The sequence below is a fragment of the Aphelocoma coerulescens genome, unplaced genomic scaffold (genome assembly GCF_041296385.1).
Source record: "Aphelocoma coerulescens isolate FSJ_1873_10779 unplaced genomic scaffold, UR_Acoe_1.0 HiC_scaffold_46, whole genome shotgun sequence".
NCBI classification, from domain to species: Eukaryota; Metazoa; Chordata; class Aves; order Passeriformes; family Corvidae; genus Aphelocoma; species Aphelocoma coerulescens.
Genome location: NW_027183804.1, coordinates 4,092,758 through 4,162,090, shown reverse-complemented (window position 1 = coordinate 4,162,090; position 69,333 = coordinate 4,092,758). Strand labels below are relative to the sequence as shown.

The following is a 69,333-nucleotide window of genomic DNA, read 5'->3' as shown; positions in this document are numbered from 1 at the left end:
GTTCTGTGAGATTCCATTGTGCCACAGTGGTGTCCTGGGTGCCACGAGGCCCCTCTGTGTCACACTGGAGCCTTGGTTCTGTGAGATTCCATTGTGTCACAGTGGTGTCCTGGGTGCCACGAGGCCCCGCTGTAAAACAGTGCACACTTGGTTCCTGTAGTGGGTTGAACCTGAGTTGATGGACAGACTTTTAGACCAATGACGCTTCTCACAATTTACATGTTTAAACCGCACGGAAAGGTGGGATTTCCTTTAGTCGGAGCTCGCCGTCTGGCAGGTAGCGGGGGGTGGGCTCCGAGCCTCCAGGCCCCGCCGGGCCGGGGCCACTGCCCCTTCCCCCCTTTCCCAACGCCGCGGCACGGACCCTGGGTCGCTGTGGGGGACTGTCCCAGAGCCGCAGGCAGCTAAAACCAGCCATGGACTGCTCAGAGCTAAACCCATCCAGCGCGGCTTCTGGGGACAGGCGGGTCCCTCTCCTCTCCATGCGGAGCCGGCGGAGCCAGCGGGAGCCGGCGGAGCCTCCTTTCTGCAGCCAGCACACTTCGTGCTGAACTGAAGGGGACACCATGCAGCCAGCAGCACAAAGGGAGCGAGGCTTTCTCCACCGTAAAGCCCGAACAAGAACACTCTTCAACGTGGCAGCCTCAGAGTCAGAGAGGAAGAGAAAGTGAGTCCTGTGGGACGGAGCTGAGCATGGCGACGGGAGAAAAGAGGGCGGTGCTGGGATTCTCGCGCGCAGCTTAAAGAACTTCCTGCAGGCCGTGGTAAGAAACTGTAATATCACAAACTGTTTGTCTCTAATCCATTTGAAGAACATGGGGGGATGGAGAATCCTCGTGTGGCCTGTGAAGATTGTGAAGAGTGCCTATGCCAGGCTATAGAGAAGCAGTGAGAGGCTTTTAGAGACTTGTGGCGAAGAAAGCCTTTGTGTGCAGGCCAAAATAACTTATCCTTAACAAGGTTAATAACCCCATGTGATGGCCCGTGGTTTGCAGTGTGAAAGGAACTGTGAGATTTTTCATGGGAGAGATGTTTACACCACAGCAGATTGATTGTTTCCGGGCGGGTCTGCTGTTGGTGGCACTTTGGGAACCATGTGCAACTGAAGAAACCCCTTTTTTCCTTAAGCATAAGAGAGAGACTTTTAAAGAACTGGAACACTGACTAACATCCCATGTTCTGTTATCCTTTGTGTGAGTTGGGTAAAAGGAGAGAAGTGCTGGAAAAGAGGGGGGGGGGAATTTTGGAATTTTGCTTTAATTTTTTTTGTTATTTTCTCTTTACTTTTAATTCTATTAGTATATAAAACCCTTTCATTGTACTGCAGCTGTTTGAGGTTTGTGCCTGCTTTGCTTTTCTCCTAATTCTTATCTCACAGAAGGACAATAAGTAAGTAATGAATATTTTGAACCGAAACCACTGCACTTAATTGGTGTTTCCGCCCGGTTACGAACTCAACCCACTACAATGTGCCACCTGCTCTCCTCAGGGCTCTGCCTGCACACAGGCCCAGGAGAAGTTTTCCTGTTTGCAAGGAAAGAATGGAAAAGCCTGAGCAGGTTTCCTAAACAACAAAGCCCGCTCAGGAGCCACATGCTCAGTACAGGCTGCCTGGAACGATGGCCCCTTTCTACAAGGGTCAGTGTGAGCAGGAATGATCTCTGGGAGCAGAATTCTCGGAGTCTTTCCCATGGGGTCACTCCCTGCCCTGGCCAGCGGGGGTCCCTCCCATGGGGTCAGTCCCTGCCCTGGCCAGCGGGGGGTCCCTCCCATGGGGTCAGTCCCTGCCCTGGCCAGCGGGGGGTCCCTCCCATGGGGTCAGTCCCTGCCCTGGCCAGCGGGGGTCCCTCCCCACCCGTGCGGTCACTCCCCGGCCCGGCCCTGAGGCGCGGGGCAGCCGCGGGGCAGCCGCGCTCCGGCCCCGTCAGCGGCAGCGCCGCTTCGTGCCGGGCAGGAGCGGCAGAAGGAGCCGGGCGGCGGCGGGGGCTGAACCCCGGCAGCAGCGAGGAGGAAGAAGAGGAAGAAGAGGAAGAAGAGGAAGAAGAGGAAGGGGCCGGGGCCGCCTGCGGTGTCCGATCCCCGGCAGCAGCGGGAGGAGCCGCTCGGCGGGACGGGCGAGCTGGGAACGAGAGAAAACGCCGAGAAAAGAAGAAAATCCGATCAAAGAGCCGCACCGAGGGGCGTCTCCGCCGGCCCGTGGCACTGAAGGAGCTGCACCGAGAGACCGGCGAGGAGCCCGGCGCTGAAAGAGCCGCAGCGGAGGGCGTGGGATGGGAGGTGCGAATGGAGTAAAATATAGAGATTCGAAGGAAAAATTATAAAAGAGCCCCACCCGGAGAGGCCGCTGCGCAGTGACTAAGAAAGCAGCACCGGGGGGTTCCGGGGCTTGTTTCCGTCAGCTCCGCTCAGCCCTCGGGCACCGGGGGGTTCCGGGCCTTGTTCCCGTCAGCTCCGCTCAGCCCTCGGGCACCGGGAGGTTCCGGGGCTTGTTCCCGTCAGCTCCGCTCAGCCCTCGGGCACCGCGCTGGGGCCCCGCGCACTTTTCCAGCCCGGCCGCCCCCACGGGCCGGGCCCCGCGGCTCCCGCTGCCGCCGCCTTGGCCCCGCCGAGCCCAGAAACCCCGGAAAATCCCTGCCATGCACTAAGGAACCTTTCCGTGCGCAGCCAGGGGCGCAGAGGGGGATCCTTATGAAGTCCCCTCCCCTCAGTCCCTCCTGGCACGGCCGGGCATTAGCGCAGCTCCCGGGGCTGTGTCCCGGCACCGGCTGCTGCCACAGGGCACGGGGCTGCCGCGCTCGGGCATCAAACGCGACAGATTTGGGGAGCAGGGACAGCCACAGAAAGCCTCGGGGAGCCCTCGGGAGCCTGGAGCTGCACGAGGGCCACAAAGGATGCCCTGGACACAGCGATGGCCCCAGCAGCGGCTCTGCCCCCCAGCACGGGGCTGTGTCCCAGACCCCCCGCTCCAGCCCGAGGTTTGGGGGCGGCAGCGCAGCTGCTGGACGGAGGACGGCTGGAGGAGCAGGAGCGGGAGGAAGAGGAGGGATAAAGGGGAAGGGCGGGAGGAAGAGGCGGGCCAGAGGGGGCAGGAAGAGGAGCCTCCATGTGCATCCATCGCTCTCTCTGTCTGCAGCTCTCGGCCTCGGGAACACCGCTCCCCCCATCCCGCAGGTGACCGGGGAGGGGCAGCTCGCCCCAAATATCTTGGGCGGTGCCTGGGGTTGTTTCGGGAGAGGGGATTTTGGAGCTTGGAGGATTCCAGCACCGAGCCCCAAATATCTTTGTTAGTTCCTGGGGAAGGGGGGTTTGGTGGGGCGGGGGGGGAGGCGGATGTTTGGATCTTGCAGGGCTCCGAATGTGAGTCGCAAATGCCCCTTGGGGGATATTGGGGAGCCCCCGGCACGCGGGGTTTTGGGGGTCCCGGTGGCGGCTGCCGGGAGAAATGGGATGGGGCGGGATGGGGCCCGGGAAGGGTGGGATGTGGATTGGGGTGTGGGATGAAGTGTGGCGGAGGGGGATGGGCGGGATGGGGCCTGGGATGAGGCAGGCGAAGGTTGGGGATGATGAGGCCGGGGGGACCCCAGTCCTGAGGGGCCTGCGGGGTATCCGCCAGCTCCGAGGGAGTTTTGGGGCACCCCTAATCCTGAGGGGGCGGTGCTGGCAGCGGGGGACACGTGGCTCCGGCACCTCTGGCCCCAGCTGAGCCCCCCCCGCCCCCAGCGCCCCCCGGAGCGGAATTTGGGGAGGGGGAGGTGGGGGCGGCCAGGCCGGGCCCCCCCGCGCTGTCCCGGCGGGGGCCGAGTGCGGGCGGGAGCCCCGCGGGGCCCGGCCCTGCCCGGGCACGGCTGATGCCGCCCGCCCGCGCTCCGCACTGGTCCGGACTGGTGCTCCCAGTGCCGTGCGGGGCGGGGCCGCTCTGGGGACCCCCCAGGGCACAGCGCGGCTGCTTTGGGGCTGTCGGCAGCGCCCGGCGCTGGGCATGGGGCGTGTGGGGGCAGCTGGGGCCGCACTGGTGGCACTGGTGGTGCTGGGAGCCCCCCCGGGCGCGGGGTGAGCGGTGAGAAGGGGGGCGGGTCTGGGACCCCAAATGGAGCGAAATGGGGAATGGAACCCCCAAAGGGAGCAGGAGGGGCCTGGAACCCCCAAAACCAAGGCCGGGGGAGGGGAGGTGGGGATTGGGGATGGGGAAGGTGCAGAAGGAGGTGGGGGGGAAGAGGGGGCTGGGACCCCCAAGCAAAGCGGGGTGGGGATGGGACACCCAAATTGAGCTGGAATGGGGCTGTGGATTGGGGGAACGCTGAGAAAGGGGAGGAGAGGGGAGGGAAAGGTGGGGTTGGGACAGCAGAAGAGCGGTTCCATGGGGGTGCAGCTCTATCCCCCAGCACCTGAGCCCTGGAGCGATTCCCTGGGGCTCTGGGGAAGGGAGGGATCCGCACTGGGGGGGTCCCCAACCCCCCTGTCCATCCCTGGGCTGATCGGGGGCTCCCCCCACACAGCAGCCGGTGCTGCGGCAGCCGTGGGGCAGAGGGGGTGGGAAAGGGGGGGCAGGGTGGGAGTGGAGGAGGAGCGGGAGGAAGAGCAGGGAGAGAGGAGGAGGAGGAGCTGGAGAACCACGAGGTTCCACCGCCCGCCCACTGTGTCCGCAGCACCCCCAGCCCCGGTAGCATCTTCCCCCCCATCCTGCAGGTGAGCGGGGAGGGGGAGCTCACCCCAAATCTATCGGGGGGTCAGCAGGAGGGGTTTTTTTGGAGGGGTGTTTGGAGCTTGCAGATTCTGGAATCGAGCCCCAGATGTCCTTGCATGTCCCTGGGAGGGATTTTTTGGGCCAGAGGGGACATGTGGATCTTGCAGGACTCCAAAGCTGAGCCATAATTGCCCCTTGGGGGTCTTGGGAGGTCCATGTGAGGATCGCCCAGTACTGGCAGGGTGGGACATTGGGTTTGGGGATCCCCAGGAGAGCTGGGGGCTGGAACACAGGACCCCTGGAGTGGGGAGAGCAGAGAGGGACGATACCAGAGCTGGGGGACCCCCAAGAGCCTGGAGGGGTGGGGGGGCCTGGAGATGAGGTGGGGCTGGGACCTCTCAGCCCTAAAAGGGGCAGTGAGGAGAAGGGGGAGCCCCAAGTGCCTGGAGTGGAGGGAGGCTGAAGAGGGGACCCTGGGACCTCTGGGAGCCAAAGCAGAATTGGGAAAAAAGGGACCTGTGGGAGCCCCAAAACCCCCCAGCATCCCTAAGCAGGACCCCGGAGAGGGGGATCCCCAGGACGCACGGGACCCCCAGCAGCCCTGACAAGGGGGACCCCCAGAACCCCAAAGTGAGGAGACTGGAAAGGGGGAACTCCTGGAGGCTTTTTTTGGAGTCAGTCTTGGTTTTTTGTTGGTTTTATGGACACCAGGTACCCGGTGACTTCTAGAGGTGGACTTGGGCAGGAGGAACCCCCAACCCAACACACTCATCCCTTGTTTCTCCATAAACCAGGATTTCCCATTCCCAACCCTTGGCCAGATGGAGGAGGAGGCTGTGAGGAAGAGGAAGATGCCCCAGGACCCCCAGGCAGGTGAGGAGGAAGTCAGTGCCCCTTTCCCCCTCTCTCCTGCTCCATCTCCAGCCCAGCATCGCCCCCGGCTGCAGGACAACCCCGCTGCTGACGCCGTCCTGCCGGGGAGGGACTGGGGGGATCTCCTTCCCCTTCCCTGTGGCACGGAGGCAAATCCCATCCTCTCCTTGTCCTTCCTCCCCAGACAAGGAGCTGAGGACGGAGCCCAGGGAGGACAAATCCCCAGGGCAGAACCTGGTGGAAGAGGCCGTTTTGAGCGGCTCCATGGCGCAGGAATCCAACGGGGAGGAAAAGCCCTGGAGATCCCACAGGATGAGGGGCTGCAAATGCAGCCCAGGGTGCCCTGAGGAGGAAAGACCCACCCTGTGCCGGGAAGGCGGCCGGAGATGCAGCCAGAGGCCAGAGCTGGTGGTTCATGAGCAGCTTCACGATGGGGAGAAGCCCCACACATGTGGGGAATGTGGGAAGAGCTTCAGGCGGAGCTCCCACCTGATCTGCCACCAGATGATCCACACTGGGGAGAGGCCCTATGAATGTGGGGAATGTGGGAAGAGCTTCAGACAGAGCTCCCACCTGATCTGCCACCAGATGATCCACACTGGGGAGAGGCCCTACGAGTGTGGGGAATGTGGGAAGAGCTTCAGCCACAGCTCCCACCTGATCCGCCACCGGCGCATCCACACTGGGGAGAGGCCCTACGAGTGTCCTGAGTGTGGGAAGAGGTTTCAGACCAGCTCCACTCTCCTCCTGCACGAGCGGATTCACACGGATGAGAGGCCCTTCCGCTGCCCTGACTGCAGGAAGGGCTTCAAGCAAAACTCCACCCTCATCATCCATCGGCGCATCCACACTGGGGAGAGGCCCTATGAGTGTCCCCAGTGTGGGAAGAGCTTCTCCCGGAGCTCTCACTTGACCAGACACCAACGGAGGCACCGCTAAGGGAAGCCCTGCGAGTGCCCCGACTGCGGGAAGAGCTTTGTCCTCTGCTCCAACTCCATATCCCATCAGAGGAGCCACGTTTGGCAGAGCCCTGGTGACCCACATTCCCTGTGATCTGTGTTGGGAAGACCCCTGGCTGGTGCTCTCCACGTTCTCCTGGATCCCTGTAGGCACCTGGATGAACACAGGGGCCGGAACATCCATCGGGACTCAGATCAACACTGGAAATTCATTGGGAAGAGCTGATTTTTTACCTTTACCCTCTAAAATTTTCATCTGCTCTGTCCAATTGTTTTTTCTGGTGGTATCAAGCAACCCTGGATGATCTTGGAGATCTTCTGCAGCCTATGTAATTTCTGTGTTAATCCCACTGAAACAACCAAAATTGGGGTAGAAATAAAGAAATTAAACAAAGAGATCTAAAGCGGCACCATTTTACCGGAATTTGGGGTTGAATTTGGGGTTCAGAGGAATATTCGGGAGGATCTGAGTGTTGTGGGGCTGTGAAGCCAGGCAGACTGGGGCCACAATCTTGTACTTGTGTTGTCAGAACGTGTCCACCTGAGCCCACCTATTCTACAGGAATTCTGGTTGTCTGTCCCAGTCCCTGCCCTGCGTCTCTCCCTTTGGAGTGTGACGTCCAAAGTGCCCAAATCGCTGCTGAAGTGCCTGAGCTGCTCTGGGCTGTGGATGCTCCTGTCCCCCAGCCTGTCCTGGTCGATGCCATGGGGGGTGGGAGGGGGTCTGGGGGGCTCCTTGGGGGACTGGGAGGGGCTTTTGTGTCTCTTGAGGGCATTTGTGGTTCCTGGAGGGGCCTTTTAGGGTGGTCTCTGAGAGACTTTTGGTGATCTTGGCTGGGCTGTGTGGCTTGGAGAGAATTTTGTGGTTCTTGGGGTCATTTATGATGCAGGGAGTGGTTGGGGGAGTCCTGGCCAGGAGCTGTGGGGTGGTTTGAGGGGTCTGGGAGTGGCTGTAGGGCTGGGAGGGGGTTTTAGGGCCTCTTCCCCAGACTCCAAAACTGCCACCAGACCCCACACCCCAAGATGCTGCTGGGGATCGGGGATTCCATGTTGGGGTTCATCTTCCTGGCACTGCAGGAGAAGGTGAGGGGGGTCCCCAGGGGCCGTGTGTGTCCCCCCAGAGCGTGTGTGACCCCCCCATCCCGGTGTCACCCCCTTTTCCCTGCCCACAGGGCTCCTGAGCCAGCCCCTGCTGCCCCGGGAGGGAATTTGGGGAGGGGGCAGAGGGGGTGCGCAGCCCCCGCCGGGGGATGACCCCGGCCCAGCGCCCTTCGTTCAGCACCGAGCTGGGCTTGGGGCCGCAGGAGGAAGAGGCCGATGGGAAGCAGATCCTGCAGGGGGGACAGGGCTTGGGCTCAGGGCAAGGTCCTGCCCTGCACACCTGGCTCAGGTGTGAGCCTGCCCCGGGAAGGGAGCGGGACATTCCCATCCCCACGGATCAGGGCTGGCAGCAGCGCTGGGAGCACGGACATGGAAATCCTGGGAGCCACTGGGACCGCACTGGGGGGTGAATGATCCCCCCCAGCACCTTTCCAGGCCGCCCTGCGACCTGAGAAATGCTCGCTGGGCCTCGGCCTTGGCCAAGAGCCCCCGGGCTCAGCTGCTCTGAGCTCAGGTGCTGCCGGCTCCCGCAGCCCGCCCAGGGCCGCCCTGCCCGTGCCGGGGCTGTGCTGGAATTCTCTGCTGCTGCTGGGCCACTCGGGGGGTCTGGCCCAGCAGGAAAGGTGACCCTGAGCCAGGAGCTTTCCTTGGCCGCAGCAAAGCCTCGGCACGGAAAGACCTTCCCAGCGCTGTGCCCTGGGCCGGGAGGGATTGTGCCACCAGAGCTGTCCCTCCATTTCTTCTGCCAGGCAGCTTTAGCACAGGAAAAGTGGAGAAGCCAGAGCTGCCTCTCAGCTTTCCGCAGTCCTGCAGAGGAATCCTGTGTGGGAAGCAGCCTGGGAACAGGGTTTCTGTGCCAGGGCAGGGGAATTCAGAGCCCTTTCCTCCCCCGTGGGCCCAGGCTCTGGCCCTTGCCCTTTGCAATGGCCCTGCAGCTGCCAGAGGGGCCTTTTTGGCTCAGCTGAGAGCAGTCCTGCTGCAAGGCTGTCCTCGAGCTGCTTGGGCTGCACATGTGCCCAGGGAATGCTCATTGCTTGCAGTCTCAGGCGCTGTGGGTGTGCAGGTGTAACTACTGCAGGAGGGAACAGCTCTGCTGGGGGCAGTTCTCTTTTTCTTGGTGGTTTTTCTGTTGAATGAACGTTCCCTGCCAGCTCCGGGCAGAGCTCTGTAGCTGTATGTGGCACTTGTCTGTGGCACTGTGGCTCAGGAGGTGGCCAAGGGGAGCTTGGCCGAGGTGTGGGCAGAGGAATGGCCATCAGGCCAGGCTGGGGGGTCAGCGGCCGGTCAGTTGCGTTGCGTGGCCGCGGCTCTGGACGCTTGTGTGGGAGCGTGTGCAGGGCTGGAAGGCTGGGGCTGCCGCCGCTGTGTCGCAGAGCCGGGAAGGCCGGGGCTGGCCCGGCCCTGGCCCGGCCCCGCCAGCTCTGCCAGCTGCCGGCGGGGACACAAAGGGCAGCTCCGAGCTGCGGCCGCTGCGCTGCGGCCGCACAAACGCAGCGCCCGCAGAGCTCCAGGGCAAGGTGCTGGCCCTGGCTCGGGGCTGGGCCGGGGCCAGCGGCAGAAAATCAACTTGCAGCTCGGGCCCCGCAGCAGGGAGGAGCAGCAATTGCTGGGGGAGAGAGACTCTTGCCAAGGGCCTGCGGGGCCAGGCCCCAGGGAACGGCTTCCCGCTGCCCGAGGGCAGGCTGAGATGGGATGTGGGGCAGCAATGGTTCCCTGGCAGGGCGCTCAGGGCCTGGCACAGGCTGGCCCCAGAAGCTGCGGCTGCCCCCGCATCCCTGCAAGTGTCCCAGGCCGGCTCGGCCATTGGGGCTTCCTGCCCAGGAGGGCTGGGCTGGGCTGGGGCTGCTGAGGGCGGGATGGGCTCTGGCTGAGCCAGCTGAAGGCTGCGCATGATGAGGCCGGGGGGACCCCGTTGCTGAGTGGGTTCTGGGGTATCCCCCATTCCTGAAGGGATGTCAGGGTATGTCCCGTTCCTGAGGCAGTTTTGGGGTCCCCCCAATGCTTCGGGAGGGGTTCTGAGAGGGGGGCTCTGGTACTTGGAAGGGGGACCTATTGTCAGGGATGCGGGGAGCCCATTTTGGGAAGGATGCTGCTGTTTCTGGCAATGTTGAGAGGTTCTGAATGGGCTGTGGGGCCCTGGCTCTCATTTTGGGACTTGAGGTGAGCCCATGGGCACAGCAAGGGCTGAGGAGAGGTTCCAAGCTCCCATTTGGGATGGAGGGATTGAGCGGGTGCCTCCAATAAACTCAATGCCAGCCCCAATGTGTCGATGGCAGCCCCAAATGGCTCGATCCGTCAGCCCCAAGGCCCGGCTGTGGGGAGTCAGGAGCCACAGAAGGGGAATTGGTGTCCAGGAGGGGTGGGATGGGATGGGATGGGATGGGATGGGATGGGATGGGATGGGATGGGATGGGATGGGGTGGTTTGGGCACTTGGAGTGGGGCACTCCAGGGAAGAAAACCAGGATCTGCTTCTGGGGAGGATCCTTCTGTTTTTTGACATATTTGGGGCCTCTAAGTTGTTTCTGGGAGGTTGCAGTGAATTTGGGGAAGGTGCTGTAAACCCCCCGCAATTTGTGGGACTGAGGCGAAGTCCCCACATTTTGGGAGGGTGAGGGGACCCCAATTGGGAGGGGATCCTGCTGCTTTGCACCCCTTCAATGGGGTGAGAAGTGGCTTGTGAGGGAAGGAAGGAAGGAAGGAAGGAAGGAAGGAAGGAAGGAAGGAAGGAAGGAAGGAAGGAAGGAAGGAAGGAAGGAAGGAAGGAAGGAAGGAAGGAAGGAAGGAAGGAAGGAAGGAAGGAAAACAATGTGAGTACTGAATGAAACAAAAAAATAAAAGGTAAATAACTGAGTTCTCTTTTCAAAAATATCAATTCCCTCTGAATCCAAAGTTGCAGAAGACTTTTCACTCCACATTTGGGGTTTGTTTTTATCTCTCATACTTTTCTGGTTCTTTTCTTTTTTCTCTTGTTTTTAATAGATAACCTCTCCTAGGAAAGGAATGCAGAGCAAAATGAGACCCATTTCTGGCAGGCACTGAAAGTGTGGGCTCCTGGTCTGGTTCCTTTTGTGTGGATCCCTCATCTCTGTGGCACGGGGGGAATAGCAGTGCTGGGAGCCAGCAGCGGGCTCAGGAGCATCCCGCTCTGGCAGCTCTGAGGAGGTGGCACATGTCCTGCTCTCCTGCTGCCCTCCAAAGCCCAGAATCCATGGGCAAGTTTAGGCCCAGCTCTGGGCACAGCCAGCATGGCCTGGGCATGGGAACGGGGGGCAAAGCGGGCGGGATCCTTCTGCAGCTGCCTGGTGGTTTCTGCTTTCTGTGCCCAGAGTGCCAGGATGTTCTAAAGAGGTGCTTGTCCATGCAGCCCTTGGACAGGCCGTCCTTGGAAGAGCTCTTCAGTGCCCCTTGGCTGCAGGGTGTTCATGTGCCCTAGAGGATGGCAGAGAGCCACGGGCACAGTGTGATCCAGGGGCCTGGCAGGTAACAGCCCCACACATCTCTTGGCAATCAGTGGCAAAGCAAAGCAGACGATTTTGTCCTGCCTGTAGCCCTGGGCAGGGAGCATCAGAAGGGAACACGCAGCTCTTGGGCTGCAGCTGAGCTGGAGGCCTGCTCTGGCAAGCACTGGTGGCCACCATCCCCCCTGGTTTTGCTGGTCTGGTTCACTGATGGCTGGGGCCCTGGGCAGAACTCTGAGAGCCTGGTGTGGCTCCAGGGAAGGAGAAGGAGCCCCTGGAGAAGCTGTAGCAGGTGGGGCTGCTGCTGCTGGAGCCACCAAGGACGAGCTCAAGGCCGACAACCTCTTCCTGGAGCTGGCCAGCGGCAGCTGAAGATGATGGCCTTTGATTCTGGCACCTTCTCCAAAGACACGCTCCACGGCCAGTGTGCAGGTGAGTCCAGAGCCAGGGGGATGCTGCCAGAGCTGGGCATGGCACGGCCTGGCCGGGCACCAAAGGTTCCCCCTTTGCTGGGGCGGCTGCAGGGAATTCTTCAGTGGCTGCCAAGCTGCTTTTGGGCTCTGGGCAGCTGCTGAGGAGGTGGCTGTGCCATGGCTGGCTGCAGGCTGGGCACATGTCCTGCCCTCCTGCTCTGCTCCCAAAGGCAGCAATGCTGGGCAGCTTTGGGCCCAGCTCTGAGCACGGCCAGCACGGCCTGGGCACTGCGGGCGGCTGGGACAAGGCCATGAAATCCGACATCTGGCCTTGTTTGGGGCTGTATGGTCAAAGTCAGCTCCCTTGGCTCCTCCTTGAGCCCTGGCCAGGCTTAGGAGGAAGCCAAGAGGAGGATGAAAGCAGATGTTCCCGCACTGGAAGTGCTGTCAGTTTGTTTCTCCAGCACTGTCAAAGCTGGGCCCTCTCGCAGCGGGGTTGGAGCCTCAGCTGTGGCTGGAGGCAGCTGCAGGAATTCCCAGTGTCCGGGAGTGGCTCTGCAGTCCTTGGCTGGGACAGCTTCCCCCAGCTGATGGGTGGCTCTGTGCAAGCTCAGCAAGAACAAAACCATCTCTGTGTGAGCAACGCTGTGCTCAGCACAGAGCCAAACACAGCCCCAGAGAAAGGCCTGGCAAGGAAATTCCCTCTGCCCCAGCCCACAGCAGCACCCCATGGCCACCCACCATCACCACGGCTCCACGGGTTCCTTTCCATGGCCCCGGCCCTGGCCACGGGACCTTGGGCTGGTGGCTACAGCAGCCGACTGTGGCCCAGGGCTCCGTGCCCGTGCCCATGGCAGCAGTGCCCGGCCACGGGCCCTGAGTGCAGGTGAGCGTGCCAATCCCCATGGCAGCGGGGCCGAGCGTTGGTGTCCGTGGCACCAAAGTGAGGAACGGGTCCCTGTGGCCGCTGCCGTGGCACCTGAGGGCATCAGCGAGTGTCAGTGCAATTGTAGCTGGCACCAGCCCCGGCACCGCTCTGTCCTGAGGGCTGCCATGGCAGCCGAGGGCAGCCACAGGTCTGCGGGCAAGTGGCCACGGACCCTGAGTGCAGCAATGGCTCCTGGGGGGGTTTCTGAGGGAACTGGAACTGATGAGGGTTGCCATGGCATCCAACCCCTGGGATGTCACACAGCCACCCTGGGATGTCACAACCACTCAGTGATATCATAGTCTGCTATAGGATGTCAGACCTCTGTCCTGTGGTATCAAAACCATATCTGTGATGTCACAACCCACTCTGTGATGTCACAGCCTGTTCTGTGATGTCACAGCCCTCTCTGTGACGTCACACCAATACCCTGTGATCTCACAGCCCACTCTGTGATGTCACACAGCCCCTTTCTGACATCACAGCTGCTCTGTGGCTCTGTGACACAGGCACAGAGGTGTTACCAAAACTTCAGTGAAACAAAACCTCCTCAGCACCAGCGCAGCACGAAGCAGCAGCATTCTTTATTGGGCCGGATGCACGAGGGGAGAGCCCCTCCCAAAGTCGTGTGTGCCGAGTTCAGGAATGTTCCTGTTTGCAGACTGGGTTCACAGACACATTCCCAGATTGTCCCACCACAAACACACACACGATAATCATTGCCCCAAAATCATTGCATATTTCCCCCACCCCTTTGCACATCCCTTCTTCTGCCCTGGGGGTCTCTTTGGGGGTCCCTGGTGGTCGGTGACCCCAAAGCCAGCCCTGACTGCCCAGTGAACTGGTGAAAGTTGGCACACCTGGGCTGGTTGCTGCCCACAGAATCAGCCTTGTGCGGTTCCATGGCCAGTGGCTTTTGGAGAAGAAGCATTGTATGAACCCACCAGGTGCAAACGGTTTTTCATCTGGCAAATTTCCCCCCCTTGGAAGGTTGTGAAGCTTCTCTTCCCTTCAAGCCTTCAGAAGCCTCACTCTGCTCCTTTACTCACATCCCACGAGTTCCTCAGCTGCTTTCACAACCATGTTCTTTACACAGCTCAAAGCAAGTGTCAGAAGCACAAGTATTGCTGTGATCCCAGTTAGACTTTGCAAAAGTCAGGCCAACCATCAGTCAGGGAAAATCCAAATCCTTTAATTTTATCCAACCAGTTACTGTCTAAACCTCTCTGAACGGGCTGGAAACATTCCCATTGTCCTGTCTGAGGGTGATTCCATACTGCTGGAATTTGACAGCTCCAGGGGGTATCAGTTCAATCTGTCAGCTGATCAATATTTCCTGAGGTAATTTCCAGATCTGCTTTGGAAATGTTACAATTCTCAGCAGGATTGTTCTGATGTGCCCATGGTAAGGAATATTCTCCTTCCATCCCTGTCCAGGTGCCCTGGGTGCTATTTCCTTCCCACATGTGTTCCCAGATTTTTGTCAAATTGCTGACTGAAGCTCCCCCACAGAACTGGATTTTCTGCAGAGGTTGGTGTTGGCAAACAAGCTGTTACAGGGGTCACATTCTGTCATCTGCCAACACCTTGCACTGACTTTGAAAACCGCATTTCCCTTCCCAGAAGTCAGGAACATCATTTCTATTATTATTATAAATACACAATTATTGATCATCTTCATCCAGATCCAATAAATAGTATCCCCTTAGAAAATCCTATTCAATACCTAAAACAATAGGATTGATGTAAAACCCCAAACTCCCCGGTGTCAGTCAGTCTTGTTTCTGCTGTGTTTAATGTGTGCTCACTGGTTTTACCCGCATGTGATGAACCCCGAGTTTGATTCCTTCTACCTTGAGTGCAGGGTAGGTTACCAGGAGGACTTGAGATGGTCCCTTCCACTTTGGCTGGATTGTTCCAAAATTCCAGGTTCTGATGCACACCGCATCTCCTGGTTGGAAAGGATGTACAGGCGAGTCCAGCCCCAATGATCTGTTGAGAACCATGCACCTTTTAAGGCTTACAAGAGTTAGTCCCAGTGCTATTAAATATTCATTTCAGCAAAACTTCTGAGCCTTCCCTTGTCTTGTTGGTGCCACATGGGAAAGCTTCTGGCCATCCAGAAAAAGGATCCACCAATGCCAAAATGTGCCAGTCCCCCTTCTGCCTGGGCAGTTCTGCAAAATCAGTTGGCCAAAATCACCTGGTGATTCCCATGTAACGAGCCCTGGAGGCAGCCTTCTTCCTTCAACTCCAATCCCATCTTTCTCAACAACTGATCTATTATTTTTTGCCATCTTTGTGCTTACTGGATGCCTTTGTAAACTGGCCACCATATTCTCCATTTCCTCATGTGTTTCCTCATGTTTGAGTTCCGTTCTACATTAATTGTGGAGCTACAATTACCTGCCCACACGGGGTTACCAATCACCTGCTGGGATTTTCCATAGCTGCCGCTGCTGGGGCTGACTGCCTGTCCTGATCACTGGAATCTGGTTTCTGTTGCAGAACATTCCAGTTTTTGCCAGGTATTAGTGCAAGGAGAGCTTTTTCAGCACCCTCTTGAGCTGTTTGGTCAGCCAATGGATTCCCTGGATTAACTGGGGAGTCTCCAAACCCATGGGCTTTACAAGAGCATAAGGGCCACTTCTTTTGGCTTTGGCACACTCTGCAGTAGGTGACTGATTTCTTGTTGTACTCACTGGAGACCTCTGTGCCCTTTCCTTCCATGTGGCTCCCTGGGTGTGCATTATTCCAAACCCAGAGTTCAATCAGTCCATATGTTCACCCTTTGTCCTTCAGTGATTTCTAGGAAAGGTCATTCATTCTGCTTTTTGTGCTGCTGTGTTCAAAGCTAAAGCCTGGGCTTCTATGACCTGGGTCGAGGTTGCCACTGCACACCCAGCTGCCTGTTTCCCATCCGTACCACGCTGCTCCCACCAGGGTGCAGGTCCAGTGCTGGCTCCTGCATGGGATTGCTGTGGAGGTCCCAGAGTCTGCCAGAACACACTTGTTCCATGGATCCCAGGCAGTCATGGCACAAAGACTGCAAGCCTTCTCTTAGAAGGGACTCGAACACTTCCCTGTTCCAACCTTGGGTACCTTGATCCAAACCCTACAAAGCTTTTGCTGCACCTTACAGGCAGGTCAACAGTTTACACCAGGAAAGGAAAGGGAAAAGGAAAGGGAAAGGAGAAGGAGAAGGAGAAGGAGAAGGAGAAGGAGAAGGAGAAGGAGAAGGAGAAGGAGAAGGAGAAGGAGAAGGAGAAGGAGAAGGAGAAGGAGAAGGAGAAGGAGAAGGAAAAGGAAAAGGTGCCTTTATCTGACCAGGGGTCTTTCTCTGATTTCCTCTGGACCAGGGATCAAAGGCTCTCCCCAGAACCCTTCAGTGCTGCCTGCAGGTGCTGCCATCCCTCAGATCTGTTGAAATTCAAGAGGATGAGGCCACGGGGTGTCCCAATGGTCCCTCGGTTCCATGGGCCCCGCAGTGTAACCATGGTGTCCTTGGTTCTGCAGTGTCACAATGGACCCTTCATTCCATGAGGCCCCACAGTGTGGCAATGGTCCCTTGAGTCCATGAGGCCCCACAAGGTCACAGTGGTCCCTTGGTTCCATGGCCCCGCACTCTCACAATGCTCTCCTTGGCTGCACAAGGTCCTGGAGTGGCACAAGGGTCTCCTTGGTGCAGAGACCAGGGCAGAAGGGTTCCACAAGGCCCCAGAGTGTCACAAGGATCTCTTTGGATCTGCAGTGGCAGAACTGACCCTGGGTTACACGAGATCCTCCTGTGTCCCAAGGGCTCCTTGGTTCCACAGGGCCTGATTCTCTGACACTTCAGAGATGGTGTAGGACAGTTTCTATTTTCCTGCAGTTTGGTGGCGAAAGGAGCACGCTGGGCAGAGCACGGAGATGCTGCTGCTGTCTGCTCAGGGGAAAGGGCCCAACAAGGCTGAGGGGCTGGGAGGCTGCTGGAAGGGCCGTGCCCCACATGGTGCAGCTTTCCTGGGAGGGAGGGAACAGCAGGAGAGACACGCAGTGCCCCACAGAGCAGCTGGGCAGGGGGACACTGGGCATGAGGAGGAGGAAATGTCCCTCCCAGGGCAGCGCTGGGGCAGGAGAAGCACCCAGAGGGAGGATGAGCTCAGGGCATGTGTGTGTGCCCAAGGCACAGAGGGTGAGGCTGGGCACAGCTCAGGCCAGGGCTGGCAGTGGCAGGGCAGAGCTGGCGGGGCAGCGAGATGGGAGTGTGCAGCCTGCAGGGACACAGCAGCAGCGGTGGGACAGCGCAGGACAAGCTGTGCTGGACATGGCCAAGGGCCCTGGCAGGGCTGGCAGTGCCCAGGAGAAGCCAAGTCTTGGTGCCCTGGGGCACAGCAGCGTCTGTGCCACCAAGGGCTGGGAGGAGACACCTTGTCCTGAGGCCCTGGGGCCTCCTGGCACAGCCCCAGCAAGGCTGGCCACTGTCAGCCCCTTGTCCTGCCCTCAGCATCCCCCCACATCCCAGTGGCCTCAGGGATCTGCTGCAAGGAGTCCCTGGGGAGCCTTGGTCAGGAATGGCCCTGGGGGGCTCCTGAATGCTCCCAGGGACTGCAGGGTTTTCAAAGGACTTTGGCTTTGGCTTTTACCTGGGAGTCTCTGAGAGCTTTGTGCAATCCTGGCCCCCAATTCTCTGCTCTAATGAGTCCCTGGAGATTCTCTGTCAGTAAGAACACTCAGTGGGGCTCATTAATGCTTTGAGATACTCCAGGGTAATTAAAGTACCTCTTTTTGACACTGACTCTCTGAGAGGTTTGTGCAGTCATGGTCCCCAATTCTCTGCTTTACTCAGTCCCTTGAGAGCCTTGGTCATTAACAAGAGTTCATTAATGCTTCAAGGTACTTCTGGTTTTTCTAAGGTACTTTCCTTTTTCCACACTTGAGTCTCTGAGAGCTTTGTGCAGCCATGGTCTCCAGACCTCTGCTTTAATCAGTCCCTTGAGAGCTTTGCACTGACACACATGTATTGGCAGCCACTGAAGAATTGGCTGCAGCCACCCCAGCAAAGGGGGAACCTTTGGTGCCCGGCCAGGCCGTGCCATGCCCAGCTCTGGCAGCATCCCCCTGGCTCTGGACTCACCTGCACACTGGCCGTGGAGCGTGTCTTTGGAGAAGGTGCCAGAATCAAAGGCCATCATCTTCAGCTGCCACTGGCCAGCTCCAGGAAGAGGTTGTCGGCCTTGAGCTCGTCCTTGGTGTCTCCAGCAGCAGCAGCCCCACCTGCTACAGCTTCTCCAGGGGCTCCTTCTCTTTCCCTGGGGCCACACCAGGCTCTCAGAGTTCTGCCCAGGGCCCCAGCCATCAGTGAACCAGACAAGCAAAACCAGGGGGGATGGTGGCCACCAGTGCTTGCCAGAGCAGGCCTCCAGCTCAGCTGCAGCCCAAGAGCTGCGTGTTCCCTTCTGATGCTCCCTGCTCAGAGCTACAGGCAGGGCAAAATAGTCTGCTTTGCTTTGCCACTGATTGCCAAGAGATGTGTGGGGCTGTTACCTGCCAGGCCCCTGGATCACACTGTGCCCGTGGGTCCCTGCCATCCTCTAGGGCACATGAACACCCTGCAGCCAAGGGGCACTGAAGAGCTCTTCCAAGGACGGCCTGTCCAAGGGCTGCATGGACAAGCACCTCTTAAGAACACCCTGGCACTCTGGGCACAGAAACCAGAAACCACCAGTCAGCTGCAGAAGGATCCCGCCCGCTTTGCCCCCTGTTCCCGTGCCCAGGCCATGCTGGCTGTGCCCAGAGCTGGGCCTAAACTTGCCCATGCATTCTGTGCTTTGGAGGGCAGCAGGAGAGCAGGACATGTGCCACCTCCTCAGAGCTGCCAGAGCGGGATGCTCCTGAGCCCGCTGCTGGCTCCCAGCACTGCTATTCCCCCTGTGCCACAGAGATGAGGGATCCACACAAAAGGAACCAGACCAGGAGCCCACACTTTCAGTGCCTGCCAGAAATGGGTCTCATCTTGCTCTGCATTCCTTCCCTACCAGGTGTTATCTATTAAAAACCAGAGAAAAAAGAAAAGAACCAGAAAAGTATGAGAGATAAAAACAAACCCCAAATGTGGAGTGAAAAGTCTTCTGCAACTTTGGATTCAGAGGGAATTGATATTTTTTAAAAGAGAACTGAGTTATTAACCTTTTTTTTTGTTTCATTCAGTACTCACATTGTTTTCCTTCCTTCCTTCCTTCCTTCCTTCCTTCCTTCCTTCCTTCCTTCCTTCCTTCCTTCCTTCCTTCCTTCCTTCCTTCCTTCCTTCCTTCCTTTCCTTCCTTCCTTCACAAGCTGCTTCTCACCCGATTGAAGGAGTGCAAAGCAGCAGGATCCCCTCCCAGTTGGGCTCCTCTCACCCTCCCAAAATGTGGGGACTTCACCTCAGCCGCCCAAATTGCGGGGGGTTTACGGCACCCTCCCCAAATTCACTGCAACCTCCCAGAAGCCACTTAAGAGGCCCCAAAATTGTCAAAAAGCAGCAGGAGCCTCCCCAAAAGCAGCTCCTAGATTTCCTCCTGGGATTGCCCCACTCCAAGTGCCCAAACCACCGCAGCCCTCCCAAACTTCATCCCACCCCAACGATGCCATCCCCATCCCATCCCATCCCATCCCATCCCATCCCATCCCATCCCATCCCATCCCATCCCATCCCATCCCATCCCATCCCATCCCATCCCATCCCATCCCATCCCTCCTGGACACCAATTCCCCTTCTGTGGCTCCTGACTCCCCACAGCCGGGCCTTGGGGCTGACGGATCGAGCCATTTGGGGCTGCCATCGACACACTGGGGCTGGCATTGAGTTTATTGGAGGCCCCCGCTCGATGCCTCCATCCCAGTTGGGAGCTTGGAACCTCTCCTCAGTCCTTGCTGTGCCCATGGGCTCACCTCAAGTCCCAAAATGAGAGCCAGGGCCCCACAGCCCATTCAGAACCTCTCAACATTGCCAGAAACAGCAGCATCCTTCCCAAAATGGGCTCCCCGCATCCCTGACAATAGGTCCCCCTTCCAAGCACCAGAGCCCCCCTCTCAGAACCCCTCCCGAAGCATTGGGGGGACCCCAAAACTGCCTCAGGAACGGGACATACCCTCACATCCCTTCAGGAATGTGGGATACCCCAGAACCCACTGAGGAACGGGGTCCCCCCGGCCTCATCATGCGCAGCCTTCAGCTGGCTCAGCCAGAGCCCATCCCGCCCTCAGCAGCCCCAGCCCAGCCCTCCTGGGCAGGAAGCCCCAATGGCCGAGCCGGCCTGGGACACTTGCAGGGATGCGGGGGCAGCCGCAGCTTCTGGGGCCAGCCTGTGCCAGGCCCTGAGCGCCCTGCCAGGGAACCATTGCTGCCCCACATCCCATCTCAGCCTGCCCTCGGGCAGCGGGAAGCCGTTCCCTGGGGCCCGGCCCCGCAGGCCCTTGGCAAGAGTCTCTGTCCCCCAGCAATTGCTGCTCCTCCCTGCTGCGGGGCCCGAGCTGCAAGTTGATTTTCTGCCGCTGGCCCCGGCCCAGCCCCGAGCCAGGGCCAGCACCTTGCAAGAACTGCCCCCAGCAGAGCTGTTCCCTCCTGCAGTAGTTACACCTGCACACACACAGCGCCTGAGACTGCAAGCAATGAGCATTCCCTGGGCACATGTGCAGCCCAAGCAGCTCGAGGACAGCCTTGCAGCAGGACTGCTCTCAGCTGAGCCAAAAAGGCCCCTCTGGCAGCTGCAGGGCCATTGCAAAGGGCAAGGGCCAGAGCCTGGGCCCACGGGGGAGGAAAGGGCTCTGAATTCCCCTGCCCTGGCACAGAAACCCTGTTCCCAGGCTGCTTCCCACACAGGATTCCTCTGCAGGACTGCGGAAAGCTGAGAGGCAGCTCTGGCTTCTCCACTTTTCCTGTGCTAAAGCTGCCTGGCAGAAGAAATGGAGGGACAGCTCTGGTGGCACAATCCCTCCCGGCCCAGGGCACAGCGCTGGGAAGGTCTTTCCGTGCCGAGGCTTTGCTGCGGCCAAGGAAAGCTCCTGGCTCAGGGTCACCTTTCCTGCGGGGCCAGACCCCCCGAGTGGCCCAGCAGCAGCAGAGAATTCCAGCACAGCCCCGGCACGGGCAGGGCGGCCCTGGGCGGGCTGCGGGAGCCGGCAGCGCCTGAGCTCAGAGCAGCTGAGCCCGGGGGCTCTTGGCCAAGGCCGAGGCCCAGCGAGCATTTCTCAGGTCGCAGGGCGGCCTGGAAAGGTGCTGGGGGGGATCATTCACCCCCCAGTGCAGTCCCAGTGGCTCCCAGGATTTCCATGTCCGTGCTCCCAGCGCTGCTGCCAGCCCTGATCCGTGGGGATGGGAATGTCCCGCTCCCTTCCCGGGGCAGGCTCACACCTGAGCCAGGTGTGCAGGGCAGGACCTTGCCCTGAGCCCAAGCCCTGTCCCCCCTGCAGGATCTGCTTCCCATCGGCCTCTTCCTCCTGCGGCCCCAAGCCCAGCTCGGTGCTGAACGAAGGGCGCTGGGCCGGGGTCATCCCCCGGCGGGGGCTGCGCACCCCCTCTGCCCCCTCCCCAAATTCCCTCCCGGGGCAGCAGGGGCTGGCTCAGGAGCCCTGTGGGCAGGGAAAAGGGGGTGACACCGGGATGGGGGGGTCACACACGCTCTGGGGGGACACACATTGCCCCTGGGGACCCCCCTCACCTTCTCCTGCAGTGTCAGGAAGATGAACCCCAACATGGAACCCCCGACCCCCAGCAGCATCTTGGGGTGTGGGGTCTATTGGCAGCTTTGGGGTCTGGGGGAGAGGTCACAACTGCCCTAAAACCCCCTCCCAGCCCCACAGCCACTCCCGGACACCTCAAACTGCCCCACAGCTCCGGGCCAGGAACCTCCCCAACCACTCCCTGCATCATAAATGACCCCAAGAACCACAAAATTCTCTCCAAGACACACGGCTCAGCCAGGATCACCAAAACTCTCTCAGAGACCACCCCAAAAGGCCCCTCCAAGCACTACAAATGCCCTCAAGAGCCACAAAAGCCCCTCCCAGTCCCCCAAGGAGCCCCCCAGACCCCCTCCCACCCCCCATGGCACCGACCAGGACAGACTGGGGGACAGGAACATCCACAGCCCAGAGCAGCTCGGGCACTTCAGCAGCAATTTGGGCACTTTGGACATCACACCCCAAAGGGGGAGACCCAGGCCAGGGACTGGGACAGACAACCAGAATTCCTGATGAATAGGTGGGCTCAGGTGGACACGTTCTGCCAGCACAACTGTGAGATTGTGGCCCCAATCTGCCTGGCTTCGTGGCTTCACAACACTCAGATCCTCCCGAATATTCCCCTGAACCCCAAATTCACCCCCAAATTCCGGTAAAATGGTGCCGCATTAGATCTCTTTGTTTAATTTCTTTATTTCTACCCCAATTTTGGTTGTTTCAGTGGGATTAACACAGAAATTACTTAGGTTGCAGAAGATCTCCAAGATCATCCAGGGTTGCTTGATACCACCAGAGAAAACAATTGGACAGAGTAGATGAAAATTTTAGAGTGTAAAGGTAAAAAATCAGCTCCTCCCAATGAATTTCCAATGTTAATCTGAGTCCTGATGGATGTTCCTGCCCCTGCGTTCACCCAGGTGCCTACAGGGATCCAGGAGAACGTGGAGAGCACCAGCCAGGGGTCTTCCCAACCTGGATCACAGGGAATGTGGGTCACCAGGGCTCTGCCAAACGTGGCTCCTCTGATGGGGGATGGAGCTGGAGCAGAGGACAAAGCTCTTCCCTCAGTCGGGGCACTCGCAGGGCTTCCCTTAGCGGTGCCTCCGTTGGTGTCTGGTCAAGTGAGAGCTGCTGGAGAAGCTCTTCCCACACTGGGGACACTCGTAGGGCCTCTCCCCGGTATGGATGCGCCGGTGGGTGACGAGGGTGGAGTTGTACCTGAAGCCCTTCCTGCAGTCGGGGCAGCGGAAGGGCCTCTCATCCGTGTGAATCCGCTCATGCAGGAGGAGAGTGGAGCTGCTCTGAAACCTCTTCCCACACTGGGGACACTCGTAGGGCCTCTCCCCGGTGTGGATGCGCCGGTGGCGGATCAGGTGGGAGCTGTGGCTGAAGCTCTTCCCACATTCCCCACACTCATAGGGCCTCTCCCCAGTGTGACTCCTTTGATGGACAATCAGGCTGGAGCTGCACCTGAAGCTCTTCCCACATTCCCCACACTCGTAGGGCCTCTCCCCAGTGTGGATCCTCTGGTGCTCCATCAGGCTGCAGATCCGGCTGAAGCTCTTCCCACATTCCCCACATTCATAGGGCCTCTCCCCAGTGTGGATCCTCTGGTGATTGATCAGGTGGGAGCTCCACCTGAAGCTCTTCCCACATTCCCCACACTTGTGGGGCTTCTCCCCATCGTGAAGCTGCTCATGAACCACCAGCTCTGACCTCTGGCTGGATCTCCGGCCGCCTTCCCGACACAGGGTGGGTCTTTCCTCCTCGGAGCACCCTGGGCTGCGTTTGCAGCCCCTCCTCCTGCGGGATCTCTGGGGCTTTTCCTCCCCGTTGGATTCCTGAGCCATGGAGCCGCTCAAAACAGCCTCTTCCACCAGGTTCTGCCGCGGGGATTTGTCCTCCTTGGGCTCCGTCCTCAGCTCCTTCTCTGGGGAGGAAGGACAAGGAGAGGATGGGATTTGCCTCCGTGCCACAGGGAAGGGGAAGGAGATCCCCCCAGTCCGTCCCCGGCAGGACGGTGTCGGCAGCGGGGTTGTCCTGCAGCCGGGGGCGATGCTGGGCTGGGAGATGGAGCAGGAGAGAGGGGGAAAGGGGCACTGACTTCCTCCTCACCTGCCTGGGGGTCCCGGGGCATCTTCCTCTTCCTCACAGCCTCCTCCTCCATCTGGCCATGGGTTGGGAATGGGAAATCCTGGTTTGGGGAAAACAAGGGATGAGTGTGTTGGGTTGGGGCTTCCTCCTGCCCAAGTCCACCTCTAGAAGTCACCGGGTACCTGGTGTCCATAAAACCAACAGAAAACTGAGAGTGACTCCAAAAAAAGCCTCCAGGAGTTCCCCCTTTCCAGTCTCCTCACTTTGGGGTTCTGGGGGTCCCCCTTGTCAGGGCTGCTGGGGGTCCTGTGGGTCCTGGGGATCCCCCTCTCCGGGGTCCTGCTTAGGGATGCTGGGGGGCTTTGGGGGTCCCACAGGTCCCTTTTTTCCTGATTCTGCTTTGGCTCCCAGAGGTCCCAGGGTCCCCTCTTCAGCCTCCCTCCACTCCAGGAACTTGGGGCTCCCCCCTCCCCTCACCGCCCCTTTCAGGGCTGAGAGATCCCAACCCCACCTCATCTCCAGGCCCCCCCACCTTTCCAGGATCTTGGGGGCCCCCAGCTCTGGTATCGTCCCTCTCTGCTCTCCCCACTCCAGGGGTCCCGTGTTCCAGCCCCCAGCTCTCCTGGGGATCCCCAAAGCCAATATCCAACCCCGCCAGGACCGGGCGATCCTCACATGGACCTCCCAAGACCCCCAAGGGGCAATTATAGCTCAGCTTTGGAGTCCTGCAAGATCCACATATCCCCTCTGGCCCAAAAAATCCCTCCCAGGGACATGCAAGGACATCTGGGGCTCGATTCCAGAATCTGCAAGCTCCAAACACCCCTCCAATAAAACCCCTCCTGGTGACCCCCCAATAGATTTGGGGTGAGCTCCCCCTCCCCGCTCACCTGCAGGATGGGGGGGAAGATGCTACCGGGGCTGGGGGTGCTGCGGACACAGTGGGCGGGCGGTGGAACCTCGTGGTTCTCCAGCTCCTCCTCCTCCTCTCTCCCTCCTCTTCCTCCCACTCCTCCTCCACTCCCACCCTGACCCCCCTTTCCCACCCCCTCTGCCCCACGGCTGCCACAGCACCGGCTGCTGTGTGGGGGGAGCCCCCGATCAGCCCCAGGGATGGACAGGGGGGTTGGGGACCCCCCCAGTGCGGATCCCTCCCTTCCCCAGAGCCCCAGGGAATCGCTCCAGGGCTCAGGTGCTGGGGGACAGGGCTGCACCCCCATGGAACCGCTCTTCTGCTGTCCCAACCCCACCTTTCCCTCCCCTCTCCTCCCCTTTCTCAGCGTTCCCCCAATCCACAGCCCCATTCCAGCTCAATTTGGGTGTCCCATCCCCACCCCGCTTTGCTTGGGGGTCCCAGCCCCCTCTTCCCCCCCACCTCCTTCTGCACCTTCCCCATCCCCAATCCCCACCTCCCCTCCCCCGGCCTTGGTTTTGGGGGTTCCAGGCCCCTCCTGCTCCCTTTGGGGGTTCCATTCCCCATTTCGCTCCATTTGGGGTCCCAGACCCGCCCCCCTTCTCACCGCTCACCCCGCGCCCGGGGGGGCTCCCAGCACCACCAGTGCCACCAGTGCGGCCCCAGCTGCCCCCACACGCCCCATGCCCAGCGCCGGGCGCTGCCGACAGCCCCAAAGCAGCCGCGCTGTGCCCTGGGGGGTCCCCAGAGCGGCCCCGCCCCGCACGGCACTGGGAGCACCAGTCCGGACCAGTGCGGAGCGCGGGCGGGCGGCATCAGCCGTGCCCGGGCAGGGCCGGGCCCCGCGGGGCTCCCGCCCGCACTCGGCCCCCGCCGGGACAGCGCGGGGGGGCCCGGCCTGGCCGCCCCCACCTCCCCCTCCCCAAATTCCGCTCCGGGGGGCGCTGGGGGCGGGGGGGGCTCAGCTGGGGCCAGAGGTGCCGGAGCCACGTGTCCCCCGCTGCCAGCACCGCCCCCTCAGGATTAGGGGTGCCCCAAAACTCCCTCGGAGCTGGCGGATACCCCGCAGGCCCCTGAGGACTGGGGTCCCCCCGGCCTCATCATCCCCAACCTTCGCCTGCCTCATCCCAGGCCCCATCCCGCCCATCCCTCTCCGCCACACTTCATCCCACACCCCAATCCACATCCCACCCTTCCCGGGCCCCATCCCGCCCCATCCCGTTTCTCCCGGCAGCCGCCACCGGGACCCCAAAACCCCGCGTGCCGGGGGCTCCCCAATATCCCCCAAGGGGCATTTGCGACTCACATTCGGAGCCCTGCAAGATCCAAACATCCGCCACCTCCCTGCCCCACCAAACCCCCCTTCCCCAGGAACCAACAAAGATATTTGGGGCTCGGTGCTGGAGTCCTCCAAGCTCCAAAAATCCCCTCTCCCGAAAAAACCCCAGGCACCGCCCAAGATATTTGGGGCGAGCTGCCCCTCCCCGGTCACCTGCGGGATGGGGGGAGCGGTGTTCCCGAGGCCGAGAGCTGCGGACACAGAGAGCGATGGATGCACGTGGAGGCTCCTCTTCCTGCCCCCTCTGGCCCGCCTCTTCCTCCCGCCCTTCCCCTTTATCCCTCCTCTTCCTCCCGCTCCTGCTCCTCCAGCCGTCCCCCCCCTCGCTCCTCCTCCTCCTCCTGTTGTTTGTGGCTCCCATCCCGGCTTTGTCTGGCATCAGCCCTGGGGCCGTGCCGTGCTCAGCAGCAGCAGCATCCTGTGCTCTGGCAGCACTCCCTGCTCCTTAGGGAAGGCTTTGGCATTTCTGCCGGGCACAGACACTGAAGCTCACCCCGACCTGCCCCGCTCCCATTGCTGTCCCCTGGGCGCTGGGCAGCTGCTGGGCCAGGGCAGCCCGAGACACAGAGGAAGCCAAGTCCAGCCCAGCTGCCCGGGCTGATGCAGACGAGCCCCAGGGCCGAGGTCCTGCAGAGCCCCACGGAGCCCTCGGCTCCTGGCTGGGAACGGGCTGTGCTGCGGCTGCCACAGCGGCCACAGCGAGTCCTGGGGCTCCCCCGGCGCCGCTGCAGCAGCACCCAGGTTCCACCTCCTGTGCCAGGCCCTGGCCAGGGGCCAGCAGATCCATGGGCTCCGTGCCGAGGGGGAACAGAGCAGCAATGGATCGGCTGCAGCCCCCAAGGACCTCGAGCAAATCGTGCAGGAACATCCAGACCTGGACCTGACGTTTGCAAGGCTGCAGCCGGCAGAGTTCTGTGGCGCAGGAGAGCCGGCTCGGGGAGAGGAGACCTGCAAGGAGCTGCAGGAGAAACGCCCTGAGCCTCAAAGGCCGCCACGGCCTGAATCTGTGCTGGGGAAAGTTCTTCGTGTCCGGGAAGAGATCCCGGGATGAGGCGAAAGCCAAGTTCATGGCTGGTGACAAGACTGCCGTGCAGGGAGGGCAGAGGAGGGACTGCGGGCGGAGCCTGGGAGCCCGGGAAGGAGGGAGGGGTGGGGAAGGTGTATTTTTAGAATTTGTTTTAGTTCTCCTTGTCCTGGTGTGATTGGTTTGGAAATAAATTCCATTAATTTCCCCAGCTTGGGTCTGTTGTGGCCCTGGCAGTGAGCAGTGAGTGAGCTCTCCCTGCACCGATCCCAGCCCATGAGCCTTTCCTTCTGTGTTCCGTGTGCTGCAGCTGTGGGCAGAGTGCCAGAGCGGCTTTGGTGGCACCGGGCACCCGGCCAGGGCCAGCCCAGCCCAGCGGTGCCTGCAATTCATTCCCTGGGCTGCAGCGCGGAGCGGCCGCAGGGCGGGTCCGGCTGCGCGGGCAGGCGGCTCCAGAAGCACCAACTGCGCCCCACGGGACAGGAGGAGGAGGCAGCGGGTGCCGGGGAATCTCCTTCCTCCGAGCCGGCAGCAACAGGCGGGAGAGACTGGAGAGAAGGAAACGGGAGAGGAGGGACGAGGCTGGAGCTGTGGAGAGCTGCAGGGATGCCGGGGCAGCCGGGAATTTTGTTTTCCAAATCTCTGGGGCGAAAGGAAGCGCTGGGAAATCCGTCATGGAAAAGAGAGGAGAAATAGCGATTGATGGAAAGCGACACCCCTTGGGACTCAGTTTCTCCCCCTGGATTGCAAAAGCTGACAGACAGACCCCGAGCGCCGACGGACACCCGTCCCCGGCGTCACGGCCCAAGGGATCGGAGCTGCGGCTGGCGGGGCTGGAAGCTCCGTCCAGCAGCTCCGCTGCCGCCCCCAAACCTCGGGCTGGAGCGGGGGGTCTGGGACACAGCCCCGTGCTGGGGGGCGGCAGCGGGAGCCGCGGGGCCCGGCCCGTGGGGGCGGCCGGGCTTGAAAAGTGCGCGGGGCCCCAGCGCGGTGTCCCGGTCTTGTTCCTCACCTTAACACAATGTCTTCAACTCCCTACGTGCCCTTCATTTAATCAGCATTTCCTAAATGCTGACTCATCCCATCATCATCTCTACCCGGAACAGAATTTCCCAGGCCATTCCAAGTCCTTTATAGTTCTTAAAATACTGCGGCCAACCCCTGAGCGTGATTTCCCCCACCCCCGCCTCCGTGCAGACCTTGTTGTCTCCCAGCACCAGGATCGTTCCCACTGCCCCAGGTCTGCGTTTAGCGAAGCCAACAGTACTTCTACCACTGCTTTCAGCAAGACCCCAATCGAGTCTTTACATTTCAACATAACCAGATGATGTCTACTTAGCATGAAATGTAGTTACTGTCCAAGAGTTGCACATCCCAAGCAAATTCTTAGCAGAATACATTTTAAATCCTTTGGATTGAAGTGTTTGGAAATCATCTGCTAGCGTATTCACTACATTCTTTTCAATATCTATGCAGAGCTAAGGAATTCCAATTATGAGAGGCTGTCTTCTGTAAGCTCATTAAAAGTTAATATCCACCACAACACTGTCTCTCTATTTCATTGGTTCTTTGCAATTGCTTAGCAAAGATAACAAGCACCAGGCTTTTAAAGAGAGAGAGACATGCTTTCTTACTTAAAAAGACACAATCTTGTTCCCACCAAAGCACTCACACAGGTGAAAGTCACAAATTTCCTGCCTCTTCCTTCCTTTCCAAACCAGTGCAGCATGAGAGAAAGCAGCTGTTTCCCGAGGCCGATGGGTCACAGACAGGTCAGATGACATTGAGGCTTGTTCCTCAGAGGCAGTCAGCAAGCAGCAGATGATGATTGCAAGGATCCAGGTGACACCATCACCCTCTCAAGAGAGGAATCCTTTAAGCAAGCACATTGCTCATCACTCCCATCCTGCTTTGGTCTAATGAACCAGCTCTTCCTGGCAATGAGCAGCAAGGGGATCTAATTTGACTGTTGCTATCCTTTTACATTTTATTCAATCATTACATCAGAACAGGCATTTTACCTTTGCTTCAGTTACTCCAGAGGACCTTGGCACAAAGCAAAATGAAGTCAAATGAGAAATAGCTAGCTTAAATTTATATACACCAACAAATCATGCTGTGTTTCAACAAGTGTAAGAGAGACGTGGGACTTTCCTTCCCTCTGAGCAGCTGCAAGCAGAAAAAAAGCAATGATGCAACATTCATTAATAAAACTTTCTTAGAAAGCTCTTCTTATGGCCAGATTCAACATCTGCAGGAGATACCCAAAACACACTCATTGTGCTGCACTTCCCTTTTTCCATTCACGTGTTATATGTACTGAAAATATGTTATCGAGTAGATATGAACACACCATGCTCCCAAATTTTCCCGAAGTAAAACATATATCTGTGTATGTTATAAACAATCAAACACAAGGGAGAAAAGCATAGCACAGATGCTGCAGGAAAGGAAATTCATCACATTACAGATCTCCCCTGATATGGAGATTGGCCAGGACTTTCATCAGTGATGGGAAGGAATTTCTCATCTTCCCATTTACAGCACCTGAAGCAAGAAGGACCCAACACCTTAAGCGGTGTCCAAGATAGCACAGAAATTTAAACAGAGCCATTTACAAAGGGCAGCAATTCATCTGGCCAGTTCACACCTCAGATAACTATCTGCAGAACCCAGAGCAACATAATACTCCAAGGAGCAGTGAGATAGCCAGAGGATTCTCAGCTAAAGAAAATCAGGCAAGAACAGGATGTTCCTTAGCCTGGCTAACCCAGGTAACATCTCCCAGCCATTAGCATGAGAGGAAACAGAAAGAGAGAGGCTGAATTACTTGCAGTGTACAGATACTGCCCGAGGGAAATGTGACAGGGGACCTACAACATAAAAAATGCACTTAACTGTAAAAACTAGGAAGTGAAGCTAAAAATGAGAAAAATTAAAAGCTGTCCTTGGATATGCAGTAAAAGGCACACTGACACCATCAACGGGAGAAGGAACACAAAAGCACCCAGCTGCTCAAAAGCTGTGCTATTCAGGTACAAAGAAATCAATGTTTTTTTAAAGAAAAAGTCCCTCACAACGTGAATGAGCTAAGTAACACTCAAAACAATATTATTTGTTAGAAAAATCATCTGCTCCAGTGCCTGAAGGAAAAGGTTTGCAGTTTATTCCATCATTCCTTCAAATCCAGGGATTAGTGAGAACTTCTTAACAAATTCCTGCCTTGCCTTATGGTCCTTCAGTTTCACCAGGGCCAAAGCTTGCTGCTCACAGTCAGTACAGGAATCCCCGGGGTGTTACCATCCTCTCGGAGTGAGAAAAGCACTCCACTCGAGATGGTGAACAAAGAGATGGGGCAGTTTCCTGATGCCTGAGAAGGATGTTCTCAACTCAGTGGCACAAAGTCTGCTTTTGTTCAGACAGGAATGAAGAGGAAAAATGGCAGAAATTCATGATAGGGCCGATGAGGAGAAACATTGGGCTGTGCACACATTCAGTCCAAGCAACATCAGCTCCAGGTGTGGTTTAAAATTCACGTTTGTGCTTTATTGAAGCCATGCACTGTATTTGTGGTTCTCAGTGAATTCTGTATCCAAAAGGGACATGTTAGATGATTAAAAATTAGTTGGATTTCTTTCCTTCTCCTGTAGCAGTGCCAGTAGGAGAGGTAACAAAGGCAGTTCCCTGGCCTTCAGACATTGCACAGAAGTGGGATCCATTGATACACACTCATGCAGCCAAACTGCAGGTATTTAATTCAGGGCCTAAGACATGAAGCCAGGCTTCTTTGAATTAATCACGGACAGGGATGAGCTCCTGACATTAACATTCCACTCCTCCCTCTTTCTGCTGAGACAGTCTGGACAACACGAATATCCCTAATACAGATCCAGGGGTCTGGTATAACAGCCACCCCAAAAAGCCATAGTTCCAGCTGCCTTTCCTTTCTTTGCATCATACCAGGAGGAATCAAAAGGAATGAAAGCTATTTCATTTATTATTACAGGTGAGAACCCCTCAAAGTACACAGGAAGAGAAGTTGTATTTTGTAACCTTGTTCTCCATCTAGAAGTAAAAGAGGGGCTGGTGTGAGGCACCGAGGGGAACAGAGAAAATGCTGAAAAGAAACTGAGGAATGTGAAGCCAAATTTTCAAGCATTCCAGGCAATCACACCACTCAGGGACATTCTACAGCTCAGCAAATCACATGCTGGAATGCAGTGGAGTATGGAGTAGGGAAATAGGGAACTGCTCAACAAAATAGGTGCTACAGCCTCTTGTGCTCAGGCTCTTACCCCAAAGTATGTTCCAGCTCCAACTGAAGGGCATTCTGAACCAGAGGAGTACTGACCTTTTGATTTTGGCAGTTCACAGTTCTCAGACATCACAACGTCTGTGGCTCCTCTCATCATTATTTTTGCTGTTTTCACTACTGGCCATCAAGTTTCCTGCAGTAGCCATCCATGAACCCTGGACCACTACTACATGAATAACACAGAACATGGCTCTGAGAGTGCATTAGTGAGGCACCAAGAGAAAACCCAAATGATGATCCTCCTCACAGAAAAGGTAACAGACAAAAAAAAAAAGTGTGAAAATACTTTTTTAAAAGATGGCTGAAATTAGGTGAATTCTTAAAATTAAGTAAATGTCTGAAGTTAAATTTAAGCAAATTTAACTGTTGCAAAGTATTCTGAATACACATACAGTACAATATACTAGAGTCCAAAATTAAAAAACTTCCAGTCATGGAAATATGGGGTAAGGGATATATTTATTTGGGAAAATCAGTTCAGCAGAGATCTCTTTGCTACAAATACCTTGAATTTAATTCTTCTGCCTTGATACAACCTCCTGAGAAAGTAAAAAATAAAATAAAAATCCTACAGGAAAAACTTGTGTTGGATGCAATCTACTCCCTCAGACCTGATACAAAAGTCTGATTTATTCTCTTGCTTTATTGTCTTAAGGAGAATGAATTAATTATTCTTCCACTCAGAAGTCTATGGCATTAATCCTTGAGTTGAATCAGAGAAAATTCAATCTCTCTTGAGTTCCCACTCCATTTACTTTTCTTGTAGTGTTCCGTTTTGTTGGAGTGAAAGCTCCTCTGGACTCAGGCCCAGAGGGAAGCCAAAGCACAGGGGCTGAATTAAAACCTTTGGACAAGCTGAGATACATGAAGTCACACCAAAGTGAAATAGAAATACAGATTTTTTACCCTTTAGTAGAAATATATGCGGAGTGCCTTAAACATTGAAAAGCTGCAGCAGAGACCTTAAACACAGTTCTTACTGCAGCAGTGTTACCTTTTCACAGAATTTTTTACTTTAGACAAAATATGGATAGAATTACACTGTTCATATTTTTTAGATGGAGTGTTCACATAAACAATAAGAGCTGATAGAAACTGCATCCACAAATCTGTGCAATACCTGTGTAACACTGGTGGTGAGGCTTACGACTGTTAGAATTAGACCAGGATAGGTTAAGAAAAGGAAAACTAGAATTGTGTGTTAATCTTATTGGTCAATTAACAAATCTAATCCACACTTCTGCAAGAAAAAATATAGAGTCTAGAGTATAGAGCATATAGAGTATAGAGCATATAGAGTATAGGCTACAGAGCATAAAGAGTATAGAGCATATAGAGTATAGAGCATATAGAGCATATAGAAGAAGAAGAAGCTGTGTTTTCCTGCTGTTTGCTGTCACTGCTTGCCTTTATCATGTAACCCCCTTCGAACTCTGCCTTCAAGAAAGCTGTGAGACTATGAAATAAAGAGCTCAGCAGAACAGCAGCCTCCTCTGCTCTCTCACCCTGCTCCGGGAAGGAAGGGTACCCCGTCAAAAGCTCAGCAGCGCAGAGCCCCAAGGCTGCTGTGGGCAGCAGGGCCCAGGGGCCGTTCCCACCCGCAGCGCTCCTGTCCTGGGCTGGGCCTGCACAGGGGCTGTGGCCCCATGGCTGGGGCAGCGGGGCACAGAGGGGCCGCGGAGCCGCTGCCGGGGCTGGCAGCAAGGCCAGGGACAGACAGGGAATTTCTGTGCATTGCCTGCGCTGGGCAGGGCTGAGTGTGGGGAAGGCAGAGCTCAGCCGGCCTCGGTGGCTGCAGGAAAAGCCAAGAGCCCCAAGAGCCCCCGTGGCTGTGCTGGAGACCAAGGCTGGAGGAGGGAAATGCGGGGCTGCTGCGGGATGGGGACGGGGATTGAATTCCAGCAGGCACCGACGTGGGGCTGAGAGACTCAAGAGCTCCTTGGCCTGAGCCTGTCCTGGAAAGGTCTCTCAGCCCTCTGTGCCCGTGAAGGGCTTCAAGGAGGAGCAGAGCTCATCTTGGCAGGACCCTCATGGAATCCCTGAGGGACAAATGCCAGTGCCTGCCCAGCCTTCCCAACATCCCTGACACCAAAGGCCTTTTCCACATCCCTCAGTTCCAGGTCAGTGCGCAGAACACAGCACAGCCCTGTCCAGGTCCTGGGGGCGATTCCAAAGGGAGGCAGCTGTGATTTCTCCCCACAGACCCACCACTCCGGTGTCTCTCTGTGCAGCCCTTGGCTGTCCTGAGCACTTTCCCTGGAGCCTCCCTGCCCTGGATGTTTCTCTCCATGCAGTTCTCAGCACAGCCCAGCAAAGAATTCAGGAGGTTTCCCAGAGGACATGACTCTGGGAGTGAAGGGGCCTCAGGGCACTGTTTGTGCCCCTGGAATTGTGCCAGCCCCGAGTGCTGCTGATGGTGTTTGTGCTCACTCGGGTTCATCTCCCCACACCCACTCGATGCACTGCTGAAGGCTCCTCAGGACAGAGCAAACACGGACTGCTGGCCTGGGCACTTGGTGTCCCTCCGTGCAGGGACAAACAACCTCCTGCAGGTGAGGGCAGAGGCCAGTGCTGGGATTGGTGGTGGCAGGGGCTGCTGTGGGACACTTGCCCTGGGCACCTTCCCAGGCTGTGCCCGGAACAAAGGCCCAGCCCAGGCCCTGCTCTGCTGCTCCCTCAGGTCCATCCCAGGAGCTCTGGCTGTGCCAGGACACTGCTGCGTGCCCCCCCTGCACACTCCCCCCTGCCCCTGGCCACTGGGGTTTGCTTTGCCAGGGCATTCCTGGGGCACATTCCTGACAGCAGCTCTGGAGGAGAGCGAAGCCTTCCTGCCCTGCCCACAGGAGATGCCCTTTGCTGATGGAGCTGCTGTGCTGGAGCCCGGCTGTGTCCCAGCAGTGCCCGTGGCCTGTCCCTGCCTGTGGTCACAGCACGGACACGCAGCAGGACAGTGACCGAGCTGCCCGAGCACTCCAGCCTTGCACCCTCAGAAGGGCTGGGAAAGGGAGTGTGGAGCTGGGAAGAGCAGAGGTGGGAAGAGGCAGGGCCATTGTCCCTGGCCGTGCTGCTGTGCTGGGAGTCTCTTCCCTCCAGCTCTGCCCACAGGCACTGCCCCTGCAGAGCCAGAGAAGGGCTGAGGAACAAACCTTGGACACAAAGGTCAGGGCAGCCCCTTGTTCTTATTCAAATGCACAGAGAAGAAGCCTCCTGAAAGTCTTTGTGTTTCAAAAGAAAGGTAGATGTTCATGTAGAAATGCTAGGAGTAGTACTACAGTACTTTATAAAAAGCAGAATAACACCAGAAAAAGAATAAGAAAAAGCACCAATGAAAATATGGACAAAGAGGAAAAAAAGGCCAAGATTGTAAAGAGTTACATTCTGAAGGTTCTGGAGCAGAAAAGAGAGAGTTTCTTGCTTCTGAGAAGCATCCTAGTCATCATTTTCCTCGCACAGCAGAAGGAAATAGAAAGATTTTAACTTGTGAAAAGTATCCAGTCATCACTTTCCTCAGGGCATCCCTGAGCTCCTGGTTCCTCATGCTGTAGATGAGGGGGTTCAGGGCTGGAGGCACCACCGAGTACAGAACTGACAGGGCCACATCCAGGGATGGGGACGAGATGGAGGGGGGCTTCAGGTGGGCAAATGCTGAACTGCTGAGGAACAGAGAGAGCACGGCCAGGTGAGGGAGGCACGTGGAAAAGGCTTTGTGCCGGGCCTGCTCAGAGGGGATCCTCAGCACAACCCTGAAGATCTGCACATAGGAGAAAACAATGAACACAAAACAGCCAAAGAGCAAACAGACACTGACAGCGATGAGCCCAAGTTCCCTGAGGTAGGATTTGGAGCAGGAGAGCTTGAGGATGTGTGGGATTTCCCAGAAGAACTGGCCCAGGGCATTGCCCTGGCACAGGGGCAGGGAAAATGTATTGGCCGTGTGCATGAGAGCGTAGAGAAAGGCACTGGCCCAGGCAGCTGCTGCCATGTGGGCACAAGCTCTGCTGCCCAGGAGGGTCCCGTAGTGCAGGGCTTTGCAGATGGACACGTAGCGGTCGTAGCACATGACGGTGAGGAGGGAATACTCTGCTGAGAGGAAGAAGAGAAGCAGAAAGAGCTGAGCAGCACATGCTGAGTAGATGTGCCTGGTGCCTCAGAGGGAATTGTGCATGGCCTTGGGGACAGTGGTGCAGATGGAGCCCAGGTCGCTGAGGGCCAGGCTGAGCAGGAAGAAGAACATGGGGCTGTGCAGGTGCTGGCCGCAGGCTCCGGCGCTGATGATGAGGCCGCTGCCCAGGAGGGCAGACAGGGAGAGGCCCAGGAAGAGGCAGAAGTGCAGGAGCTGCAGCTGCCACGTGTCTGCCAATGCCAGCAGGAGGAAGGGGCTGATGGAGCTGCTGTTGGACATTCCTTCACTCTGGGCATTGTGGACTGTTGGAAGAAGGCATTGACAAGCTGGGACAGATCCCCCTGAGTCGATCCTGTTCTATTTTCTTAGGAATTCCCGCAAAACCACTTCTCCTCCTGTGAGGGAACTTGGCTAAGCTTTTTGATTTCTGAGCTCAGGTTTGTGCTGCTGCCTCATCCTCAGCGTTGCTCTCAGCCTGAACACTGGGGGCCCTGAGGGAAAACAGGGCTCCCTGTGCCCCAGTGCAGTCGGACCTGCTGGTCCCCACACAGGTGCCCTTTGCTCATTTCACCTCCCTCTGTTTCAGGCTGATTGTACTTAAAATGAAAAATAAAGTGACTTTTTGAAAGCTCCAATTTCAAAACCATTGCTCTAAACCCTTCTCCCTTTCCCTGTGCAGCTGTGGTTGCTCTGGCTCTCTGCTGCCTGCAGTTGTGCCTCCTGGCAGCTGTTCCTCTGTGTCCAAGGCTTGTCCCTGCCAGTGCTGCCAGAGCCCAGCCCAGCCCTGGGGGCTCAGCCCTGCCCTGCAGAGCCCACCCAGCACAGGGCACTGCCCAGGGGCATCTCCCTGGCAGCAGGGCCTGAAGGGCAGCTCAGACAAAGGGAGATGCTGCAAGCCAAGGTGCTGCTGGTGCTGTCTGCAGGCAGAGGAGTGTGAGGAGGCACTTCCTGAGGGAGATCTGAGGCAGAGCTGCGGATCCCCAGGGTGGCAGTGCAGGAGTCTCAGTGACACAGACAAACCTGAGAGCCCCTTTCCCTTCCCTTGAGGAGAAAGCTGAGAGCAGCCCTGGCCATGCAGCACCACCTCCCCAGCAGGAGGAGTCTGCCCTGAGGGGGGTCGCTCCTTCCACCTCCAACTCCTCCCCACCGCCCATGGGGAGCTCCCAGGCAGGCTGAGAGCTGCCCCTGGCAGGGGGCAGATGCCCTGGCCTGGCAAAGAGCCCTCAGGGCTGCAGGAGCTGCTCTGCAGGACAGCCCTGGGCACCCCTGGCTGCTGCCCACCTTCAGAGCCTGCAGCCGGCCCTGGCAGCAGGAGCCGTCCTGCCCTGTCCCTCTGACGGTGCCCAGGGCAGCCCCGCTCTGCAGCACATCCTCCCCCAAGGCAGGAACGGCAGCAGAGCCATCCTCACAGCCAGGGCAGCTGTGTCATGGGCCAGAATGATCTCTGGGAGCAGAATTCTCTGAGTGTTTCCACTGAATTCTCTGTGTCTGTCCTTTCCCTGGGTGTCTGTTTCAGATGGAAGCTGCTGGTGCCATTCTCAGCTTGAAGCCCTCTTTTGATGCAAGCAGATGTTGCCAGCTGTGTTCAGCAGCTGTGGCTCAATGTTTCTGCAAAGCTTTTGTGTTCCTCATGGAACCAAGGAGCCTTTGTGACACTGCAGGGGCTGATGGCATCAAGGAGACAATTGTGACAGTACAGAACCTCCTAGAAACAAGGCTCCATTGTGACACCGTGGGGAATCATGGAATCAAGGAGCCCATTGTGACACGGCCAGGCCGCATGGAATCAATGGTCCATTGTTACACTGCGGATTGAAGAAGACCATGGTGACACCACGGAGCATCATGGAACCATAGGTCCATTGTGACACAGCGGGGCCTCATGGAAACAAGGGCACCATTGTGGCAAAGCAGGGCCTAATGGAAGCATGGAGAGCATTGGGACATTGTGGGGAATCATGGAAGCATGGAGAGCATTGTGACACTAAGGAAACTCCTGGAACCAAGATGACCACTGGCACATCATGGAACCTCATGGAAGCAAGGCTCCATGATGACTTTGGGGGGCCGCATGGAGCACAGGATCCATTGTGACGCAGCAGGACCTGGTGCAACCAAGGAGCCTTTGTGATACTCCAGATGCGCATGGAAGCCAGGGTGCACTGAGACACAGCGGGGCCTTGTTGGAACCAAAGACACCTCTGCAAAAAGCAGGCGAGCTCATAGAAGCAAGGAGTCCATTGTTACAACATAAAACCTGTGGAACCAAGGGACCATTGTGACACTGCGGGGCCTCATGGAACCAATTGTCCATGATGACAATGCGGATCAAAGGAGACCATGGTGACACTGCGGAACCGCATGGAACCAAGGAGCCATTGTGACACAGTGGGGCCTCATGGAATCAAGGAGACCATTGTGACCCAGGTGTTGCATGTGAAGGCAAGGAGCCATTGTGCCACTTTGGGCTTCTTCCCTTGAGCTCTGCAGCTGGCTGTCCCAGCCCAGCGCACCATGTGCCACCTGCTCTCCTCAGGGCTCTGCCTGCACACAGGCCCAGGAGAAGTTTTCCTGTTTGCAAGGAAAGAATGGAAAAGCCTGAGCAGGTTTCCTAAACAACAAAGCCCGCTCAGGAGCCACATGCTCAGTACAGGCTGCCTGGAACGATGGCCCCTTTCTACAAGGGTCAGTGTGAGCAGGAATGATCTCTGGGAGCAGAATTCTCGGAGTCTTTCCCATGGGGTCAGTCCCTGCCCTGGCCAGCGGGGGGTCCCTCCCATGGGGTCAGTCCCTGCCCTGGCCAGCGGGGGGTCCCTCCCCAGCCGTGCGGTCACTCCCCGGCCCGGCCCTGAGGCGCGGGGCAGTCGCGGGGCAGCCGCGCTCCGGCCCCGTCAGCGGCAGCGCCGCTTCGTGCCGGGCAGGAGCGGCAGAAGGAGCCGGGCGGCGGCGGGGGCTGAACCCCGGCAGCAGCGAGGAGGAAGAAGAGGAAGAAGAGGAAGACGAGGAAGAAGAGGAAGAAGAGGAAGAAGAGGAAGAAGAGGAAGAAGAGGAAGAAGAGGAAGAAGAGGAAGGGGCCGGGGCCGCCTGCGGTGTCTGATCCCCGGCAGCAGCGGGGAGGCCTCGGGCAGCGGCGGCGGGCGGGGCCCTTTGGAGCCGCCCCGAGCCCCTGAAGGAGCCGCTCGGCGGGACGGGCGAGCTGGGAACGAGAGAAAACCGCGAGGAAAGAAGGAAATCCGATCAAAGAGCCGCACCGAGGGGCGTCTCCGCCGACCCGTGACACCGAAGGAGCCGCACCGAGAGACCAGCGAGGAGCCCGGCGCTGAAAGAGCCGCAGCGGAGGGCGTGGGATGGGAGGTGCGAATGGAATAAAAGAAGGAGAATGGAATAATAAATTCTAGAAGAAGTGCACGGGGAGTGGCGGCTGCGCAGCGACTGAAAGAGCTGCAGCGAGGGAGCGTCGGGGCAGCAGCGCGGGGTCTCGGCCGCTCCGTGTGACCGAAAGAGCGGCAGCGAGGGACGGGCGGGGCGCGGCTCGGATCGAGCCCTCCAGCTGCGCCAAGAGCGGCGACCCCGCGGGACCGCGCCGGGGCCGGGCGGCGGCGGCAGCCGGAGCCGGGGAAGCGGCTTGGAGCGGCGGAGACGAGCGGGGTGTTCCCGTCAGCTCCGCTCAGCCCTCGGGCACCGGGGGGTTCCGGGGCTTGTTCCCGTCAGCTCCGCTCAGCCCTCGGGCACCGGGGGGTTCCGGGGCTTGTTCCCGTCAGCTCCGCTCAGCCCTCGGGCACCGGGGGGTTCCGGGCCTTGTTCCCGTCAGCTCCGCTCAGCCCTCGGGCACCGGGGGGTTCCGGGGCTTGTTCCCGTCAGCTCCGCTCAGCCCTCGGGCACCGCGCTGGGGCCCCGCGCACTTTTCCAGCCCGGCCGCCCCCACGGGCCGGGCCCCGCGGCTCCCGCTGCCGCCGCCTCGGCCCCGCCGAGCCCAGAAACCCCGGAAAATCCCTGCCATGCAGTAAAGAACCTTTCCGTGCGCAGCCAGGGGCGCAGAGGGGGATCCTTATGAAGTCCCCTCCCCTCAGTCCCTCCTGGCACGGCCGGGCATTAGCGCAGCTCCCGGGGCTGTGTCCCGGCACCGGCTGCTGCCACAGGGCACGGGGCTGCCGCGCTCGGGCATCAAACGCGACAGATTTGGGGAGCAGGGACAGCCACAGAAAGCCTCGGGGAGCCCTCGGGAGCCTGGAGCTGCACGAGGGCCACAAAGGATGCCCTGGACACAGCGATGGCCCCAGCAGCGGCTCTGCCCCCCAGCACGGGGCTGTGTCCCAGACCCCCCGCTCCAGCCCGAGGTTTGGGGGCGGCAGCGCAGCTGCTGGACGGAGGACGGCTGGAGGAGCAGGAGCGGGAGGAAGAGGAGGGATAAAGGGGAAGGGCGGGAGGAAGAGGCGGGCCAGAGGGGGCAGGAAGAGGAGCCTCCATGTGCATCCATCGCTCTCTCTGTCTGCAGCTCTCGGCCTCGGGAACACCGCTCCCCCCATCCCGCAGGTGACCGGGGAGGGGCAGCTCGCCCCAAATATCTTGGGCGGTGCCTGGGGTTGTTTCGGGAGAGGGGATTTTGGAGCTTGGAGGATTCCAGCACCGAGCCCCAAATATCTTTGTTAGTTCCTGGGGAAGGGGGGTTTGGTGGGGCGGGGGGGGAGGCGGATGTTTGGATCTTGCAGGGCTCCGAATGTGAGTCGCAAATGCCCCTTGGGGGATATTGGGGAGCCCCCGGCACGCGGGGTTTTGGGGGTCCCGGTGGCGGCTGCCGGGAGAAATGGGATGGGGCGGGATGGGGCCCGGGAAGGGTGGGATGTGGATTGGGGTGTGGGATGAAGTGTGGCGGAGGGGGATGGGCGGGATGGGGCCTGGGATGAGGCAGGCGAAGGTTGGGGATGATGAGGCCGGGGGGACCCCAGTCCTGAGGGGCCTGCGGGGTATCCGCCAGCTCCGAGGGAGTTTTGGGGCACCCCTAATCCTGAGGGGGCGGTGCTGGCAGCGGGGGACACGTGGCTCCGGCACCTCTGGCCCCAGCTGAGCCCCCCCCGCCCCCAGCGCCCCCCGGAGCGGAATTTGGGGAGGGGGAGGTGGGGGCGGCCAGGCCGGGCCCCCCCGCGCTGTCCCGGCGGGGGCCGAGTGCGGGCGGGAGCCCCGCGGGGCCCGGCCCTGCCCGGGCACGGCTGATGCCGCCCGCCCGCGCTCCGCACTGGTCCGGACTGGTGCTCCCAGTGCCGTGCGGGGCGGGGCCGCTCTGGGGACCCCCCAGGGCACAGCGCGGCTGCTTTGGGGCTGTCGGCAGCGCCCGGCGCTGGGCATGGGGCGTGTGGGGGCAGCTGGGGCCGCACTGGTGGCACTGGTGGTGCTGGGAGCCCCCCCGGGCGCGGGGGGAGCGGTGAGAAGGGGGGCGGGTCTGGGACCCCAAATTGAGCGAAATGGGGAATGGAACCCCCAAAGTGAGCAGGAGGGGCCTGGAACCCCCAAAACCAAGGCCGGGGGAGGGGAGGTGGGGATTGGGGATGCGGAAGGTGCAGAAGGAGGTGGGGGGGAAGAGGGGGCTGGGACACCCAAAGAAAGCGGGATGGGGATGGGACACTCAAATTGAGCTGGAATGGGGCTGTGGATTGGGGGAACGCTGAGAAAGGGGAGGAGAGGGGAGGGAAAGGTGGGGTTGGGACAGCAGAAGAGCGGTTCCATGGGGGTGCAGCTCTATCCCCCAGCACCTGAGCCCTGGAGCGATTCCCTGGGGCTCTGGGGAAGGGAGGGATCCGCACTGGGGGGTCCCCAACCCCCCTGTCCATCCCTGGGGCTGATCGGGGGCTCCCCCCACACAGCAGCCGGTGCTGCGGCAGCCGTGGGGCAGAGGGGGTGGGAAAGGGGGGGCAGGGTGGGAGTGGAGGAGGAGCGGGAGGAAGAGGAGGGAGAGAGGAGGAGGAGGAGCTGGAGAACCACGAGGTTCCACCGCCCGCCCACTGTGTCCGCAGCACCCCCAGCCCCGGTAGCATCTTCCCCCCCATCCTGCAGGTGAGCGGGGAGGGGGAGCTCACCCCAAATCTATCGGGGGGTCACCAGGAGGGTTTTTTTGGCGGGGTGTTTGGAGCTTGCAGATTCTGGAATTGAGCCCCAGATGTTCTTGCATGTCCCTGGGAGGGATTTTTTGGGCCAGAGGGGATATGTGGATCTTGCAGGACTCCAAAGCTGAGCCATAATTGCCCCTTGGGGGTCTTGGGGGGTCCATGTGAGGATCACCCGGTCCTGGTGGGGTTGGACATTGGCTTTGGGGATCCCCAGGAGAGCTGGGGGCTGGAACACGGGACCCCTGGAGTGGGGAGAGCAGAGAGGGACGATACCAGAGCTGGGGGACCCCCAAGAGCCTGGAGGGGTGGGGGGGCCTGGAGATGAGGTGGGGTTGGGATCTCTCAGCCCTAAAAGGGGCGGTGAGGAGAGGGGGGAGCCCCAAGTGCCTGGAGTGGAGGGAGGCTGAAGAGGGGACCCTGGGACCTCTGGGAGCCAAAGCAGAATCAGGAAAAAAGGGACCTGTGGGACCCCCAAAACCCCCCAGCATCCCTAAGCAGGACCCCAGAGAGGAGGATCCCCAGGACCCACGGGACCCCCAGCAGCCCTGACAAGGGGGACCCCCAGAACCCCAAAGTGAGGAGACTGGAAAGGGGGAACTCCTGGAGGCTTTTTTTGGAGTCACTCTTGATTTTTTGTTGGTTTTATGGACACCAGGTACCTGGTGACTTCTAGAGGTGGACTTGGGCAGAAGGAAGCCCCAACCCAACACACTCATCCCTTGTTTCTCCCCAAACCAGGATTTCCCATTCCCAACCCATGGCCAGATGGAGGAGGACGCTGCGAGGAAAAGGAAGATGCCTCGGGACCCCCAGGCAGGTGAGGAGGAAGTCAGTGCCCCTTTCCCCCTCTCTCCTGCTCCATCTCCCAGCCCAGCATCGCCCCCGGCTGCAGGACAACCCCGCTGCCGACGCCGTCCTGCCGGGGAGGGACTGGGGGGATCTCCTTCCCCTTCCCTGTGGCACGGAGGCAAATCCCATCCTCTCCTTGTCCTTCCTCCCGCAGACAAGGAGCTGAGGACGGAGCCCAGGGAGGACAAATCCCCGCGGCAGAACCTGGTGGAAGAGGCCGTTTTGAGCGGCTCCACGGCGCAGGAATCCAATGGGGAGGAAAAGCCCCAGAGATCCCGCAGGAGGAGGGGCTGCAAACGCAGCCCAGGGTGCTCTGAGGAGGAAAGACCCACCCTGTGCCGGGAAGGCGGCCGGAGATCCAGCCAGAGGTCAGAGCTGGTGGTTCATGAGCAGCTTCACAATGGGGAGAAGTCCCACATGTGTGAGGAATGTGGGAAGAGCTTCAGGCGGAGCTCCCACCTGATCCGCCACCGGCGCATCCACAGTGGGGAGAGGCCCTATGAGTGTCCTGAGTGTGAGAAGAGGTTTCAGACCAGCTCCAGTCTCCTCCTGCACCAGCGGATTCACACAGAGGAGAGGCCCTTCCGCTGCCCCGAATGCAGGAAGGGCTTCTGGTACAACTGTGACCTCATCACCCACCGGCGCATCCACACCGGGGAGAGGCCCTACGAGTGTCCCCAGTGTGGGAAGAGCTTCTCCTGGAGCTCTAACTTGACCAGACACCAACGGAGGCACCGCTAAGGGAAGCCCTGCGAGTGCCCTGACTGTGGCAAGAGCTTTGTCCTCTGCTCCAACTCTATCCACATTTGGCGGAGCCCTGGTGACCCACATTCCCTGTGATCTGTGTTGGGAAGACCCCTGGCTGGTGCTCTCCACGTTCTCCTGGATCCCTGTAGGCACCTGGGTGAACGCAGGGGCAGGAACATCCATCGGGACTCAGATCGTCATTGGAAATTCATTGGGAAGAGCTGATTTTTTACCTTTACACCCTAAAAAATTTCATCTGCTCTGTCCAATTGCTTCTTCTGGTAACATCAAGCCACCCTGGATGATCTTGGAGGTCTTTTCCAACCTAAGTAATTTCCATGTTTATTCTGTCAAAACAATCAAAATTGGGGTAAAAATAAATTAAACAAAGTTATCTAAAGCACCACCATTTTCCCACAATTTGGGGATGAATTTGTGGTTCAGGGAAATATTTGGGAGTATAGTTGTGAAGCCACAAAGCCAGGGAGATTGGGGCCACAATCTCACAGTTGTGCTGGCAGAACGTGTCCACCTGAGCCCGTCTGTTCTCCAGGAATTCCGGTTGTCTGTCCCAGTCCCTGGCCTGGGTCTCCCACTTTGGGGTGTGACCTCCGAAGTGCCCAAATCGCTGCTGAAGTGCCCGAGCTGCTCTGGGCTGTGGATGTTCCTGGCCCCCAGCCTGTCCTGGTCGGTGCCATGGGGGCTGGGAGGGGGTCTAGGAGCTCCTTGGGTCCTTGGGAGGGGCTTTTCAGCCTCTTGGGGCCATTTGAGGTGTTGGGATGGGGTTTGGGGGGCTTTTGGGGCAGTCTCTGAGGGAGTTTTGTGGTCCTGGCATGGCTCTGTGGCTTGGAGGGAATTTGGGTGGGTGTTGGGGGGGATGGGAAGGGGATTTGGTGGCTCTTGGGGCCATTTCTATTGCAGGGAGTGGTTGGGGGGAGTCCTGGCTGGGAGCTGTGGGGTGGTTTGAGGGATCCGAGGGTGGCTGTGGGGCTGGGAGGGGGTTTTAGGGCAGATGTGACCTCGCCAGAGCCACAAAGCCGCCACTGGACCCACCCCCCAAAATGCTGCCAGGGGTCGGGGGTTCCATGTTGGGGTTCATCCTCCTGGCACTGCAGGAGAAGGTGAGGGGGGGTCCCCAGGGGCCGTGTGTGTCCCCCCAGAGCGTTTGTGACCCCCCCATCCCGATGTCACCCCCTTTTCCCTGCCCACAGGGCTCCTGCCCCAGCCCCTGCTGCCCCGGGAGGGAATTTGGGGAGGGGGCAGAGGGGGTGCGCAGCCCCCGCCGGGGGATGACCCCGGCCCAGCGCCCTTCGTTCAGCACCGAGCTGGGCTTGGGGCCCCAGGAGGAAGAGGCCGATGGGAAGCAGATCCTGCAGGGGGGACAGGGCTTGGGCTCAGGGCAAGGTCCTGCCCTGCACACCTGGCTCAGGTGTGAGCCTGCCCCGGGAAGGGAGCGGGACATTCCCATCCCCACGGATCAGGGCTGGCAGCAGCGCTGGGAGCACGGACATGGAAATCCTGGGAGCCACTGGGACCGCACTGGGGGGTGAATGATCCCCCCCAGCACCTTTCCAGGCCGCCCTGCGACCTGAGAAATGCTCGCTGGGCCTCGGCCTTGGCCAAGAGCCCCCGGGCTCAGCTGCTCTGAGCTCAGGCGCTGCCGGCTCCCGCAGCCCGCCCAGGGCCGCCCTGCCCGTGCCGGGGCTGTGCTGGAATTCTCTGCTGCTGCTGGGCCACTCGGGGGGTCTGGCCCCGCAGGAAAGGTGACCCTGAGCCAGGAGCTTTCCTTGGCCGCAGCAAAGCCTCGGCACGGAAAGACCTTCCCAGCGCTGTGCCCTGGGCCGGGAGGGATTGTGCCACCAGAGCTGTCCCTCCATTTCTTCTGCCAGGCAGCTTTAGCACAGGAAAAGTGGAGAAGCCAGAGCTGCCTCTCAGCTTTCCGCAGCCCTCCAGAGGAATCCTGTGTGGGAAGCAGCCTGGGAACAGGGTTTCTGTGCCAGGGCAGGGGAATTCAGAGCCCTTTCCTCCCCCGTGGGCCCAGGCTCTGGCCCTTGCCCTTTGCGATGGCCCTGCAGCTGCCAGAGGGGCCTTTTTGGCTCAGCTGAGAGCAGTCCTGCTGCAAGGCTGTCCTCGAGCTGCTTGGGCTGCACATGTGCCCAGGGAATGCTCATTGCTTGCAGTCTCAGGCGCTGTGGGTGTGCAGGTGTAACTACTGCAGGAGGGAACAGCTCTGCTGGGGGCAGTTCTTGCAAGGTGCTGGCCCTGGCTCGGGGCTGGGCCGGGGCCAGCGGCAGAAAATCAACTTGCAGCTCGGGCCCCGCAGCAGGGAGGAGCAGCAATTGCTGGGGGACAGAGACTCTTGCCAAGGGCCTGCGGGGCCGGGCCCCAGGGAACGGCTTCCCGCTGCCCGAGGGCAGGCTGAGATGGGATGTGGGGCAGCAATGGTTCCCTGGCAGGGCGCTCAGGGCCTGGCACAGGCTGGCCCCAGAAGCTGCGGCTGCCCCCGCATCCCTGCAAGTGTCCCAGGCCGGCTCGGCCATTGGGGCTTCCTGCCCAGGAGGGCTGGGCTGGGCTGGGGCTGCTGAGGGCGGGATGGGCTCTGGCTGAGCCAGCTGAAGGCTGCGCATGATGAGGCCGGGGGGACCCCGTTCCTCAGTGGGTTCTGGGGTATCCCACATTCCTGAAGGGATGTCAGAGTATGTCCCGTTCCTGAGGCAGTTTTGGGGTCCCCCCAGTGCTTCGGAGGGGTTCTGAGAGGGGGGCTCTGGTACTTGGAAGGGGGACCTATTGTCAGGGATGTGGGGAGCCCATTTTGGGAAGGATGCTGCTGTTTCTGGCAATGTTGAGAGGTTCTGAATGGGCTGTGGGGCCCTGGCTGTCATTTTGGGACTTGAGGTGAGCCCATGGGCACAGCAAGGGCTGAGGAGAGGTTCCAAACTCCCATTTGGGATGGAGGGATTGAGCAGGTGCCTCCAATAAACTCAATGCCAGCCCCAATGTGTCGATGGCAGCCCCAAATGGCTCGATCCGTCAGCCCCAAGGCCCGGCTGTGGGGAGTCAGGAAGCACAGAAGGGGAATTGGTGTCCAGGAGGGGTGGGATGGGATGGGATGGGATGGGATGGGATGGGATGGGATGGGATGGGATGGGATGGGATGGGATGGGATGGGATGGGATGGGATGGGATGGCATCGTTGGAGTGGGATGAAGTTTGGGAGGGATGGGATGGTTTGGGTACTTGGAGTGGGGCACTCCCAGGAGGGAAACCAGGAGCTACTTTTGGGGAGGCTCCTGCTGCTTTTTGACCATTTTGGGGCCTCTAAGTTGTTTCTGGGAGGTTGCAGTGAATTTGGGGAAGGTGCCGTAAACCCCAAACAACTTGGGTGGGCTGAGGCGAAGTCCCCACATTTTGGGAGGGTGAGAAGACGCCGGTTGGGAGGGGATCATGCTGCTTTGCACCCCTTCAATGGGGTGAGAAGGGCTTGTGAGAGAAGGAAGGAAGCTGTTCTGTGTCTCTGATGATGGTGCCAGCACCCTGAAGGAGCAGCCAAGACAGGTGCTGGAAGCACACAGGTCCCACCCTTTTCTGCTGTCACATGGACTCGGGACACACTTGCTGCCACAGGTCCAGCAGCCGTGATGCAGGAGCAATGGAGGGCCATGCACTGGTAGGGAATGGCCTCCAGCAAGAGCAAAGCAGGATCCTCTGGCAGCAAAGCCTGAGCTTGTGAACCGGGCCATCTCCTCTGCACACAGCAAAGTGCTTCCCTCCGCCCCCGAACGTCTGCCAGCACTCCCTGCTTTTCTTTAGTGCCAGCTGCATCTTCCTTTGTTCCAAGCAAGTCCAGGATTTCGTTTGGAAGCTCATGTACGTGTCTTTAAGGGGCCTGCATGCAGGAGAGGGATGGCACCTGCAGTGCAGGGCTTGTGTCCCATCAGAGTCTCTCTCTCACGATGGCACCAATGCCGCTGCCTTGGGACGCCTGACTGTGGAAGGCGAGTCTGCCCTCAAGCACGGCCACTGAAGTCAGTCAGGGGCACAGGCTGCAGCTGAAGCTGCCAAGCGTCGCTGTGAGGCTGGCAAGGCAAGAGGAAGCCATTGTGGCCAATTCTGCTGGAGCCTTTTGCCAAGCCACGTGCAGCTGCGCCCACAGTATGGCCCCGTTTGGCGTCCCGGCTGGTGCGGATGCCTTGTTGGGCTGGTGCCGGCACTGGGGCTCCTGCTGTTCCTGTGCACGCTCTGGTGCTGTTTCTGTGGCGTCCAGAGCTGTTTCGGCAGCAGCGACTCGGCAGCCCTGCTCGAGGAGACATCGCCGCCCTCCCCATGGTGGCAGCAGCTGTGCGGGCCCAGAGCTCTGTGTCAGGGGGGCCTCGGTCACAGCCCCGTGGCCTGGGCAGCCGCGGGGGCCCGGGCTGGCCGCCAGCCCTGCCTCTGCCCACCGCCCCTTCTTGGCAGCAGCCAGGGGCCGTGCCCCAGCAGGGCCCCCCCGCCCTCCTTGTCCCCAGCCAGCCCAGCCTCGGCACCTCAGGGTGCTCCCCACCCTCCTGCTGAGGCCCGGCCTTGAGGGCTTCTGCCGCAGGCCTGGGAGATGCTTCGGGGAAGCGCCAGAGCAGCCGGGCGGCAGGAACGAGGCGGCTGCCTGGAGGCTGCTTATGGCCTCTGACAGCCACTTCCTCGGGCCTTCCCACCACCCCAGCCCCTCAGGGGCCTCCTGTTGTTCTGCCAAGGGGCAGAGGCGATTTAAAGGACACAGACAGCACTGGAAAGAATGCTCTTATTTTACTGTGAAATTAAGGAACCTCAAATGTAAAACGATACATTCAGTAAAACTAGGGGCTTGGATTTAGCAACAAGCAAAAATAAGCAAGGTAATGCACCTAATTATTACTATCCAAGAGAAAGGAGAGTGATTTAGAAAGATGCATCACCAATTGCCTAAATACCTTACCATCATCCAGATCTGCAGTCGTTGGGGAGCCCCGTTTCGCAGCAAGGATCTGGAGAACCCTTCCCGTCAATTGGGAGAATCCTATGGGTGCATCTACCTGTATGTGAGGCCTCCAAATTTGCCCCTAACATGTCTCCAGCTTTTATAGGCCCAAATCAGGAAGTCCAAGTGACTTGATTGTGTTTTTAGTCCGGAAACACCTGGGTCTGATGGCACACTTTGCAACCAGCAGGGGCCACAGCTTGGCCAGTGCCCAGGCCTTGCCTGGGAGGGTTTCCCCTCAAACACCCTGCAAACAAACCTTTATTCATGTCAGCTGGGGAAAGTTTCTTAAATTATCCATTTCTTGCAGATAACTGTACACGGTTATGGGAAAGTTTCTAAAGCAGCCCATTTGGCGTTAAATGGCTAGCAGAAGCATCTTTGTCATCTGTTTTTAGCTAAATAATACTGAGGGTGTTAGTCACAGATTGGCCAGGGTTCATCTTGTAGGTCAGCTCCGGCTGAGGCCTGCTGCTCAGGCCTCAGCACATCAGTCGCTCCTCTGACTTACAGGATGAATCACGGCTGTCAGACGGCCTCTGCAGTTGTTGCACATAGGGTTGGTTGATCTTGAGGTGTAGCTGCGAGCTGCCTTCCCTGTACTCTGTGCTGGATGAGTGGTACAATACAAGGAATGAAACAAGGAATAAACAAGAAGGTAGCAGCTGCACAAAGGGAAAGGAGAAAGGGCCCCTTTGAGCCACAGACTCCCTGGCAGCCACAAGAATATATCTGGTTCCCAACATTCCCATGTCTGGGTTGGTACATGGGCTAATTTTCTCATCTCCCGAGTTGTCTGTTTTCCTACTTTTCCATTGTCATCAATTTGTAAGCGACAGTTGGATTCATTTTCTTTCCTGCAAACTCCTCCTTCTTCTGCCGGTAGTCTAAAACCCCGCGATGCTGGAAAATCGCATTCCGTGTTTGCGTGGATTGGTCGGCCATAAGGTCAGGGGCGGCAGCTCTCTGGTTAGTTATTATCTCCGAGACAGCTTGCAGTCTTCTTATCCAATTCAGATGATAGGCAGGTTCTCTGGCCCCTGGCACCAATTGGCGAGGGCTCCATGGAGCCGGTCCATAATGTTGTAGAACTCTCTCAGGTGGCCGTTCATCATGTCCCCATCTTTGGGAGCTTCCCTTACTTAGGGAGGTGTCAAGAGACCATGTTTCTCTGACCAAATCATGATATACTTTGACTCTGAGCACCGTCCCCTGACTTTGTGTCCAAGTCCCTGATGGGCCTATTGTTAAGGATGTGCAGTGCATCAGTGAGATGGGTTCTCCACCAGGACAGGTGTCCATCTCCCAGGTTTCTCCACTGCTCTTTCAATAGCCCATTCATTTGCTCAGATAATCCCACAGCTTGGGGATAATATGGTGTGTGAAAACCCCACTGAACGTTTTTCTGCTCAGCGTACTGCTGAATGAATTTGTTCTGGAAATGAGACCCATTATCTGTTTGACTCGGTAATGGCATTCCGTAATACAGAATTACTGTGTCTATAGTACAGATGGTGCTATGCTGAGTGGCCTTCTCACAAGGATGGGCAATCAGATACCCAGGATATGTGTCTATGGCAGATATATTTACACCCTCGGTCCTGGGGTAAAGGTCCAATGTAATCCATTTGCCAAGTTGGTCCGGGCAATTTTCCTCTCCCCAGCTGTCCTTTTACAATGTTTGGCACCGGGCATTTGTACATATGTTGGCACACGGGGCAGTGAGCAATTCTAGTTCTACTCATATCGAGTGACATGGCAATGCCACGCTCTTGAGCCCACCTGTAAGGGGCTTTTTGTCCAAGGTGCACACATTTTTGGTGTGCACATTTTGCCAGGCCTTCGTGATCCTCCTTTGGAGGGAACTCCGGTCTGGCTTGGGAAATCTTTGCCCGGTTGCCTGCAACAGAGTTATAAAGTAGCTCTAAAGTGTCTGTGTCACTATGGGCATCAACATGAATCACAGTCACATCAGTTCTTTGTACCATTTCCCAAAGGTCACTCCACAGTTCCTTTCCCCAGACCTCTTTGGAGTAGATTTTCCAGGCTCTGCCTACCCATGTTGGTAGCCACGGAGCGAACCCATTTAGCTACCGACCAAGAAGCAGTATAGGAAAGGCATTCTCCTAGATCTTCTTGTTTTAAAGCCATATCAATTGCATAGAATTCAGCATATTGACTGCTTTTCCCTTCTCTGGTCATTTCTAAAAACTTTTCTGAATGAGGATGGTCAGCTACTGCTTTCCAAAACCTTTTCCCTCCTATATATTCAGCTGACCCATCTGTAAACCAAGCATGTTCTTTTTCCTGTGGCATTAGTTGATCTGAAGGCTTTTCCCACTTCCCTGGAGATTCCCTCTCAGCTGTGAAGTTGGCACTCACCTCTTGGTCCCTCCCGGGGGCAGCTGCTATTGGCTCATGAAGAGTGGCTATCCGCCCCGTTCCCACCTTGGCCCTATCCCGAATATACCACTTCCACTTTACAGTACCACACTCCGGAGCGTGCCCAATCCAATGGGCTTTTGGGGACCTTCTGACCCACTGCACTGTAGGAATTTCCGGATGAAGAGCCACTTCATACCCTATGGTAAGTTGTTCTGTTTCCATCAGTGCCCAATAACATGCCAATAACTGTTTCTCAAAAGGTGTGTAGTTGTTTCCTGCTTCTGGCAACTTCCTCCCCCAAAACCCCGGGGGAATCTTTTTCTTTCCCTGTTTCTGCCAGAGGCTCCCATCAGCATGTGACCCATTTACAGGTACATTTAACTCAACTTCTCCCTTTTGCATAGGCCATAGATCTAAAGGCCTTTTTGGCTAATAGCCTCTTTGGCTAATTCAAAGGCAGCCTGCTGCTCACTCCCCCATTCCAATTCCCTATTTCCCCTGGTTACTTTATGCAGAGGGGTTGAGATTTGTCTCAGATGCAGAATATGTTGTCTCCAAAAGACGAATAATCCAATAAATCTTGGTGCCTCCTTTTTATTTTGTGGCACGGCAAACTCTAACATTTTCTGCTGGGCTTTGGGGAAGATTTCCTGATGCCCACATTGCCACTGAATTCCCAAAAATTTCACTTGAATTTTGGTAGGGTTAATTTCCCAGTCTTTCTGTTTCCTATGATCCACAACTAATTCAAGGACTTGTTGCACTTCCTCCTCATTGCTGCCCTGGCCCAAGATGTCATCTCTATAATGAATGAGTTGCGTATGAGGAGTCAGTTTGATTTCATCCAAGTGCTCACCGCTGTTCGATGACAAATTGTTGGGCCGTGCACACATGCCTGGGGCAATGTGCTGAGTGCGTAGTGTCGTCCCTGCCACGTAAAGGCAAAGTGACGCCCCTGGCTTGCAGTCCCTAACAATTGCTGGTTCCACCTCCTGGTTTCTTAGGTTACAACAGCCACAATGAAAACCTCACCGATGGCACAACTGCCCAGCCCATAGGGAAAAGAAAGAACAACTTGTAAAGTTCTCCCAGCATTTGTCCTGCTTTGCTGCAGCAGTCGTGCTGCACTCACAGTGTGGGAAGCCAAGAGAAGCTGCAGTTGATGGCACATCTTGTGACAGGAGCTGCACCTCGTTCGCCAGGAAAGGTTCTTGAAAAGAGCAGACAGGACTGTGGAGAAGATTCCCAGAAACCTGAAACAGCTTTCCAGAAGTGAAATGAAAATGGAAAGAAACAATCCGAGGTGTTTCCCTCTCTATTTCTGTGCTCCCCTTTTCCATGTTGCACTGCTTCTCCATGCCATGAATTCCAAATGGATCTCACCTCTAAGATCTGTGCCTTAGAGAGTTTTAGACACTCTGAAATACCGTGAGCTGCACACAGTTTGCCTTCCCCTGTTTTTATTGGAAAGCAATGCTGGAGACAAAAGTGCAGAGCTTGGGTGGGGCACGAATTCTACAGGCAGGGAATGTGGCCCGGCAGTGTCTGACCCTCAGCAGGGCCAAGGCACAGCAGCAGCCGAGGGGATTCCTCTGCCACCGTGCAGGAGCCAGGACTCTGGATCCGGGCTGGACACGGCAAAGTTGCCGTGTTTGCACAGACTCAGGGGCTGCCCCCGGGGAGAGCGGGGCTCGGCCGTGGGGAGCGTGGGGCGAGGGGGGAACGGACACGCGGACACGCGGACACGCGGACACGCGGACAAACGGCCCCGGCGCTTCAGTTGCAGCGGCAGCAGCGGCAGCAGCGGCAGCAGCGGCAGCAGCAGCGGCAGCACAAGCGACTCTACAGACTCTCTCCTCTTCGTGCTCTTGCTCCTCCTCTCCCTCTCCCTGTGTTCCGCACCTTCTCCCCGCCTCCCCTTCTCGGTCTCCCCCTCGTCTCTCGGTGTCCCTTTCCCGGTGTCCCCCTCCTCTCCCGGTCTCTCCCCCTCCCCCTGCCGGGCCGGGCCATGCCCCAGGCCCGCCCCCGGCCCCGGGCGGGGCCGCCCCCTCCCCGGCCCCGGGCGTCCCGCCGCGGTCTCGCCTCCGCCCGGCTCTCGCCGTCCTGGCTGTGGCGCTGCCGGGCGGGCATCGGTGCCCGGGGCTGGGGCGGCATCGCCACCCTTTGGCTCCGCCTGTGCCGAGCCCGGCCCCGGCCCCGACGCGGGCTCCGGCTCCGGCCCCGGCTCCGGCCTCGGCTCCGGGCCCGGCTCCTCCCGGGGCCCGCGGAGGACACCCGGGGCGCGGCCGCTCCCGCCGCCTCCGCTGCGGCTTCCCCGGCCCGAGCTCCGCCGCTCGGCAGCGCGGCCGCCGGCCCCGAGCCGCCGGTGTCCCGTTCGGATGGGGATGCCCGGGCCGGGGCGGTCGGGGGGCGGTCGGGGGCCGTGTCTGGCCCCGGGCCGAGCGCTGACGGCCGCGTGTCGCCCGCAGGGAAGGCGCAGGAGGCCCTGCAGGAGCGGTACCGGCTGGGTTCGCTGCTGGGCAGCGGCGGCTTCGGCAGCGTCTTCTCGGGCACGCGGCTCGCGGACGGCGCCCCGGTGAGTGGCGGGGCCGGCGGGGAGGAGGAGAAGGAGAAGGAGAAGGAGAAGGAGAAGGAGAAAAGGAGAAGGAGAAGGAGGGTGCAGGAGGAGGGCGGAGGAGGAGGAGGAGGCCGGGGCGCGGCGGGGCGGGCGGCGAGCTCAGCCCGCTGCTGCCCCTTGCTCGCAGGTGGCCATCAAATGCGTGCCGCGGGACCGCGTCCGGCACTGGGGCGAGCTGGTGAGTGAGCGGGGCCAGCGGCAGAGGCGGGGCGTGCCGGGCGGCGAGGAGCCGGGGCCCGGCGGGGTGGGAGCCGCCGGGAGCCCCGGAGGGAGAGCGGGCGGGGGGTGAGCGGGGGGCGCAGAGCGTCCCGGGCTGGGTGAGGGGTCCCAGAGCCCTGGCACGGCCTCAGCCCCACCGACGGCACCGTGCTCCTCCCGCAGCCCGACGGCGCCCGTGCGCCCCTGGAGATCGTGCTGCTGCACAAGGTGTCCACTGGGTTCCGTGGTGTCATCCAGCTCCTGGAGTGGGTTGAGCTGCCCAGCAGCTTCTTGCTGGTGCTGGAGCGTCCGGAGCGGTGCCAGGACCTGTCGGGTTTGCTGGCGCAGCGGAGGTTCCTGCCCGAGGAGGAGGCGCGGGGGCTGTTCGGCCAGGTGCTGGAGGCCGTGCGGCACTGCACCAGCTGCGGGGTCCTGCACCGGGACATCAAGCCCGAGAACATCCTGCTCGACCTGGCCACCGGGCAGCTGAAACTGATCGACTTTGGCTGCGGCGCCTTCCTCCAGGACACAGCCTACACTCAGTTTGCAGGTGAGCCCTCCCAGGGGATGCTCCTGGGCATCTCATGGCCCAGCCTGGGTGTGGCACCGGGGCTTCCCCTCATTGTTGCCAGGATGGGATTAATTCTTGAGCCAAGTTGCTTTTGGGTGGGGCTGGGAGGGGGCAGTTCCCGGCGCTGCCGGCAGCCTTCAGCACCCACTCTGCCCTGGGCTGGGGCTGGAGCGGGGGCAGCCAGCCCAACAAAATCCCCCGTGGGGGTAGCAGAGAGGGGGGTCAGACCCCGTGCACCGGCCGGTTTGGTGTGCAGGTGAGGAAGGGCCTGGACTGCTCCGCTGCCCTGGTTTGCCTTGGCTTATTGATGTATTTTGGGGCACTGCAGGCAGGGAGGAGAGTGGGTTTTCCCCACCACTGGGTGGGTTTTTCATTTGCATGTCATGGTTGGGCCTCCCCAGGGCTTCCGCTGCCCTTTCCCAACACCAGTGGCCTCTTTTCCAACACCAGTTTGTACACAAGTCACAGGTGCAGGCGAGAGGGCAGCGGGTCACCCCGTGTACCACTGGTGCAGCCCCTGCGTGCCCAGGGATGCTGGGGCGAGGCTCTGGGAGCAGCAGCATCCCCCGATGGACTCGGTCTGTGTTCCACAGGAACCCTGTTGTACAGCCCACCCGAGTGGATCCACCACCAACGCTACCACGGCGAGGCAGCGACGATCTGGTCCCTGGGCATCCTGCTGTACCAGCTGGTGGTGGGGAAGCACCCGTTCAAGAGGGGCCAGGAGATCATCTGGGGGCGGATCCTGTTCCCACGACGGCTCTCTCCAGGTGGATCCTCATCTCTGCGGCACGGGGGGAATAGCAGTGCTGGGAGCCAGCAGCGGGCTCAGGAGCATCCCGCTCTGGCAGCTCTGAGCAGGTGGCACATGTCCTGCTGTCCTGCTGCCCTCCAAAGCACAGAATGCATGGGCAAGTTTAGGCCCAGCTCTGGGCACAGCCAGCATGGCCTGGGCACGGGAACGGGGGGCAAAGCGGGCGGGATCCTTCTACAGCTGACTGGTGGTTTCTGCTTTCTGTGCCCAGAGTGCCAGGATATTCTTAAGAGGTGCTTGTCCATGCAGCCCTTGGACAGGCCGTCCTTGGAAGAGCTCTTCAGTGCCCCTTGGCTGCAGGGTGTTCATGTGCCCTAGAGGATGGCAGAGACCCACAGGCACAGTGTGATCCAGGGGCCTGGCAGGTAACAGCCCCACACATCTCTTGGCAATCAGTGGCAAAGCAAAGCAGACGATTTTGTCCTGCCTGTAGCCCTGGGCAGGGAGCATCAGGGCTGCAGCTGAGCTGGAGGCCTGCTCTGGCAAGCACTGGTGGCCACCATCCCCCCTGGTTTTGCTTGTGTGGTTCACTGATGGCTGGGGCCCTGGGCAGAACCCTGAGAGCCTGGTGTGGCCCTAGGGAAAGAGAAGGAGCCCCTGGAGAAGCTGTAGCAGGTGGGGCTGCTGCTGCTGGAGACACCAAGGACGAGCTCAAGGCCGACAACCTCTTCCTGGAGCTGGCCAGTGGCAGCTGAAGATGATGGCCTTTGATTCTGGCACCTTCTCCAAAGACACGCTCCGCGGCCAGTGTGCAGGTGAGTCCAGAGCCAGGGGGATGCTGCCAGAGCTGGGCATGGCACGGCCTGGCCGGGCACCAAAGGTTCCCCCTTTGCTGGGGCGGCTGCAGGGAATTCTTCAGTGGCTGCCAAGCTGCTTTTGGGCTCTGGGCAGCTGCTGAGGAGGTGGCTGTGCCATGGCTGGCTGCAGGCTGGGCACATGTCCTGCCCTCCTGCTCTGCTCCCAAAGGCAGCAATGCTGGGCAGCTTTGGGCCCAGCTCTGAGCACGGCCAGCACGGCCTGGGCACTGCGGGCGGCTGGGACAAGGGGACAGGAGGCTTCAGCTGACGGGCGGGTTCTGCTTTCTCTCCTTGCAGCCGGGCTCTGCCGATGCTGAGGCTGCTCTGGGCTCTGCCAGGGCTCTGCTGGGGCTCAGCCCCGGGCACGGCTGGGCCCGCTCTCCCCTCACAGGGCTCTGACAGCTTTGCATCAGACGAGCCCCTTGCGAGCACAGCGACGGAGCTTTCTGCTTTTGCAGGTGAGTGAGGCTCTGGTGCAGGCCAAGAGATTGCAGTCAGGGACACACATCCCACTGGCAAGAACCCAAACTCCACAGTCCCAGCTGAACGCCTGGGTCTGCACAGGGTGTTCTGTCTGTCCCACTCTTCCTTCCTTTTGGGCTGGAATTGTGCCATTGCACTTTCTTCCTCCTCTGGAAGTGCCACGAGTGGGCCCAACCTGGCGAGTGGGCCGTGTTCCTGAGGCAGTGCAGCCTGGAGCTGATGGATGAAGAATTGCCCTTCTCCAGTGCCAAACCAGAGCAAAAAGCCCTAAGTGGGACTTGGTGTCTTTAAGAACCCCTGACAATTTCCAAGGGAATGTGCAGCTCACTGGCAGGGTGAGAAGGAAGGGCATCTTGTCAGTGAGTTGGGGTGGGACAGAGTTTAGATTGCCAGTCCTGCTCGGAGCAGGCAGGGCACAATCAATTTCCTATCGCTTCAACCACAATTTAAAATAACAATGTTGGAAACAAAGCCCAAAATCTTGAAAAAAGGACTGCTGAGGTCAGTAAGATGGATCAATGCCATCAGCATATTTACAAATACCTGAGTTGTCTTTTGAAAAGATCAGTTACCTCTTAATCCAGAGTTACAAAAGATTTTTCACTCCACATTTGGGTTTTGGTTTTATGTTTCATAATATTTTCTGGGTTTTTTCTTTTGTTTTTTCTATTAATTAAACAGAAACCATGTCCTAAATGATGGAGCAGCACTGCTGAACACGGGGACACGCAGAGGGACCAGAAGCAGCTGCCTTTGTCCCCCTGCAGCTCCAAGGCCCAATCTCAGAGCAGACAGGGCTGGCAGAGACTGGCAGGCTCCCTGTTTGCTGTGCTGCCCCACTTGTGAGCGGCCCAGCTTTGCGTGAGGCACAGGGAGAACAAGGGGCAGCTCCCTGCCAGCCCCGCAGCCCAGGCACCCCTCGGGCCCCGGGGCTTGGGGCACTGTCAGCACCCGCTGCTCCAGCGCCCGCTCCTGCTGGCACTGACAGCAACACCCAAACTGTGGCTGATCCCGAGGGAGCAGCAGCAGGGCCTGGATCTGATCCCTGACTCTGGGGCAGGGCTGGACAAATGACCCCCACAGCAGCAGCAGCAGCAGCAGCAGCAAATGGAGCTGACTTTCAGCACAGCCCCTGCCGCTGTTCCCTCCCGTTGGCAGCGGTGCCACAGCAGCCTGGGGCACCTGGGAGCCCTCAGTGCCAGCAGGGACTGGAGATGGCAGCCCTGGGCTCCTGCAGGGTGTGCAAGGAGCAGAGGTGGGCACTCCCTGTCCATGTGGAGCTTGCAGGTGGCAAAGGCTGCTGTGAGCAGGCAGCTCCAAGGGCAGAGAAAGGAGGGTCTCGAGCACTGGATCTGTGCCAGTGCCACAGCCCTGGGCAGCAGCCACCGAGCCCCGGGGCCACAGAGGGCACAGCAAGAGGGACAAAAGCAGTCAAGGGCAGAGACTGGGCAGGGCGAGAGCTGGGAGCAGGAACAGCTGCTTCATTGCACTCTTGGAGAAAGCTCTTGGCTGTTTCAAAGCGCTGAAAGGCGTCAAGGGCACAGAGGAGGCCACAGCAAACAATGCTCCTGTTTTCACAGCCTCCCCTCTCCGTGTGCCAGAAGGAATGGGATGAACTGTATTCTTCTCTCCGAGGCGTCTCGTTCAGCATGAGCAGCTCAGCACCAGGAGCTGAAGGAGCTGAAGCCTTAGGCCACAAGAGCTGAGCAAGAGGAGCCTTTTTGACCAAAGTAATGCTGCCAACATGGACCTGGCTGAATGCAGCAGACAGAATCCTGGAATTACAGACTCCTTTCTGTTAGAAAAGACCTCTGAGCTCATCGAGTCCAACCATTAACCCAGCACAGTCAAGCCCAGCACTAAACCACGTCCCTGAAGTGCCAAGGCCTGGACAAGAGGCCTGACTGAGGCCTGAACAACAGGCCCTGAGCCAAAGGGGACCTCTGGATGAACCTTCCAACCAAAGGTTATCTTTGTATCTGCTCATTACCGAAATTTGCATGATCATTAGCGCTGTGATTGATGTATCCCCTCATTAGTGAAACATGGATTGACCTTTCTGTGTTTAGACGCCAGACTAGGCCATGAAATCCAACATCTGGCCTTGTTTGGGGCTGTATGGTCAAAGTCAGCTCCCTTGGCTCCTCCTTGAGCCCTGGCCAGGCTTAGGAGGAAGCCAAGAGGAGGATGAAAGCAGATGTTCCCGCACTGGAAGTGCTGTCAGTTTGTTTCTCCAGCACTGTCAAAGCTGGGCCCTCTCGCAGCGGGGTTGGAGCCTCAGCTGTGGCTGGAGGCAGCTGCAGGAATTCCCAGTGTCCGGGAGTGGCTCTGCAGTCCTTGGCTGGGACAGCTTCCCGCAGCTGATGGGTGGCTCTGGGTGATGGTAAAGTCTGAGGGTCCCTGGGGCTGGATCTTGGTTAATCACTGCAGGCAATCTTTGGCACTGATGGTTGGGGGCATTGCTGAGCTGCTCCTGCTGTGATTCTTTGCTGCTTTGAGCTGTAGCAAATGACACAGTTCCTTCAGTTGGTGTCTGTGTCTTTGGTGCTCGCCCTGCCCACCGGTACAACAAAATTGGTGTAGTCTGGCCGGATCGCACCAAAATGTCATTTTTTAAATGTAAATGTAAGGAATCAGTCCTGTCTGAAATCCTGGATGGGAAGAGCTTCCCTGGAGTTCCCTGGCTCTGGAGTGGGCTGAGGTCGGAGCACCGTGCGAGCAATGGGGCAGTCGGTTAAAAGGAGCTGAAGCGCTGAATGTCTTAAAATGCATCCCAAAATTGGATATGGAAAAAGGAAAAGTGCTTGTGGGTTTGGGAAGAGGAGGATGGATTTTGTTAACAGCGTATTGGAAACAGCACCAACAGAAGGAACAATTGTTGTTGGAACACTCCCACATGGAGCAATAGAAGTTTTTAATCTTGAGCTTGAATTTCTTGTGCAAGTGAACTAGTAATAATATCCTAGTTTATATATATCTATAAAATGATATTTATATTGTATAGATAATAAATAATAATGTGAAATAGTGCTGACAATACGAATTCTTTAGCCATGGCTGCTCAGGGATGTAACACTAAATACCCTCCAGAAAATGATTGGCCAGGACCCAAAGGTCACTGGTAAACTCTGGGAGATTGCACACAATGAATAAAGGAGGGAAGGATGGAATTGGCTGTTTTTATAGGGTTTGCTGATACTGTGATCTGGAATGCTTTGTCTGTTCCTGTGAAAAAGACAGTGATGAAGACTGCTGGGTTTTTCATATCCCAGCCTATCCACAAGCTGCAGGAATTGGTTGAGCAGATGAAGGGGTTGTTAAAAGAGCAGCTGAAAAAAGGAGGAGATGGGAACCCGTCCTGATGGAGAACCCATCTCCCAGATGTGCTCCATAGCCTTAACAATGGCCCCGCTGGGGAAATGGAAACCCCTGGGTGTGCCCGGCTGCACCCAGTCTGCAAATCCACCCATGGACAGGGAGACTTGGACTTCCTGGGAAATCCTTCTGGGTGCGATGGGCCCTGACAGGGCCACCCCAGAGGCTGCAGGGCTGGGCCTTCCTGCATTAGGATTAATTGGGATAAATCAGAAGCAAGTGAGAGTTATCAATGCAGGAATAGGAATTCAGATTCCTCCGGGACACTTTGGTTTGATAACTGCTCGCTGGAGCTTGGCCCTGCAAAGTGTTCATGTCCTGGGAGGAGGAATTGATGCAGATTATCAAGGAGAGATCAAAGTAATTCTGTTAAATGATAATGAACAAGATTGGATTATTTAGCTCCATGACAGGCCAGCACAATTATTGATATTGCAGTTTTATAAACAATTGTGAAAAAAGGAGATCCACCTCCAGTTAGCACTGTTGGTGGAGATAAAGGGGTTGGATCCAGCAGTCCTAATAATGGAGCCAGAGTGTGGGTCCAGAGGCCCAAAGGCCCTCCCGAGGCAGCTGAAGGAACAGCTCCGGGGAAAGACAGCACTGTTTGAATCCTGGAACCTGGGCAGAACGATGGGAATGTGTCCCTGCAGCCAAGTGTTCTGTGTGAGAACAAGGAGATGTTACAGGATATTGTTTTACAGATCTGGCCAGACCCAATCTCCCTGTTTGCCCCAACGGCCCCTTTGGAAAATGCTCTGATCCACGGGGCTCCATGTGAAGGCTGATGTGACTCTGAGTGACTTCCACACGGATTCCAGCCAGGAGCCTGGGTGCCCCTCAGGGACTGGGACCCGGCACCTCTCCAGCCAAAGGGGAAAGGACCCACCAAGCCTTGTTACCCCCGACACCGCAGTAAAGCTGAACAGCAAAGGACCTTGGGGGCATTATTCTGGAATTAAAAAGGTGCCAGCTCCATGGACAATGGAATTATTGTTCCTAACCCCAATGAGACTGAGGAAAAAGAGTGATGCCTCCCTTTAGGGTGCTTCAGCAACAACTGTAAGGAAGAGCTTCATGTTAAGAGAACATTTTCCACCCAAAGAGTGCCTTGGATTTCAGAAAGCCAAAGATTCTGGTTCACCCTGTGCCCCACATGCGCTGCCTCGTCCTGTGGAGTTCCCATTAACGAGCTGAATCGATTATTAGAAGAAGCAGCAAATGATACTGTTAAAATATCCAACAGCACATCCTGTGAGCTCCAACAAACACGAACGGGGGCTCTGCAGACCCGCATGGCCTTGGATTATCTGCCTGCTGGCCAAGGAGGAGCCTGGGCTATTCTAGGACAGGAATGCTGCACTGTTATCAGTGATGGGTTTGAAGTCCAACAGTCAGGAATCACCTCGATGGAAAGAGCAGTGGAAGAGTGGCAGAAAGAAGCAAATTCTCCTTGCTGGGATTGGCTTTGGGGCTGCCAAACTGGAGGCTGCTGCCAAATGCATTTGTGGCAGTCACTGTCATCACTGCAGTGTGAGCACTTGGTGTGTTATGATTCCATGTCAGAGCTGTTGTGACACTTTGTGCTGGGAAATGGAGCACTGAGACTTGTCTAAAAAGAGACACAGTCTCTAGAAAAAGGGGGATTTGATAAATAACAGAGAATAGCAACTAATGAGGCTTGTTTTAAAAGGAATGTGAATTATAGCTGTGAGTGATGACCTTGAGCAGCACTTAAAGACATCACCTCTTGTTCTCCAATTTTGCCTAATACCTAAATCTAAGACTCTGTTATTGAAAGAATTGTTATGAAGGTTGTAGTTCATCTCTAGGTCAAAGGAGCAATTGAAGTTCCAAGGCCTGAACACCAGGCCCTGAGTGAGGCCTGAACAAGAGGCCCTGGGCCAAAGCTGACCTCCTGATGAACCTTCCAACCAAATGTTATCTTTGTATCCCACTCATTAACTCATTAACAAAGTACTATTAACAATATGTTCTATGTACCTGTGCATTGGTGAAACACAGATTTACCTTTCTGTATTTAGAAACCGGACAAGGCCACATCTGGCCTTGTTTGGGGCTGTATGGTCAAAGTCAGCTCCCTTGGCTCCTCCTTGAGCCCTGGCCAGGCTTAGGAGGAAGCCAAGAGGAGGATGAAAGCAGATGTTCCCGCACTGGAAGTGCTGTCAGTTTGTTTCTCCAGCACTGTCAAAGCTGGGCCCTCTCGCAGCGGGGTTGGAGCCTCAGCTGTGGCTGGAGGCAGCTGCAGGAATTCCCAGTGTCCGGGAGTGGCTCTGCAGTCCTTGGCTGGGACAGCTTCCCGCAGCTGATGGGTGGCTCTGGGTGATGGTAAAGTCTGAGGGTCACTGGGGCTGGATCTTGGTTAATCACTGCAGGCAATCTTTGGCACTGATGGTTGGGGGCATTGCTGAGCTGCTCCTGCTGTGATTCTTTGCTAATGATTATGTGCTTTGCTGAGCTTATGCTTTTGTGACTTTTTGCAGATTTGCATTCTATAAATTGCACAATTCCTTCAGTTGGTGTCTGTGTCTTTGGTGCTGACCCTGCCCACTGGCAAAACAGGGCCCCATCCTGCCTGAGTGTTACCTGGGAAGACAAAAACCCTCACTCCAAATGTCCCCCCTTCCTCCTTGTTCCCCCCACTTTATACACTGGCCATGATGTCCTGTGGTCTGGGATATGCCTGGGGTCAGTTGGGGTCACCTGTCCTGGCTGTGACCCCTGCCGAGCTCCCCCACACCCCCAGCCCCTCCCCAGCGTGGCCGGACGAGGGGCAGGAAAGGCCTTGGCTCTGTGCAAGCTCAGCAAGAACAAAACCATCTCTGTGTGAGCAACGCTGTGCTCAGCACAGAGCCAAACACAGCCCCAGAGAAAGGCCTGGCAAGGAAATTCCCTCTGCCCCAGCCCACAGCAGCACCCCATGGCCACCCACCATCACCACGGCTCCACGGGTTCCTTTCCATGGCCCCGGCCCTGGCCACGGGACCTTGGGCTGGTGGCCACGGCAGCCGACTGTGGCCCAGGGCTCCGTGCCCGTGTCCATGGCAGCAGTGGCCGGCCACGGGCCCTGAGTGCAGGTGAGCGTGCCAATCCCCATGGCAGCGGGGCCAAGCGTTGGTGTCCGTGGCACCAAAGTGAGGAACGGGTCCCTGTGGCCGCTGCCGTGGCACCTGAGGGCATCAGCGAGTGTCAGTGCAATTGTAGCTGGCACCAGCCCCGGCACCGCTCTGTCCTGAGGGCTGCCATGGCAGCCGAGGGCAGCCACAGGTCTGCGGGCAAGTGGCCACGGACCCTGAGTGCAGCAATGGCTCCTGGGGGGGTTTCCAAGGGAACTGGAACTGATGAGGGTTGCCATGGCATCCAACCCCTGGGATGTCACACAGCCACCCTGGGATGTCACACAGCCACCCTGGGATGTCACAACCACTCAGTGATGTCATAGTCCGCTCTATGATGTCACACCTGTGCCCAGTGATATCATAGCCATATCTGTGATGTCACATGACAACCCTGTAATGTCATAGCCACTCTGTGATGTCACACCACCTGTAATGTCACAGACCTCTCTGTGACATCACACAACTGCTCTGTGATGTCACAGCTGACTCTGTCATGTCATACAGCCATCCTGTGGTGTCACAATCTCCTCTGTGATGTCACAGAGCTACTCCATGATGTCACAGATGACTCTGTGATGTCATACAGCCACCCTGTGATGTCACAACCCACTCTGGGATGTCACCGCCTGTTCTGTGATGTCACAGCCCTCTCTGTGATGTCACACCAATACCCTGTGATGTCACAGCCCGCTCTGTGATGTCACACAGCCCCTTTCTGACATCACAGCTGCTCTGTGGCTCTGTGACACAGGCACAGAGCTGTTACCAAAACTTCGGTGAAACAAAACCTCCTCAGCACCAGCGCAGCACGAAGCAGCAGCATTCTTTATTGGGCCGGATGCACGAGGGGAGAGCCCCTCCCAAAGTCGTGTGTGCCGAGTTCAGGAATGTTCCTGTTTGCAGACTGGGTTTCACAGACTCATTCCCAGATTGTCCCACAAGAAACACACACACGAGAATCATTGCCCCAAAATCATTGCATATTTCCCCCACCCCTTTGCACATCCGTTCTTCTGCCCTGGGGCTCTCTTTGGGGGTCCCTGGTGGTCGGTGACCCCAAAGCCAGCCCTGACTGCCCGGTGAACTGGTGAAAGTTGGCACACCTGGGCTGGTTGCTGCCCACAGAATCAGCCTTGTGCGGTTCCATGGCCAGTGGCTTTTGGAGAAGAAGCATTGTATGAACCCACCAGGTGCAAACGGTTTTTCATCTGGCAAATTTCCCCCTCTTGGAGGGTTGGGAAGCTTCTCTTCCCTTCAAGCCTTCGTAAGCCTCACTCTGCTCCTTTACTCACATCCCACGAGTTCCTCAGCTGCTTTCACAACCATGTTCTTTACACAGCTCAAAGCAAGTGTCAGAAGCACAAGTATTGCTGTGATCCCAGTTAGACTTTGCAAAAGTCAGGCCAACCATCAGTCAGGGAAAATCCAAGTCCTTTAAATATTTTATCCAACCAGTTACTGTTTAACCCTCCCCTTAATTCCCTGCTGGATGCAGCAACTGATTTTATCCTCTCTACCCAATCATCCCATCCAGCATCACATTTGGAATGTGCACACAACAAGTGTTGCTGTTTCAGTTCAAGAATCCACATACTCCCTGTCCATGTAGCAGCAATGGGGCTAAAGCCAATCTGCTCTGTAAGGTCATTTTAGCTGTGGCTGGCAATTGTTCCTTTATTTCAGCAAACCCCAAAGGAGCTGCATTCCCTAAAGTTTCCATCTGCAGAGCCCAATGGTGTGTGGCTGGTCTGTTCCTAAAGGCAGATCTTTGCGGAGCAGAGTTGGATTCTAAAATCCATCCCGCTGTAGTTCCCACACTGGGATGTTTCCAAGTTCCATCCCCTTTAACCTTTCCCCACAGTCGGGTTCCCGGTGGTGACTCCTTGCACGAGGGACGGAACGTTAATACCCCCAGTGTCCATGGTGCTCCTGATTCTCCCAGGGCCAAACGTCTGCTCCAAATTCCATCACTTCCCACCCATCCTGGGGCTCCTAAGGATCTGACTGTGCCCTGCTGACACTCTGTGCCTCTCCAAGGCTGGTTGTTTGTTGGCTCAGCCCAGGTGTCCCTGAGAAAGGCAGAATCATTTCTACAAACACAGCCCAGCCTCAGAGCCTGGGCCACAGCCAGGAGCTGCTGGACCTCAGGATTCCAAACAGCTCAACTGCCTGTCCCAGGGCAATCCCACTTTTCCTTTGTCCTGGGATCCTTTGGCCTTGACCTTGTTCAATCAGGATATTTTATCCCCACCTGTAAGGGGTCCTGTGGGAGGCCTGGGCTCCCTTCCCAGCCCAGACACCCCTGAACTGCCTGGAAACATTCCCATTGTCCTGTCTGAGGGCGATTCCATACTGCTGGAATTTGACAGCTCCAGGGGGTATCAGTGCAATCTGTCAGCTGATCAATATTTCCTGAGGTAATTTCCAGATCTGCTTTGGAAATGTTACAATTCTCAGCAGGATTGTTCTGATGTGCCCATGGTAAGGAATATTCTCCTTCCATCCCTGTCCAGGTGCCCTGGGTGCTATTTCCTTCCCACACGTGTTCCCAGATTTTTGGCAAATTGCTGACTTCAGCTCCCCACGGAACTGGATTTTCTGCAGAGGTTGGTGTTGGCAAACAAGCTGTTACAGGGGTTACATTCTGTCATCTGCCAACATCTTGCACTGACTTTGAAAACTGCATTTCCCTTCCCAGAAGTCAGGAACATTGTTTCTATTATTATTATAAATACACAATTATTGATCATCTTCATCCAGATCCAATCAATAGTATCCCCTTAGAAAATCCTATTCAATACCTAAAACAATAGGATTGATGTAAAACCCTGTCATAGGTTAGCTAGCATAGTCCCGGAAGGGATGTCCTTGCTAAGGGGTGCTTACAGCTTCCTCTGGGACCTGATAGAACCTATCAGCTGGCCAGTTTGAATATGGACAATTCTTTAAGCCACTTAAAGTTGTGACCGCCTCTGTGATACACACTTAAGAATAGACAAACTTCCCCCCAAGCTCTCTCTCGTTTCCGGCGCTGGGACAGGTGGCTGCAGGCCCCGTGCGGGGGCCAGCGGGCCCGGCCAGACCCTGCTTGGGCCAGGCCAGGCCGGGCCACAGCCAGCCTGGAGCCATGGGCCTGTTCCAGCCGTGGAACCCCCCCCCACTGCCTTGCCGTGGGCAGCCGGAGCGGCTCGGAACCCCCCCCTCCACTGCGGCCGAGATTCAGCAAAGCGGCACCTCTGTCCGACAGAGGTCAGGTGACCAACTGCGATAAGCCACATTCCAGCTGCAAGGCCGAGGTGAGATTAACCCTTTTATTGCTGTGAAGACCTGAAAACCTGAGGGAAGAGAGAGAGGAGATGCTTAAAGCTGAAAGTCTGTTGTGAAGCTATGATATATCAGAGTATCCCGTTGTAATTTCATGAAGATATGGGGGGTGGAGTGTTCAACTCGTAAGCAATAGGCAGATGCTGACGCAGCTGTAATTTCATGAGAAGTTTGGACAGGGAGAGATGAACCAGATGAACCAGATGAGGACTTTTGCTCCAAAGAGGAAAGGAGAAAAACCGCAATTCCTAGAGATGCTCCCAGAGATAGTCTTAAAGATGAAGATGACCCTTTGCTCCCAGGGAAGGAGAAGGGCCTCTGTTTTTTTTTCTGAACAGCTCAACCTTAAAATTGTACCCCGAAAAACTTCAAGAGTGGACCCTCGAAAGCAGTTGCGGGAAAAGCTGCAAGTCAGGGGAAGGGACTCACATTGTGAGCAGAGAGACTCCTCTTCCTAAATGGACTGAACAATATTTGGAAGTGGGTGGCTGTCTCGGTGTGATACTGTTTTCATAGCACGAGCAAAAAGAGACTTCTCTTTCTAAATGGACTGAACAAGGTTATTATGGAAGTGGTAAACAGACTGAGCATCTTAAGGGTTGTCTTTACATTGTCAGTGGGAGAAGGGAGGAAGGTGGGGGGAGGAGGAGAGTTCTAAAGGTGGTATAATTTTTTTTCTTTTCTTCTTTTAGGTCTGTTAATAAACTTCTTTATATTCATTCAAGTTGGTGCCTGCTTTGCATTTCTCCTAATTCTTATCTCACAGAAGATAAACAGTAATGAGTATTTTAGACCAAATCACTACACTAAATTGGTGTTTCCGCCCAGGTTACAAACCCAACCCGCGACAATGCCGCAGGTCTTTTTTAGTCTCTGGGGTTTCAATTTGGTCTAGGTGGCTGAGGGTGTCTGGGGCAATACACACCATTCCTCCTTTCCACCAGATTCCCAAGAATTTTACTTCTAGGGAAGGGAGTTGTACTTTTTCAGGAGGAATACGTAAGCCCGGGGATTCTAGATGTTTAATGATGTTTGTTTGTGTTGTTTGTACAGGTGTAATCTCATCTCCTGCCACCAAAATGCCATCAATGTATTGGTATACTCTTACTCCTGGTGCAGGAGGAATGAGTGACAATTCTTGTGCTAGTGCATGATGTGCTAGAGTGGGTGAGTGTTTGAATCCTTGTGGGAGGCGAGTGAAAGTATATTGCTGGCCCTCCCCCGTGAAAGCAAAACGCTCCTGATCTTGTTCCTGCGAGGGGACCATAAAAAACATGTCCTTGACATCAATAGTGGCCACAATTGGATGAGCTTGTTCTTGTCTAGTAGCTCTCAGCTCAGCAATGTTTGGGACTGCAGCAGTGAGAGGCCCTGTATTTGAGTTAAGCCGCCGATAGTCTCCTGTCAGTCTCCAGTTGCCATTAGGCTTGCGGACTGGCCACACAGGAGCATTGTAAGGGGAATGTGTTGCAATCACTATTCCTTTTTCTTTCAAATGTGCAATAATTGGTGTGATTCCTTCTCTGGCTCCTAAAGGCAAGGGGTAAGGTTTGACATTGGTTACTAGGGAGGGGGGAAGAGCAGGAGCAGAACTTAACAAACACAAATGGGAGGTTTCCTGCCCCAAAGTCCCTATTTTTCCTTCTTCATTGGTCCAAGGCCTTCCCTTTAGGAGGTCCAGACCCAGTGAATTTGTAGGAAATTCACCTGTAATCATTAGGGTGTCAACTGCTTTCTCTTCTGCCGGTAACCAGCGTCTTACCTTTGCTGTCATCTGGGCTTGGCTATTCTCAAAAACATCTGTGACACGTATACTCTTACGTGAGGGAGTGATTCCACGTGAGGAGGCATCTTCAATTTTAAGGGCAGACACCTGAGCACCAGTATCTACTAAAAAAGTTACTGGGGCTTTTTGGGGACCAGTAGGACAGGTTATTAACGGGTCTCCTCTGGAATTGTTAGAAAGGCGCCTGATGTGAATCCACCCTTCGCCCCCTGGCTTACCTTCTGCAAAGATAAGGGTTTTCTGTCACCTTCCCTTTCTTGTGGTTCCTCCAGGGGAGGGGCTGTAGCAGGGACAGCTTTTAATGGTTCCTCTTTTGCTGGCCACTCTTGGATGAATAGTTCTAATTTATTAGTGGGCTGGCCATCCATTAGGGTCCTTGGGACTCCCTTTTGTAAGGCCGCAATCCACAGGGCATTTCTTTTCTCCTTGCGTTCTTCCCCTGTATTTGTTTGTCTACCCAGCCCAGGGGAGAACCTTACCTTTTGGAGTTTTGCTGGGGACAGGGTTTTGCACTCTGTGCGCCGAATTGATCTAGAATCAGTTGTATTTGAAGGAATTGGGCCATATTTTCTCCCGTAATTAATTAATTCTTGTGCCACCTTCCCCCCCAGGTCCAAACCTTCCCTTTTGCCCGGTTAAGACTGAGGGAAACAGCTGCTGCCTCCAAGGTGGCTACAGCTCTTTCTGCAATTGGGAGACTTTCTATTTGTCCTTTTAGCTGCATGCCTATGGGTTTCACAGCTTCAGGGAGGCCTCTGATAAGAGGTATCATTCTCTCAGGATCCACAGGCACGATCACTGGAGATTCACCTCGTGGTGTTAATTTCCTATCATGCATCATTTGTAAACGAGCCGCTTTCTGTACACTTTCTACAGTCTGATTGACATTCCTTACTATAGCCAGGGGATCTCCTCTTTCTGAAGGACTGAGTCTGCCAGCCCAATCAGCAGCTCTCTGGGGAGGGACCAAGGAGCACGGTTATCTCCTGTGGTAAGGAAGACTCCTGCCCCTCCAGTACCCTTCTGCCTCTTTTTCTGAGAACAGAATTTGGTCAGCCCGTGTGAGAGAGAGTCTCCAAACACATTCAGTTTCAGATTCTTTGGGACTTTGGCTATATCCTTCCTTTAGTTTGGCCAATTCAGTAGCTGTAGATGGGATTTCTTTTGTGGTTATGTCAGGTGTGTCGTCGTCTGAAGCCTCATGGGTGTATTCTGTTTTAATGAAGGGACGGAGCGAGGCTGAGGGCTTTTCTGAGTGATTACGCAAGGATTCTAAGTCCGAGAGGGGGTACGCTTCTTTAGATAGTTCCAGCTCTGACTCCTTTTTTCCCTCATTTGCTGATCTTGCAAACAGCTCCTCTCGGAGCACACAGACAGTAGCCTTTTCATTCCTTATCTCTTCCTGGAGGAGGTGGGTGTTAGCTCCAGCTGAAATTGCAATGCTTTAACCAAATGCTGTAATGAAGCAGTAACTTCCATATCAGCTTTCTGCTGGTGCTCTCTGTGTTCTACTGCAGCTAGCACAGCAGCAGCTAAGACAGAACATACCACTGGTTGTGCTTTACCTTTTTTGAGTCTCGCTCCTGTGCGCAGGACAGAGACTCGATCAACAAGTGCTTGGATATTATACCAATAGTTTTGTGCCCAGTCCGTCCCTGGAGGAGATGGCCTGGCACCAAATTCATCCAACAAAGTAAACAAAGCTTGTGTATGATGTCCCATGTTACTTACAAATGTCGGAGTGATCATTCCTAGAGGATGCCCAGCGTAAAGTAAATTTACAAAAGTCTCACCCCTGCACTCTGGGAAGGTTCCTCTTCTACCAAACCAAAGAAAGTTACAAACACTGGAGTAGTCTCTCTTGAGGGACACCCCTTACAAAATGGTTTCTGAGGTCCTACTCCTTACACCTCGAGAGCACCTAGTGTTTACCAAAGTTACAAGTCTCAAAATTACTTTCCAAACCTCCCAGGTCTTTTACCTACAGGAGTGCCAATTTCCCAGACCCTGGGCCTCGGGAGCACCGTTTTAGCTCAGGTGCATGTGCAAACACACAAGCAAACAAACAAACAAACAAAAGAGTAAGACAGAGTAAGAAAGGTAGAGAGGTGTTAGGAAATGTAGAAAGGTACGTTGTTTTATTTTCCTAAAATGATCCAATCATAAGAATTAGCAATTCATGCATTTTTTGGAAACAACACTCTCATTTTACGGGGATCCTGCCGAC

The 69,333-nt window shown here is 57.1% G+C and overlaps 2 protein-coding genes across 2 annotated transcripts; one reads left to right on the top strand and one right to left on the bottom strand.

Annotated features, from left to right (window-relative positions):
* Positions 1–22,185: 22,185 nt before the first annotated feature.
* On the bottom strand, positions 22,186–23,312 carry LOC138101781 (zinc finger protein 586-like). Its single transcript, XM_068999567.1, has 2 exons — positions 23,237–23,312; positions 22,186–23,051 (listed from the first exon to the last, which is right to left on the bottom strand). The coding sequence occupies exons 1-2, from the start codon at positions 23,286–23,288 to the stop codon at positions 22,213–22,215; spliced, it is 891 nt and encodes a 296-aa protein (XP_068855668.1). The 5' UTR covers positions 23,289–23,312; the 3' UTR covers positions 22,186–22,212.
* Positions 23,313–52,379: 29,067 nt separating this feature from the next.
* Positions 52,380–54,519, top strand: LOC138101783 (serine/threonine-protein kinase pim-1-like). The gene is given in 6 exon segments (XM_068999568.1): positions 52,380–52,406; positions 52,409–52,576; positions 52,746–52,796; positions 53,000–53,366; positions 53,981–54,157; positions 54,413–54,519. Coding segments are annotated over 6 exon segments (897 nt in total).
* Positions 54,520–69,333: the final 14,814 nt, after the last annotated feature.

Coding starts and splice junctions, on each gene's coding strand:
- LOC138101781 (XM_068999567.1), bottom strand. CDS start 23,288: ATGGAGGAGGAGGCTGTGAGGAAGAGGAAGATGCCCCGGGACCCCCAG. Junction 23,052..23,236: donor GCCCCGGGACCCCCAGGCAG/GTGAGGAGGAAG, acceptor CTTCCTCCCCAG/AGAAGGAGCTGAGGACGGAG.